Genomic DNA, 72,089 nt, shown 5'->3' with positions numbered 1-72,089 from the left:
AAAAAGTTGATTAAGTTAAAATGAGGCCATTAGCGTGAATCCTCACCCAATCTGATTGGTGTCCTTATGAGATGAGAGGAGATTAGGACACGCAAAGGGGTATCAGGGCTATGTGTACCCAAAAGAAACCATGTGAAGACACAGGAAGAAGATAACCACCAGCAAATCCAGGAGAAAGGCCTCAGAAAAAAATAATTCTGCTGACAGCTTGATCTTGGACTTCCAGTTTCCAGAACTGTGAGAAAATAAATTTGATTTTTGTCACCTAGCCTTAGCAAAGCAATGCAGGTGGTTATCTGGCCTTTGTTTACATTTCTTGGACAGAAAACTTTTGATGCATCAAAGCCACTCAGTTTGATATTTGGTCTACATTAATTATTTTATAGATTTTCCTAATGTTAAACTAAAATTTTCCTCCTGTAAGTCCTCAGTGGACCTAATTCTGGCCTCTAGAGTCACATCAAATAAATTTAGTGTTTTTCTAAATGATATTTCTCAAGTATCTGAAAGGAATTTTTTTCCCTAGTATGACTTATTTTTTCCCGAAATATCCCCTACCCCTATCCCCTTTCACTATCTTCATACATTGTGTTTTCATGTGCCATCTTTATGATGGTCATGTTCTTCTCAGTGTTATAAATATCCCTTTTAAAGATACTTTGGAGGGGCGCCTGGGTGGCTCGGTCGCTTAAGCCTCCGACTTCGGCTCAGGTCATGATTTCGCGGTCTGTGAGATCGAGCCCCGTGTCGGGCTCTGTCCTGACAGCTCAGAGCCTGGAGCCTGTTTCAGATTCTGTGTCTCCCTCTCTCTGACCCTCCCCCATTCATGCTCTGTCTCTCTCTGTCTCAAAAATAAATAAGCATTAAAAAAAAATTAAAAAAAAAATAAAGATACTTTGGAAACATTTCCACGTGGAATATTTCAATTATTATTTTGTCAAACAAGCTCATTTTTTAAGGAGGATGAAATTTATGGTGAGAGAGGGAGCTGGTAACTTGTATCATCTTTTATTCCTTAGATGTATAAAACAGAGGCGTGCGTAATCAACACTTAAAGTAGAAACATGGAGACGTTATGCCGTGATTCCTTACTGCCAGGCAAAAACTGTCATTCTCTGGACTTGTAGACAGAAGCCTGCTTTTCTTTACATATTACCACATGTAATATGAATTTAAATTGTATTTAAGGACAACTAATATGATTGGTGACATATTTAATTTTTAAAGTAATATTTAAAAACAAATGTTTACATATAAACTTTAATTTTAGAAGTAATTGTAATAACTGTAACATTAATTTGACTTTTTTTTGGTCATTTTTGAGTATTCACTCATTGGGGCACCTGGGTGGCTCAGTTGGTTAAATATCTGACTCTTTTATTCAGCTCAGGTCCTGATCTTATGGTTTGTGGGTTCCAGCCCCATATCGGGTCTGTGCTGACAGCACAGAGCCTGCTTGGGATTCTTTCTCTCCCTCTCTCTAACCCTTCCCCCCTCCCTCTCCCTCTCTCTATCTCTTTCTCTCTCTCTCTCAAAATAAATAAACATTAAAAAAAAGAGGATTCACTCATTGAACAAATATTGATTGACTACTGCATAGAAGGGTTAGATCAGGAAAAAGTTTAGAAACCACTTGTATCCATCTAAATGGTCAACAATTCAGTCCAGTTGTTGAGTGTGCTGCATTTATAGTGTTTACATCTCCTTTAACAAATGATAACACAACGTTTAAAGTGTATTCTAAAATTAGACCTTGGTGACCTGGCGTTTAGGACTGTCACAGAAGGGGCCCAGGAGTATGAAGAGAAAGTAAGACAGATGGTCAGACATGTGCCCCAGTGAGAATTAGAGGAGAGTGCTTTCGTAGAGTAAGTGCTGTGGACTCATCCCACACTAAAAAGAAGAACAATTTCAAAGATCAGGCTTCTAATACAGTGTCAGCTTTGGTTGGACTAGCCCAGAAGATGGGAGATGATCTGACCCTATAGATCAGAGGCCTTTAGTAATTACAGCTTAGGAAACAGGCAAGGATGCTTCAGGTAATGATAAGAATGACACACAAGAAGTAACAATAACAGTAACAGTAATGGCAATTATAGCAGTAATAATAGTAATAAGTATATGAAAGTGTTCCAAGCTGTGTATGTTTTAACTTACTATCCTCAAATTCATTCACTTATTTGATAACATTCATTGAATGTCTACTGTATACAAGGGGTTATGAACAAAATAGATAAAAGTCTCTGTCCTTATGAAGTTTATTTTAGTGGAGATAGATAATAATTAATAAAAAGTTAATAAATTGCATAGTAAATTGGGAAGTGAGAAATAGTATGGGAAAAAAACAGAAAAAGTAGGTAGGTTAAGGGGAATCATCAGGAGTGCTGAGTGATGAAGTGGATGGGGCTCAGTTTGCCTTTATTAAGGAGCCAAAATAGGTCTCTTTGAGAAAGTGAGATTTAAGCAAAGACTTGAGGGAAAAGATGGATTCACAGGCAAGGTTCTGGGTTGGGGTGGGGCAGGGTGGGGAGGTGGGAGGTGGGAGGTGTGAGAACAGAGCACAGACCCAATGCAGGAATGTGTCTTGTGGCCTTGAGTTGCAGGAAGGAGATGAGTGTGGCTAAAGCTGCCTGAATGGCTGAGGGGAAAGGGGAAAGGGATAAAAGCAGAGCATCGCGGTGTAGAAGAACATGGAGGACATTGTGTGGACTTAAACTTTTACTCCGAATTAAATGTGAAATCATTGTACAGTTTTGATCAGAAGACTGACTTGGTTTGACCAAACTTGAAATGGATCACTCTCAGCAGCCATGTTGAGAATAGATTTGTAGGACAGAAAAATGATAGGAATTTTCGAGACAGTGGTTACAGGGACAAGGGTGATAGTGGTGGAGGTAATGATAAGTGATCAAATCCTAAATGTGTGTTGAAGGGCCAAAGAAAGTAAGTTACTTATCTAAAGTTACAAAGCTAGTAACTGGCTGAATTGGGAACTGATCCCAGGCAGTAGAACAACTCTGACACACAGCATAACCTGACCAATAAAAAAAGATGGTGAGAAGACAGGCATCCAGTCAATAAAAGGCAGAGCTTTCTAATAATTATGCCTGTAAGGCAGTGATTTTCTGTGATTAGAGGGGTGTAAGTTGAAACTGGAAAGCCATTTATCTGTGATGAGTAAGGGGAATTCATGCATGGGGGGTTTAATAAAATGACTTTTAGGCCCCTTCTAACTCAGATCCTGTGATCCAAATATAGAACGACGACACAGTTTATACTGTTTGTCAGTAGAAGTTGACAACTCTAATAATTACTAATATTTTGAAAAACATTTTCTTGCTTTCATCTCCTATACCAAGGTATAAATAATGCTAGATTTGGCCTCTGTCCTTGAAGAAAGGATGAAACGTGATGTATGTGACAAATCTCTGTTGTGACTCAGAATGAACCCATGAAATTGCCTTTTTAAATGCAAATTTAAAGCATTTGTGTACTTGCAACTGTGAAGCTGCTACTAGGCAGAGTTTGGAGGATATACATTCATAAAATAACAGATGATGGTCTCAGATTAGGATTTTCCAAAATCATTGCATAAAACCCTTCAGTAGCCCTGTGGAGGTCTTGGCTAATTGTTCATACATTCTAGGTGTTATATCATTTGTATGTATTGATAAAATACCCCTGGAGCATTATATTTGTATTTCTGTTTAGGAAAAGTACATGGTTCTCTTCCTGCTATGGGTTAATGTGCTGGGAGGTAATCCAGAGATATGACTTCATCTAAATATTTTAAAAATATTCTTTACCATAATATCAGAGTGTCCTGAACAAACTCCTACTGGGTGTGATATTTCCCACTGCAAGCAATATATAGCAAGTCTATAGAATCTACCAGTACTCCCATGGCATTTGGTGGAGCAGAAAATGTAGCAACCTGGGAACAACTTTTTGGAATATTTCTAGTTGTACTAAGAAAAGATGGGAGAGACTAGATGAATTCCTGCAGTTTGGTGGAATGGGAAGAGGAAGAAGCAAAATAAGTTACAAGTAGATCCTGGTGGGGTGCCTGGGTGGCTCAGTTGATTAAGTGTCTGACTCTTGATCTCAGTTCAGGTCATAATCTCACAGTTTGCGAGACAGAGCCCCACATCAGGCTCTGCGCTGACAGCATGAAGCCTGCTTGGGATTCCCTCTCTCTTTTTCTCTCTGTCCCTCCTCTGCTTGTACTCTTTCTTTAAATAAATAAATAAACTTAAAAAAAAAGGAAGTAGATTCCATCAATTGATAAAGAAATGCCAGGGCTTCTATTTTGCAAGAAAGTTTCTTGAAAATCAAGCTATCTCTAAAGGTGGAAAATTGTGCATTAGTACGCTTTACCTGAATTTGAGTACATCTGGAGTCCTATTGGTTAGTTTTTTTAAAGAAACAAAACTAAACCCAAAAAGAGGAAAGAAAAAATATACCCTCGCCCCCACCCCCGTACTACATATAGAATGGAATCTGGAATAATGTCCCTGTTGGACTTGATTCTGTTAAAAATATTAAAAGTAAACCTGGGTCTTCTTTATATTGGTGTGTGTGTGTGTGTGTCTGTGTGTGTGTGTGTATGTGTGTGTACGTTTGTGTGTGTGCTTACTTTCATCATTCAGATGTTAGGATTCATAACAGAGAGCCATTAGTTACTTGAGGCAATTTACCAGCCTACTGTAGAGCATAAGTTCAGATCTTAATGGTGACTTATTGTCATTTGGGACTGTTCGAATGGCATATCAAAGGAAGAGAATCTCAAGTAAGTTGTCTAAATTTAGTAAAGAAATCTCCTCTCCCTGGTGGTTTTGCTTTGTATTTCTTTTGGAGCACCATAGACATAATAGCACTAAGAAATTTGGTTCCAATACTATACTTTTTGAAAAGCTGTGACTTTCTTTTCAGGTTTTGTTTAATACTAGCAACTGATGTCTGAACCATGAACTGAGACCATATGGATCTTACCTCTTGCAATGTAAAATTGCACTCCTGTTTGGACTCTTGCTGTTTAATTCAGAATGTAATTTTAATGAGTTCTTTTTTTCTTTTGTTTTCTTGATATATATGCAGCCTACATACTCTATTAGAATTTTAGGTCAACTTTTATAATTCCCAAGAATTAATTGTAGAAAAAGTTATGCTTTATAAATATGTACGTGTGGAGAACTAGCACCCCCTAGTGTATTAAAGGCCCCCAAAGATTTCATCTGGCATTTAATAAGCTATTAACAACAAACAGAAATGTATCCTAATGGACAGATTGTTTGTAAACTTTTATCACTGGCATTATGGCATAACTTGTTTAGGCACAGGGCAAGTATTTTTTTAAGTTAATAAAAATCATAAATAAAAAGGATGGAAGTCACATTTCAAATATTGAAACTAAAATTAGAAAACCATCATTGGCCATTTGAACTGTTGGTGATATTTTAAAACTGTGAAATAAAATAGCAATCTGTGGTCATGTTGCTAATTTTCTAAATTCTCTCTTTTGAAAAATCTCAGCAACATGCTTAACTGTTTATGGAAGACTATAAAACTGAAAGTATTTAGGATTTCTCTTCTTTTGGTGACTGTTATACTGTATGTTGCCTAATGAAACTGTAAACTGAAAATTATAGCTTCATTCCAGAGAGTAAGAGGACTTATTCCAACAGATGGCATCAAAACACCGGTCTAAACTGTATGATCGCTGATTGTTAATTGCATCTGTAAAACAATCCTTTTAAACAGAGTAATGCATTTTATCATACAGATTATAGTTCTACGCTTTTTGGTTTTTCAATGTGTGTTAACATTTTCTGCTCCAATGTAAGATTTGGTGCTTGCATAATTATCAGATTAAACAACAGAACAACAGTGACTCAATCATTTTTAAGAACCAGGCATAAGGGAGATAGAGAACCATGAATCACATTTTTTTTTTTAAGGACATGCTTTTTGAGAAATGTTTAGGTTCTTATTTGGTTATATAAACCAGGAAGAATGGGCTGGATCTCATCCTTATCAAATTAAAACAGTAGAAACCTATGAAAAGATCTTAAATATATGATTAACATATACTGTATTTTTAAATATTTCTCACTGTAGATGGAAATATGTTTAATCTACATGGATATTTTGAATGAAAAGGAAATCTATGAGGCACATAATAAGAAAGGACTGAAAGATTTCTCTGTTCTCTGAAAGATTTGGAGATTAAGGCACACAGCATCCCTCTCTGAAATGGTTGCAGTGAAATCTACATAGAAACAGTTGGTGGATTTGATGACATTATGAATATCTTTTCAGTAAGATTTTCCCATATTACTGATGGCTTTGGGAAGATGGACTATGAAGGCTTGATTCTTTTCTCAGCTACTTAGCCCAGATGATTTGGAACCTGGAGCCTGATGTGGCCAGTTTAATTAAAACTTAGAGATATGGCAAGATTAATTAACATTCATAGCATCACGAAGCAGGTTTTTGGTTTATGGGAGTCACATCTGATTCTTCTCTTTACATCGAACGTATTAAGTATAAACAGAATTAATGACTGCCAAACTCCTCCTACTTTAATTTCTTGTACCACTGACTGGGAAGGGATGGTCATAGTAAACTTGCCTGTTGAACTGGAACTATACATTTAGTAAATCAACTTATGATGATTAGATTTCTAAGTTTTTGGATATCTTCATCTGATGCTTTAAGTGCCACTAAGGAAGTGTCACTTATCAGGCATTATCAACAATGTAGATTCTAGATAGAAAACATCAAAACCAAGAACTTTAATATAACCACAAAGGATGTCTAAGCAGCAAGAAGACTTATCTTTAAAAGTCTACAATAGGGGCGCCTGGGTGGCGCAGTCGGTTAAGCGTCCGACTTCAGCCAGGTCACGATCTCGCAGTCCGTGAGTTCGAGCCCCGCGTCAGGCTCTGGGCTGATGGCTCAGAGCCTGGAGCCTGTTTCCGATTCTGTGTCTCCCTCTCTCTCTGCCCCTCCCCCGTTCATGCTCTGTCTCTCTCTTTCCCAAAAATAAATTAAAAAAAAAAAAAAAAAAACGTTGAAAAAAAAAAGTCTACAATAAACCCTTGCCCCCACCTTTTTTTTTTTGAAAAGAATTCATACAATGTTTTCTGATTTTTAAGCCTACAGCAGGTTAGAAAAAGCAAGTTGCTAGTGGTGAGCACATGGGGTGACATCTCATATCTCACTCGGAAGAAAGAGCTGGAAAAATTGTATTAACAAATCAGAAAAATATTGACTAATTACCAAGGGAAAAACATTAACTTGAGATTTCCCAGCAGATGCTACCTTCACCAAGAAACCAAGGTTGACATCACCAGGAATAAGACATTGCATCACAAACCCTTAAATATTGAGTACTAAAGACAGAAAAAAAATCTTGCTTACTTATTGTGGTATTTTTGCCGAAAATGTATAACTTTAATAAAATCATTGGAAAAGTCAGGCAAATTGAAAGACATCCTATAAAATGACTGTTACTCATCAAAAGTGACAGGACTGTGGCAGACCAGGATAGACTGAGGATCTGTCACAGATTGTAGGTGACTAAGGAGACAAAGAGATTAATCTCAATGTGGGATTCTGGACTGGATCTTGGAACAGAGAGACCACTATTGGAAAAATTGGTGAGATTTGAAAAAGATCTGCAGTTTACTTAATAGTATCTATTGTGCCAATGGTGATTTCTTGGTTTTGTTGATTGCACTGTGGTTATTTAAGATAATAGCATTGGGGAAGTTGAGTGAAGGGTATATGTAGACATTCTATGCTATTTTTCAACTTTTATTTTTTTTTCAACGTTTTTTATTTATTTTTGGGACAGAGAGAGACAGAGCATGAACGGGGGAGGGGCAGAGAGAGAGGGAGACACAGAATCAGAAACAGGCTCCAGGCTCCGAGCCATCAGCCCCAGAGCCCGACGCGGGGCTCGAACTCACGGACCGCGAGATCGTGACCTGGCTGAAGTTGGACACTTAACCGACTGCGCCACCCAGGCGCCCCATTTTTTTTCTTTTTTTTTTGCTATTTTTCAACTTTTAATTAAGTCTAAAATTATTTCAGGATAAAAATTTTTTAAATCCCATAAGACTCAAAGTGGATAGTAGTCTGGGGCCATTCAGTGAAGGAGTAAAAAGCCCTGTTATATACCAGAGTTGTATAAAATAATTATTGATATTCAATGTCAGGAGCATAAGGAAGAGTTATTTTCAGTATCATTTGTTTAATGTAAATCAGAAAGCATGTAATGCAGTTTAGAAACATTGATATAGGGGTGCCTGGGTGGCTCAGTCGGTTAAATGTCCAACTCTTGATTTCAGTTTAGGTCATGTTCTCACAGTTAGGGAGATAGAACCTCCTGTAGGGCTCTGTACTACAGGCGGATTCTCTCTCCCTTTCTCCCTGTCCTTCCCCCACTAGCACACATGCTCTTGCTCTCTCTCTCTCTCTCTCTCTCTCTCAAAATAAATAAATAAACCTCAAAAAATGGAAACATTGATCTAAAAATTCTTAATATAAAATATTTGAAACTGTAAATAAGTAAATTTCAATTACTTGGGAAATCTACTTCTTAAAAGTTTTATTCATAATGATGCCCTATAATGAACCATATTCTACCTTAAGAACTTTTCCTGCCTATGCTAGTCACTAGGATTCTCCCCCCATTCTCTATCCAAAGATAGGTAACAACTATGTGGCTATCTGATGTTATCTAGGTCTTAATTTGAACTTGTTACTTAACTAAATTTGAAAGCCAGCAATATGTTGAAGGAGTTCAATCACCCCTTGATCCTGATCCTGTGTGAGAAAGAAGAATTGAAATTATTTCCCTCAAGGCTGGTCTCTGATTTCTGCTTTATAAATAGAAGCAGGAGATTTGAATTTCTGTATATCAGTTGGTGTTAAACCATAGTTCTGACCCCCAGTTCCATCGAGTGGCAATCAGAACTTTCACTAAAATTCCTGCAAGGCGACCATGGATGGAAAAAGTGATGGAAAGCTCCACCATTCTGGGCAACTTAATAAGCTGTAGAATCATGCTCTTTCCTAGCCTATCCTTTAGTGAATAAGCCTAAATTTTTCTAATGTATACCGTTATATTTCACCGACTGAGGGAGCTTGAAACAAGTATTTGTTGAATACCCACCATGTATTCAGTACTGAGCGAGGTGCTGTAAGATGCAGAAGGATGGCCTAGTTTTGCTGTATCTTATAAGAAACCCTTTAAGACCTCATGGGGGCTCACAAGATTAAAGAACATGCACAAATGTGAATCAGCAAGATTCACATTTGTGTGTTTAGACACGTGGTTTCTGTCTTTATTGAGATTAAAGATTTCTGTTAATGTCGTATATTTCACAAACTTTATCTGGTGGTTGATCTATGGTTAGCATTTGTAATTAGGGAAATATGTAATGATGAAGAACAGATATGAACTACTTAATGTGTGTTTTATTAATGACAATAGCATCTATTTGTTTTTGGAAAACAGTAGCAAATACATGTGAATTGCATATAATTTAGTGTATGCTTTGGTACTCATAGGGATCCATAGCCCATGAATTTTCCCACTTCCCTACCTCTACTCCTTGTGTTCAGGCTGTGAGCCACTCTGCTGGAGAATAAATACTGTAGAAATCTAACCGAAGATGGCTGGAATTGCCAGGGAAATCAGAACCACACTGATGGGGTTTAAGGTGTGCCTCAGAGGTTGGGGAAAGCTAGAGTATGCCTAGAGAAAGCCATAGCAAAGCAGGAATAAGGTAGGCATATAGGAAGGCAATGAGGAGCCAAGGCTGGCCATAGGGAGGGCTCTGTTGGGGAGTTAGAAAAAAGAAGATTGGTTAAATGAAGCAAAGGAAGATTATGGAGACTCTTAAAATCAAGCATGGGAGCCACAAATTTCTATTAAGGCAAAGTGTAGGACCAGGACTCAAAGGACTAGGTTGTAATCCTAGCTCTGCCAATTATTAGTCTTAGGCAAGTTAAATTGTGGGGCCTCAATTTTCATCATTAGTATATCTGAAATTATAATACTGCTCAGAGAAGAGAGTATTCATAAAATTTTCTAGCAGGCCTTTGCTCTATTTTGGTTGCATCTGACATAGGGAACTATCTAAGATTATTGAGCAGGGAATCAGCATGATGAAAGTGATATATTAAAGGAGATTAGTTTGGCAGTTATATGCAGGTTGGATTAGATCAGGGAAGCCAATGAGAAAACTGTCCCAGTGATCCAGACTCAAAGACTGTGAAAATAGGGACAAAAGAGGTTTAGATGAAAATCGATTGGATTTTTAGTCTGATAAGGTAGCAGAGTTGAGAGGAATCAAAAAATGATTTTTAAACAGCTAGTGGCTCTGGAAGAATGTTGAAACATTGAAGAAGAAAAGGAAAATGGAAAGGAATGTGATTTGGAGAAAAAAGATGTTGGGTTTGGGCCCCACGAATGGTTATGTGAGAGTCAAACAGAAATGGAGTATAAACCACTGGGGATTTGCAGTAGGTGTGAAAGTGAAGCCTGCATTGGAGATGGCAAGGGGGGGTCATCAGCCCTGAGGTCACAGCTGAGGCTTGAAGAGGATATGGATATAATCTCTATCACTTAATGAAGATTATAAACAGAAAGAAAACCAAGGACCTGGGATGAATCCTGTGTGGTACTTTCTCTTGAGAAACTATTCCAAATAGTTTCAACTCGTTATTTTGTAGCTAATATAAGATGAAATTGAATTTTAACCCCATAGGGGTATTTAGCTTACACTTTATTTTGGTATTCAGATGAGCCAAGAGTACATAAACACATTGTTTTTCCCCCTCAAGGGAATGATGGGTTGCTCACTTATAGCACCCCTCCTAAGAGAAGGCAGTAAAAGAGACTCCTTTTGCATTGTTTTTTTCCTGAGTGCAACAGGGAAATGTGGCAACATTGCTGGGATTGCTGGCTGGCTGAACCACTAATGGCAGGCATGTAACCCACTGGAGCCTATCTGGCATTCAAAATTCTTCATGCTCTGACTTCTTCCTGGCCTCATTATGCCATATTCAATTTTGGCCGACTCCTTCCTGCCGTACAGATTGGAACACCAAATAGGCCAAGTCTTATACTAGCCTGGGTTTTTGTTCTTGTTCTTCCTTTACTTGGAATGCCCTTCTCTTCAAATCCTTCAAGATCCAGTTTTAATGTCTCTGCTTCCCCGAGCCAGTTCCCAATTCTCCAGTGAAAAAGAATCTTATCTTCACTTGTACTTCCACCTCTGCAAAGCTCTCCTTCCAGCCTTCCTCCCATTGTCCTTACTGTTTACAAGCTTATCATGACTGTGAGCTCCAGACAGCAGAGGGTGTGTCTGACTCGAATGCATTCCCCACACAGTGCCTGGCCTAGTCCCTCATTTCGTCCTTGCCTACTGAAAAGAGGATGACATTTTTCCAGCAATATTATAGTGCATCAAAAGGGAAGAAAGGTAGTCATTGGGAAGCAGAGAAAAGAAGAGTCCTCTGTCTTTGGTTAGAAATTGCGCTAAGCAGGAAAAGGAGCAAGTAATGGTGGTAGGGTAATACATGTTTCTGTGGGTGGCCCAAGAGAGGATATAGGGTGTTCCCAGAGAATAAACATGCAAGCCTGACTTCCTGTGGAACCCAGAATCTCTAAGCATTGGAAGCATGTGTTAAGGACATGACTCCTTCAAAGAGAGTTTTAGGTAATTTGGTTTTGATTATGGTAAATTTTAGGAGAGTGACTCAGGGGGACCAGACTGTATAGGAAGTGAGCAATCAGGTATAAGGGCCAGAGAGGGGCAGTTGGGAATTGTGGAGTGGATTGAAAGGAAGAATGTACTTCAGTATGCAAAAAGTAAATATTTGATAACTTAGAACTTCAAAATGGCTAAAGAAAAAGGAAAGGGATTATTTTGGAAAAAGAAAATCCAACTCAGGCTTGATTAATTTAGCCCCCAAATTATCAGAGTAATAACCTATCGCATTTGGTTAAGGCTACAGAGCCTTCATTTAAATAGAGGCTGAACACTTAAATTTGATTAAGTAAGGTGACCTCAGATAGTATGGCAATTAGCCAGTGGAATGTGCAGGTGGTGAATGAGAAAGTGGAAACAATGCTACATTTTGAAAGCTGGTTTAGTGATTTTTAATATAATAATAACTTATGCTTCTGTAGAGCTTATCGTTGTACAATGCTCCTCAATCTTCATTGTATATTTGAGCTTTGCATTCCCCTGCTAGGCAGGTAAAAAAATAAAATAAAATAAAATCAATCAATCAATCAATCAATCAAGCAAGCAAGCAAACAAGCTATGTTCATGTCTGGGTCTTCTCACTTCAAGCCTGGACCCTCCAGAGTTCCTTCTACATCCCTCTGCTACCTCTCTCATGAATGTGAAGGTAGATCCAATTCTTAGCTGTCATTCAATTACTATATGATGATGTGGTTTGCTATAAGCTACTTGAATGCAAGGCTTACTTTATTTACTTTTGCAACTCTTCAAACCCATGTGACACAAAATCCTGTACATGGTAAATATCCACTAATATTTGGGAAACAAATGGACTGTTCAATAGTTTCCCTAGGCATCCTAGTATTTCCAGAAGGTGCCTGAGAGGTAGTTTGGTGGGGTATGGGGGTGGTGAAGATGGAAAGGGAAGAAAGATGGAAGGACAGACCTATGAGACTCCAGCCCTTTAACCTTAGAAGGCTCTTTTTATCTGTCTTACATATTAAATGTCATGGATTGAATTGTGTCTCCCCACCCCGAAATTCATATGTTGGAGTCCTAACCTCCAGTGCCCTGGAATATTAATGTATTTTGAGATAGAGTCTTTAAAGAGGTAATTAAGTGAAAATGAGGTCATTGGGGTGGCCTCAATCCAATCTGACTGGTATTCTTATAAGAGGAAATTTGGGGGCGCCTGGGTGGCTCAGTCGGTTGAGCGTCCGACTTCGGCTCAGGTCACGATCTCGCGGTTCGTGAGTTCGAGCCCCGCGTCGGGCTCTGGGCTGATGGCTCAGAGCCTGGAGCCTGCTTCCGATTCTGTGTCTCCCTCTCTCTCTGCCCCTCCCCCGTTCATGATCTGTCTCTCTCTGTCCCAAAAATAAATAAACGTTAAAAAAAAAAAATTTAAAAGAGGAAATTTGTACACAGCCATGCACAGAGGGAAGACCATCTGAAGACACAGGAGAAGATGGCCATCTTTCAAGCTAAGGAGAGAGGCTTCAGATGAAACCCACCCTGCTAACACCTTAATCTTGGACTTCTAACCTTCAGAATTAAAATAAATTTCTGTTGTTTAAGCCACCTGTTCTGCACTTTGTTGTGACAGCCAAAGCAAACAAATATGTTAAGATTCTGAGGAGTTTAAGGGAGAAAGAGAAAGAGTTCAGATGCTTCAGAGATTTAGAAAACCACAATTCTGTGGTTTAAGATTATTATCCATGAGAGTCAAATATCGATAAATCTCATAAATCATCAGTAAGTATAGGACTGTGATTTATTCACTGTGATTTAAATCACGTAAATCATCACTAAGTATAGGACTGTTTTTTGGAGGTAACCAAGTCCATAGCTTTGTTGGGAACAGAGCTTCTAAATTTGATTTTTCAGCTGTATAATATTATCAGTGTAAACACTCGTTGTTCTTGAAAAAACTTTAACAGTTTCTAAACTGTATGTGACCCAAACCTATTCCATCACTACTTACTTCCCCACTCTTTCACACTGAGCCCTTCAAACTTTGAGCATCTTCTAAGGTCCAGAAGAAAAAAACTGAAATCATTTCATAAAAGCCTGAAAAGAAACAACATACATAATTTTTAAAGCACAGTTTGAAACCTCTGAAGAATTCTACATCTGTTAATATCACTATTTGTTGCAAAATTATCTTGGCTCCCTTGGACCTGAGCAGAGCTAGCTCACCAACATGTTTTGTTTTGTTTTTTTAGTTTTTAAAATATTTATTTATTTTTTTTTTGAGAGAGAGATGGACAGAGCATGAGTGGGGGAGGGGCAGAGAGAGAGGGAGACACAGAATCTGAAGCAGACTCCAGGCTTTGAGCTGTCAGCACAGAGCCCTATGTGGATGCTGGGCTGGAACTCATGAGCCATGAGATCATGACCTGAGGCAAAGTTGGCGCTTAATCCACTGAACCACCCAGGAGCACTATCACCCGCCATTTTTAAGGTGGTATCATGTAACCATTATCAGTTAAGGATGCATTTTACAGTAGTGTCATTGTGAAGAAACTGTTATTGCTATGTTTAAAAGGAAATCAGTGGAAATGCCTAAAATGAAATAGCTTCTAAAAGAGCTATATGTAAGCATTCATATTTGGGGTCCATTGTTATTTTGCCTGATTCCAAGATTGTATCATTTGCAAATGAAATTAATGTCAGATTTCTATTCTTTATGCCTCCTGTGCTAATCATACGGAATCTGCTCTGAAGGATCCATATTTTGTATTGTCAAATTTGAACCTAAAGTATGTAGAGGTTTTGAATGGAAGAAAACACAAAACTTAGTTATGACTAAGTTTAAAAAGAAATAAAGTAAAAAGAACAAAATCCCCAAAGGACAAAACTGTATGTTTACTGCCTTTCATAATAAACAATGTATGGCATTCTTTTTTTTTAATTGTTTTTAATTTTTTTTAACGTTTATTTATTTTTGAGATAGAGAGAGACAGAGCATGAATGGGGGAGGGTCAGAGAGAGAGGGAGACACAGAATCCGAAACAGGCTCCAGGCGGTCAGCACAGAGCCGACGCGGGGCTCGAACTCACAGACCCCGTGATCATGACCTGAGCCGAAGTCGGAGGCTTAACTGACTGAGCCACTCAGGCGCCCCGGTATGGGATTCTTTAAGAAACAAATGGTGGATGCCTTAAAAAAAAAAAAAAAAAAAAGATGAGACAACTGTCTAACTAGGAAGTAGAGAAGAAAACGCTGTTTGTTTTACTTACAGTCTAGAAAAATAATGCTTCACGTGAAAACATAATTTACTCTAAATGATCTATGTGTCAGTATCTGGCAAGATTTTAAAATGAAAACAACTATGGGTAAATGTAAATACTGTAAATACAGACTATCTATCATTGGCCATTTTTTGGTGATAGACTCTGCGGAACTGCTTTTCTCACAGGACCTACTGGTGTTAACAACCCAAATGCATATTCGATTACCTCATTGGCACTTAGAATTCTGGCAGACTCTTCCACTAGAAAGGCCTATTGTTTGTAAAAGGTCATTGGTTAGATTGGCTTTCCAGCCCAATATTGTTTATTTACATAAGTATTGAAGCACATATGACCTGTCACCTTGAAACCTAGAGTTGGGTGATGAATGACAGAAATCAGCTGCTGTGCAAAAGGACAAAAAAGGGGCTCATCTTCTTGTATATGCTAGGAGGTGGCAGTCTTGCAGGAATGGTTCTAAATTGTCATTCTCAATCCTTTTTCCAAGGCGGGGGTATTTTACAGTCTTGCACTTACTGCCACAGATCACATTAGGTTTGCATAATCTAAGCTGCTTGTGAGTGAGACTGACTGGAGTATCAGGACAAAATGCTGTAATTCATCCTACATGAAGAGTCTAAAGCAAATTCCCAATTCAGCATGAGTATGCAGTTCACCAGTGGGAGTTCTAAATCAGCATCTCTTTATGTTTTCTAGTATCATGCAATGTTCTTGAAATAATATTCCCCAACTTTTCAAAAGTTTGGTTTCTTACATTTGCTCGTAAATTGGTTTAGAATTCAGAGCATATTTTTTTTCCCTATAAAAACATGGTTATGAATATACCAGTAAAAGCCAGTGCTTATTAGAGCTAATATTGCCCATATAGTGTAAGGCTTACACTGAATTCTTTTCTAATAAACAAAAGTAGAATCGAATAAAGTGCAATTAGAGCTAGTTTCATATTTATCTTGGTCACTGGTGTCTAAAGAAAAGGTTTAATTAGAGAAAGATGAGGGGGAGAATGAAGACTTCTGGGCACTTGAAGGATCTTGAAAGGATGAAGGTCTTAATGATGTCAAGCCTAATGATAGGAATGGTTTTCCTTTCCTTGATACAAATGCATAGTTAACCATGCTCTAATGCTTATTGATAAGAATTAGTATTGTTCTTGGGCTCACAATGGTGCATTAGGGGAGGGCTTGAGAGAGTAAGGGAGAAAAATGTTTCCAAGGAAATGAACAAGGATTAACTGTGATGGAAAGTGAGAGGGGAGTTAAAGAGACACAAGTATATATATGCAAAAAGTTTGCCAGGATAGAATTTGTAATGATTTTAAGTTTGGGATACAGGGGAAAATTATCCAGTCTATCACCTCCTGGCCTTCAGGTAGAGAAAGGAGGGAGTGAAGCAGAGACTTGGGACCTGACAGCTCCCCATTACTATGACTCTGGGTGATAGTATTAGCTTGACAACTACCTGGAGTGGGCAAGGGACCAGTAGGCAGTGAGGAAGAGGGGCCAGAACCAGCTATTTACTCAGGCCAGCTGTATAAACAGGGCATTTGTAGCTCAAGGGGGATTTGTGACAATAGGTGTTTTAACATGGGGTTCCTGGATGGCTCAGTCTGTTAAGTGTTTGACTCTTGATTTCAGCTCAGGCTGTGATCTCATCGTTCATGAGATAGAGTCCCACGTTGGTCTCTACGCTGATAACACAGAGCCTCCTTGGGATTCTCTCAAAATAGATAAATAAACATAAAAAATAGGTGTTTTAATGTTATGCCATTAGAAAAAGGTTTTATTTATGAGATCATAACCAACTGCAATTTCGTGCTGTGTACTTACTGTCTTCCAGGTACTGTGTTAGTCCCTTTATAAACATGATCCTATTTAACCCTACCAGCCCTGAAGGAGGGATATAATTATCCCCATCGTCCAGATAATGAATCTGACACTTACATTACAGTTAAGTGTCTTGTCCAAGTGAGCAGAAGCTAGTAACTGGTGGCCCTGAGATGTGATCCCCGAGCTAGCCGCACTGAGCCAGTACTCTGGTCTGGCCAGGCCTCCTTCCCAATTCATACTGAATGAAATATCGTTCCATTAAAATATGAGAAAAAAATGAACATTAATGCAGTGCTTAGTGCCAAGTAAATTTTCATTAAATATTATGAATATAATCTACCTAAAATGTTGCTTGTTAAATACCAGTGGGGCCAACATTGGGTCTTGGTAGCTTTGGTAATTTTTCTCTGCCCTCCAGGCATCTCATGACCTTACACGTGTATCTTCTTGGAAATCCACTAATTTTCCTTTCATGTGTTTGACAGCCTACAAGTTCTGTGAGAACAAGGGTCTGTTCTGGGCACATAGTAGATACTCATTAAATATTTGTTGGATTCATTTAATCCAAAACTAAATCATTTACTGTGGGCAGTTGGGGCAATAAAAAATTTAGTTCCATGAACAAACATCTATACTTTAATATATTACAAATTAAAATTTTGAAGTAAAACATTAGAAATGTAGGGTTTATAATTTCTTTTAAATTTTTAATTATTTAAATTTTTTGCCCAGAGGCTATGATAACACATCCCATGATATGCCATTAGGCTTTCCAATATAAATATTGTACTTACATGTTTACATTAAACTAGCAGTGTAAAGAATTGAAATGTTATTCTTCCCTGCTTGTATAGGGTACCTCATTTGAATTCTGTTGCACACACAGCACTATGCCTCTCTCCCTACATTTTAAAAAATTACATGTAGAAACAAGAGTGAATATTGTAGCTAAGTAAGTTCATAATCATGTTTCTGAGATTTATAGCCTGCCTTCTTTGCTCTGTGTATCCATTCATAGGTATAGAAAACAAGAATATTTTATTCTCATTCTGATATGTCCTACTAATACATGTTTATGGAATAAAATTGCCATGGTTATTAAAAGAGTCTATGACATTTTCTAAAGAGTGTGGGTATTGCCTGCACAGCCTGGCTGAGTTCCAATTTGGGTAATTACATTCTGCTGTCTGGTTACCTTAGCGATCCTCTCTGTTGCTCCCTGGGTCCTCGCAGTAGTTGAGCTCTGCTGAGATACTCCTGTTTGCCATCCCTAGTTTCAAATAAGAGCTGAAGGGATTTAGTCTTTGGACATTTATGTTCTATTTCTTTTGACAAACTTAAAATTTTGTACACATTCTGGGGTATGTAGTAAAGTCTGACTTTATAATCTGAAATTTTCTTGGAATGGAGTGGACAGTCTAATCAGAGAGAAAATTGTGATTCTTGATTTTTTGTTTCTCTGTTCTTGATCATATCCATTATTCCTATATATATTGAAAAAATTTTTCTAAATTTAATCTCTCCTGCCTCTGAATCTTCATAGGAATTTGCTGGAACTTCTGTCATTGTTATAGTCTACCATGAGGTAGCACTGCTTGTGGGTTTATCTTAGGCCCAGGACAGATGTTAAACTTCTAGACTGTAAGACCTCTGTGTTTTTTCATCCTAATGGAAACTTTCACAGAATTGCATGTTGTAGTTGTTCAATAAATGATGGATGAATGACATTCACTTTCAGTTAACATTATTTACTATTAACGACTGAGCCTGTGTTTTGGACATTAGAAGGCAATTTATTATGCAACCTAATGGGATTGTTTCAATTGAAATATTTCAGTTCCTGGATATTGGCATTGCTAAGTTGTGGCAGACTGCCCATAGAGGCAGCTGCCTCCCTCCCCCGCACTCCCCCCCATCCCATTTACTCTTAGAAAGCTTAAGGTCCCAAGCCAGGATTATTATAAGATTATTATTGAGACTGCAATCACAGTTTACTCTTGCTCTGGAAGATTTGTTCAGAAAAGGTAATTAAGAGCAGAGAGTGCCCAAACTGTGATCCACCATATTCAAAAGAAATGGAAGTCTAGCTGTAACTTCCCCATCTCTCTGACCCAAGCACATTTTTTTTTTTTCTCACACTGAAGGAAGCAGATTAGAATACAAATGCCTTAGAATGACTTTACTATAGGGTAAAATTTGAATTGGCTTTTAGTTTTAAATTATAAATAATTCCTTATCTTGATGAGCACTGAGTAATATGTGGAGTTATTGAACAACCATATCGTACACCTGAAATAATACAACATGTTATATTAACTACAGTGGAATTAAAAATAATAATAATAAAAGTAAAAAAAAAATAAAATTTGATGGACTGATAAAAAAATAAAATGCAAGTAATCCACAATGTCAGGACCTATATAAGGGATGAAATTCTTCCTACATACCCCTCAATATATCCTCATGTGTTGATGACCTACTAAAGGTTCAGCGTGTTCTCAGGGATTCCTAAGACCACTCTCCTACCCCTTTAAGCCTCACCTTGGGGAATTACTCATCTTGTGCTTGGTTCCTTAGTAACACCAAGCTGCCAGTCATTCCCTGCACACAGTGGGTGTTTCTTTGGCCTGCAATGCCATCTTACTATCTCTGCTGGCTGATGCTTATCCATCCTTCAAGACTCAGTTTAGGCCTCATGAATGAAAAGCCTAGAGGCAGGGACAGGTCTCCTTCCTCTGTGGTTTTGTAGCATCCTAAATATATCTTCACATGTATCCTCTTTTATAGTAATGATCAGTTTTTGTGTATGTCTTTTTCTTTACTGTTGGTGGAATGGAACTAAGATTCCTTAGACTTTGAATGTATTTAGAAGAACCACTTGCTGAAGACTGATTATTCTTATCGAAGGATAATTCTTCTCAGGACTCTAGTCAGCAAGGGGAATAAGAAAATAGAAAGGGCAATGAAAAGAAGACGAAACCAGAACAAGGAAGATCATGTTTACCTATGTCTCCTTTTCCTCCCTCTGTATGTTAAATTCAGTTCAGATATTTACTGTTTTTTTTAAGATGAATTTGTTTTATTAGTAAATAAGAAAATAGCTTAATTGCCTTCGAGTTCATCTTTTAGAGACTTCTTTCTAAAAGATTTTTCTGTAAGCCTCAAATTTGTAGCTTCCCTTTTGGAATTGCTCTTTGTTGGTTTTTGGAAAATTTCAAAACTGAACCTTTGGGTTCTACCTTTAAGCCCCAGCAGAGAATGAATCATTTTTGTAAATGCTTCTGTTATTTAAGAGGCAAAAGCTCACAGGTTTTATTTCAAGACTGACTCACTGCTATGGTGCCTTGGTGTTAACAAATACCAAATTTAAATTCTACATTGTACTTGAAATATGAAAACTGATCATTATATTTCCTCAAGAGGCAGTATGATATTGTCAGAGACACTGACCTGGGCAGGAGAAGGATATTATTCCAGCCTCAGCTTTGCAACCAGCTGTGGAATTTTGGGAAAGTCATTTGGCTTCTTGAGGCTCAGTTTCCACTTTTGCAAAATGGTAATATTTGAAAGCTGAGTCTGGGACAATACCAACAGCAGCAACCACAACAACCCAAAATCAAAAACTAGAAGGCATATTCAGCTACTCCATACATGGAAACAGCTGGAGGTTATCTAGATATTTTCTAAACATCTTCTCGTTCATATAAAACATTGAGAAAACATGTTTATTTCTCTAATTTGATAGGGTTACCTAATGTGTAAGAACACTGATGACACAGTAAAGATATAATTTTAAAAATCTTTTTTGTAAATCTAGTGTACTGGATTGAAAGTCGGGCGACATGGTCTGGTTCTTGCTTTTGGGAGAAGGCTAGTGTTATGGCACCCAAAAGAGATTGGATAGGGAAAATCAAGCCATGCCAGTCAGCCTTGACCAAATGTGGGGAGTCCATATTGCCCAGTGGTTAAGAGCATAAGCTTTAAATCTCAGGTTTTTCCTTCTTCACGGTGTGACTTTAGACAACCTGTTTAACCGGTATGGCAATGATTTTTTCTGATTTGGAAAATGAGGATTATGTCTACCCATAGGGTTTTTAGAAAGATGATTTGGATCATTATATGTTAAGGATGCAATGAATAATAGCAATTATTGTGAGATGGTTTATGTGAGTCTTAGATTCATATGGGGTTTATGCCCCAACCTTGTTGCAGCTATCATCTCAGACTTAATGGCAAGAGTGCTGCTTCCTAATGATGACAATAAACAACATTTGTAGAATAGGTTATAGCTTTGCACATAGATTACCTCATTTTCTCCTCATATGAATCCTGGAGACAAGGCAGGGAGGCATTAATCCATCTTATGGATGAAGAAACTCTAGCTGAGAATTTAAATGATAGAACTAAGATCATCCAGCTCTAGTAAGTAGTAAAGTTGGGGCTCAAACTAAGGCCTTCTGTCTCTTAATCTTTATCAGTCCATTATGATCCTGGTTCTATTTAGCAGTAGTGATCTGTGGCCTTAGATTAGTTGCCTAACTTCTCTGTTTAGTTTAATGAATACAGTGACTAGAGAAGCTTTAGAAACCCTTCTGTGACTTCAGACATTTTGGGGTCAGGTATGCAAATTCCGAAGAAGATATTTTGAAATATCTTCTCCCTGATAAAGAAATATATGCTGTTACTAAATATGTAAATAACAAATTCAGGACAATTCTGACCTTTATTTGGAGGGTTAGGATAGATAGTGAAATTGGGGAGGGATTTATAGGGTCCTTCACATTTAGTGGTAACATTTTATTTCCTAGACTGGGGATAAATAAATTGGTAGTGTCGTATCGTTTTAATTTTGTTGCCTAATTGATATCAGAAACATTTCGTAATAAGCTTTAAAAAAAAGACTGTTAGTACACTATAACATCCTTCCCTCTCTTTGCTGCCCTCCATCTAGTACTTTCTTTCTTCTTTCTGAGCTACTCACATATACCGGGTTGCTATTACCTTGGTTTTAACTTTCTTCTTCTTTTTTTAACTTTCAAAGGTTTTGACTCTCATACTAAAATGATTGTATGTGACCAAGATACCCTAGAGGTTACCAAAATGTCCCTGAGTTTTGATGATCCTGGACTATTTATATGCTTTCCTACTTACTATTCCTTACAGCTTTTCCTTCTAGTAGCCGGAAAGGGAAGTTGACTTTTATATCGGTGTTTGGAAAAATAAGGATACCACCACAAATCCTGTCCAAAAAAACCCTAAAGTATATAATAGTCATGGTGTCTCTCCAGGGAGTGGGTCCCAGGATATTGTCAGTGGTTCACGTGAAGGCATAGGATTCTCTGCATTGATGTCTCAGCACCTAACACTTGACTTGCAGAAGTTTGGAATTCAATTATTTTGTTTTAAATTTGCCCATGCCCTTATATTCTCTAGTTCCAGCCTGCTCCTCTGCTGAGGTAAAGAGCACAGTTGTACTCAGATCAGTCCAAGTAATCATTCAAAAGAGAACCATTTCAATTATTTTCTGAAGTTGGTAAGATTATTTATACAGGGACCCATGCCTTTTTCTATCATGCTTAAAAACTTTATGCCATATTATTATGAATTCCATTGTAAATATTGATTCTCAATATGAGATTCACTTTTGAGATAATTAATATCTTCTAGAAAATTTTTTTTTGTGTTTCATAGTTACTTATCCAAAGGAAAAAATAATGTTCTATTCTTACTGAAAATGAAGACCCTACTAAGTGAACAATGAGTTTGGTGCTTTCTCTCAGAACTGCATTCAGTTCTCATCACTGACCCTGAGATATAGGTCTCACTACACATCAGTTTTACAAAGAAGCAGACAGACTCAAGGGAGTGAAATAACTTGCCATGTACATGTTGATACATCAAAATGTGGCAAAAGTCTGAATTTTTTCATAACATCAGTCTCTACAAAGATGGAAGTTAGAGAGGAGTAATCATTTCATATATCAATCCTGGAGGAACTTCTCTTACAGTTACACTGTTAGAATGACCAACTCCTGCCTTCATGAGATGTCTGGCTTTGTGGCCCATTAGAAAATGGACCGAACCATTAGTTAAGTGAAAAAGCAATAAAAGGTTGTGGGTGAGTTTGGAAGGTGCACTGAGGGGCCCATTTTTTTATACAAGGATACAGCTATGGAGAGTAGTCTAATCAAATGTCCTGTGAAGTATATATTATCCCCAAGTGTTCCAGGATGAAGTTTATTTCAACTCAGCAGACATTTTTTGTGTATACATGCAAACTTACTAGATACTAAGCACTCTTAGTGAATACTAAGGGAACCCAAAGATAATTATGATGTGATTTCTGCCCTGCAGGATCTCAGGATCTAATGAAGAAGAGAGTGGTCTATAAGTAGTTTTGATATAAGGCAAAATACTGGTTTTTTTTGCTTCCCATTCTGTAAATGATGATCTTCACTAGGATTTTATCCTCAGTCATTTACTTTTCTTCTCCTAGGGAAACTTGTCTATTTTCTTTATTTTAACTACCACATTATGAGCTGTGACTCCAAGGTGTTCCTCTCTCCTGGATTCTAGTCTCCTATTTATAGCTGTCTTCTGGACATATCCAACTGTGTTCCTCAGATATTTTAAACTACATATACAAAATGGGACCTTTTCTCCTTTTTATATTCTCTGTTTGGTTTGATGGCATCACTAGGCATCAGTTTTCCAAACCAGAAACCTCAAATGCATCATTTATCTCGCCGTCAGACTCTCTTTCTCGTGTTCAATTGTTCATCAAATCCTGTGAATTTTTATCTCCTAAATATGCCTTGAATTTGATCTTTTATCTTTATCCTCACAGCCATGGTTTCAGTTCAGCTATGCTTCATCTCTTACCTGGACTACTATAATCCTCCAACTATTTGTCTCAGCCTTTTATTTTTTTTTTTCCCCTTCAAAGCCACTCTTTATATAGTTGCCTGGTTGATCTTTCTAAAATATAACTGATAATATGACTTACTTATCTGAAACCTTTCAATGGTTCCCTCCTATGTACTGAAGTAAGTTCAAATCATTATCATAGCCCTGCTAATCTGTTACTGACCTAATCTTTCCTACTACTCTTTCTGTGCCAGGCACATTCATTGACTTTGTATCTGGGCTTATATTCAGGTGATGTGGACGGGTAAGGTGATTGTTAATTCTGATTGGTCAATATTCATGCCCTGCTGATTGTTAAATATTTTGAATATCTCCCTTGCTTCAGTAATAGTAAATGTTTTTCCATTCCCCAATCATGTACTTCTGTGTCCTTTGAATAGCCAGTTTCATCTTCCAGGAACATTCTTTACTTCACTACCTGGCAAATTAATATCAATCCTTCAAGACACTGCTCACAAGATTCTCTATTCATCTACTGTGTAACCCTGTTCTTCCTCTACACAGGCAGAATTTTGTTCCTCTTGGCCTTCCAAAAACACATTGTGTATATGTTGATTATAGCATTTATCACATTTTTTTGTGAACATCATTTACCAACTTGGAGATTTTCAAGAAAAAAATATTTTAAGAATCTGCAGGGTGTCACCTAGTATTTGGTACACAGCAAAGACTTTCATAAAATTCTTACTGAGTTGATGGATAGATGGATCTAGAAAAGTTTCACAAAACGGGATTTAGGTTTTATTTTGAAGACTAAAGTGAGAACTAGGGCTGGAAAGACATTCCAGAATGGAAGACTATCGGCTGTGTGAAGAGCAGAAAACGTCAGTAGATTACAGATTATATATATTATATATAGATAGATAATATAGATATTATAGATATTATAGCTTAATATATATTATATTAAGTTTAAGATGCAGTAGGTTATGGGTAGTAGTTTAATATGTATGCACAGGTTGAATCAAATTGTAGAGGATTTTGATAGCCACACTGAGGAGTTAGGACTATATTCTATGTGTATTAAAGATCTTTACATTAGGAGACTGTGAACAGGGAGTGATGTTTTCCAAACTGTGTTTCAGCAGGACATCTCTAATAGCTGGATGCTGTTATAACTAAAGACTAGGAACCTATAGATGGCCATAGTTCAAGAAGGGTCAGATGAAGAAGATTCTCTGTTGAAGTCTATGAGAGCACAGAGGTGAAAATAAAGATGAGATCCATTTTGAAGGCGAAATTGGCCAGATTTTGTAATTGATAAATTGTATGGCTGAAAGAAGAATGAGTGATTAACTATAATTACAGTATCTCAAAACTGAGTGATTAGGAGATCAGCAATGGTATATCACAGGAGACTTTGTAAAGTTTATGTTTGGGGAATCAAAACAAGAGAGAAGAATGTCGGCACTACCAGCTGTAGACTGCTACTTCCACTTGCCCTCAGAGCCCCAATTATAAAGTTTAACTGGCATAGTTTCTATGTTAATTTCCAGTGTAAATATTAATTTCCAGTACAAAACTCATTGGAAAATTCAGAAATAATGCTGTTAGGCAGTTCTAATCAGTATGGTGTAGGCATGCTAAAGGTAATTCAACCAACATACATAATTATGAATGTTTCCTTTTTTTAATGGGGTTAAGGAAGTACAAGTGCTATCTCACACATATTTATTGCCAAAAGAATTTATTTTATATATTGGAAAAATACATTATTTTAGTATCATCAGCTATAACAATACATCATTAACTTAGAACACAAGATTTTTCTCTTGAGCAAATCTCATTCAATTAACAGGGTATAGATTGTCTGTGCTGTCTGTATGGTAACTACTAGCCATATATGGCTCTTGAGCACTTGAAATGTGGCCACTCCAAACTAAGGTGTGATATACATGTAAAATGCACCTTAGATTTTGAAGATGTAGTACAAAAATAACATAATGTCAAATAGCTCAATAATTTATTATATTCAGTGCAAGTAGAAATGATAATACTTTGGATACACTGGTTGAATGAAATATATTATCAAAATTAATTCTACCTGTTTCTTGTTACCCTTTTTAAAATTTTTTTTAATGTTTATTTATTTTTGAGAGACAGAGCATGAGCGGGGGAGGGGCAGAGAGGGAGAGGGAGACACAGAATCTGAAACAGGCTCCAGGCTCTGAGCTGTCAGCATAGAGCCCGACGCAGGGCTTGAACCCATGAACAGTGAGAGCATGACCTGAGCTGAAGTCAGATGCTTAACCCACTGAGTCACCCCGGTGCCCCTCTTGTTACCTTTTTAATGTGGCTTATAGCACATTTACATACATGGTTCACATTACATTTCTATTAGTGCTGGAATGTTTTTCTTACTCAACCACCAGCCAAGAGACCTTTATTTAGTTCCTAGTATATAGATGGTTCTACTAGGTACCAAAAGATTTGAAGTTAGCTGAGGAGTAGCAGTTGCATAAATTATTTTTAGAGCCTGATAACATTTCAAACAATATACAGAACATTGGTTAGAAAAGCAGACTGTAATGTCTGTGGATTTCTCTGTCTCCCCTTTTAAACATTAGTTTTGTTTATAATTTCTTTTTATAATTTACTTTTTGTTTATACTTTCTCTCCAATATACTATTTGGTGGTTTGGAAGGATCCACTAACCTTCTGTTTGTTACAAAACAGCAAGGAATTTGATTTACAAGTTCTCAGAACCCTTGGGCTAGTGGAAAATAATTAGCATATATTCACATATGGGTGGCCAGAATGTGGAGTCCTGGAATATAATCACTATGCTTAATCTTCAAACTATTCTCAACATACCTATTCTTTTTCTGAAGAGTCAGAAGATACTTCCCAGTGTCATAGGCCTTGGGGTCATCCAAAAATTATCTGTTCACCACAGGACAGAAGGAGGAGGAGGTGGAGGAGGAGGAGGAGGAGGAGGAGGAGGAGGAGGAGGAAGAGGAGGAGGAGAGAGAAAGATATTATTTGTGTTTTATAAATATTGCAGTTTTAGATAAAAAAGAATTTACTATGTGTTGATGGCCTTACTGATTTTATATTGGACTACCTTTTTGGATAAACCATATGAATATCTGTGATTGTATAGAACCAGCTTTTTAAAGCAAAATGACTTGTCATTGGCCAGTATCTTAATTTTTGTTTTTGAGCAGGCAGTTTGTTTTTCATGCTTGGTTCCTTCAACATTAAAATGGAAGAGATTTTTACTTTGTTGTGTTTTGTTTTTATGGAAATGAGAAGTAAATGCTTTATTTTTTTTAAAAGCTAAGTTTCTAATTATAATGGAAAGTGCTTCAATTCTACAACAATATCCTGAATAGATTAAAGTAGCAGAAACAATGTAATACGGAAGATATAAAATATTCTTTGAAAATAGTGACTTCGTTTTAAAAGAGTTTTTGACTGGGTTAGAGTAGTGCCTATGGAAATAAATAAGTAGCTGAAAACCATTTATGAATTCCAAGATACGAATACAGTTTAGCCTTGCAATTCTCAATTAATAGCCTGTGTGTCTGTGTAGGAACATCTCTTATTTAAAAAGGGCTGCCTGAATTGAGGTTATGTTCAGTTTCCCAAGTGCCAGTCTGGATGTGTTTTTGTATTTTGATTGCTAAAAAGAGTTGTTGTTTTTTTTTTTTAAAGAAAATTTGCATCAGTTACTGAATAGCCCACATCATGGACTAAAATGCTCTAAAAGTATGCACAAACAAAGCAAAAACAGAAAAATGGCTAAGTTTTCAAATGAGTAATGTTCATTTTCAGGTATAAAGAATTGAATTATTCAAGGCTAGACTGCATATTCAAATATGAGTTATGCATTTTGACAGAACATTGTTAACATTCTGTTGACTATGAATAAGTATTAATAATACACAGATTGTACCTGGGGTGCACTCTGTATTCTGGCAGCATAATATGCCAAATGTACCAACATTACTATGCATTCAGAGTATTTTTGAGTCAGTATTATAACTTATGCTACTAAACTCAATACCTACTCTGTCTCAAAAGAAAACATTTGTGGAAATAGCATTGTTTTTTACAGAACTTAAATGCTTTCGAGTATCAATAACACTTTGGTTTTTACTCATAGCCTTTAAAAATGAAAGGATTAAGCCATTTTTAAAAATTCAATTTATTTAAACTAAAAGAAAAACAAAAACAATTCACCCATCCCCCACTTCTGGCAACCACAAATCTGTTCTTTGTAACAATGAGCTTGGTTTGATTGTTTGATTGATTCCACATATAAGAGAGATCATATAGTATTTGTCTTTCTCTGACTTTATTTCACTTAATGCCTTGGAGGTCATTAAAAAGCAAATCCATTAAAAAACAAAAACAAGCAAAAGCTCCTTACTTACTGACACACGAAGCAAAGACACATGAAGTTCTGTCTGCTGGCCAAGTACCTCACTGGACTAAGATCCTAGACAGGTCTCCAAATACGGAGGAGCTGTGTTGGCGGCTCAGATAACTGAGAGATGCAGCAGCCTTCAGCTTCCAATCCATGTCTTGATTTTGGGCTAATTGTTCAGCCATTGATTCAATAATTATTTATTGAGTACCTAATGTGGATCAGCGTGGGTAGAATAAACATGATTGCTGGCCTCATGGAATTTACCAACTAGTGTGTGGGAGATAAGCAGTGAAGGGAGTTGACAAGCAGTGGCTAGATGATTGTGCAAATAAATATGGCAGTAAGAAGTGGTGGCTAAGAGCACTCGCTCTGGACCCAGACATGGATTTGAGTCCTGGTTCTACCACTTTCTAGCTATGGAATCTTGGACAAGTGACTTAATGTTTTCGGGCCTCATTATCTTCCTCCACAGGTTACTCTGAGGTTTTTCTTAGAATATATAGTAGCCTGGCACACAGTAAACACTTTATATTTGTTATTATTCTTTTTCTTGAATTGTACTAAGGGCTGTGAGGGTATAATAACATGATCTTGTCTGGAGGCGGGAGTAGGGATTCAGAGAAAGCTTTCCCAAAGAAAGGATGTTTGAATTATGTTAGCATTGGAGGTGGAGAAGGGAGTGGGGTTGGTGCTGTAAAAGGGTTTTCCAAGCAGTGAGAAGAACGTGAGCAAACCCTCTGGGGTAGGAGGCAACATGCCACCTTTAGGGCCCCCAGTGTAGCCCAGGGTCGCTGGAGTGCAGAGAGGGAGAAGGGGAGTAACAGGAAAAGAATTCATGCACAGAGGGAACTTGAGTTTGCTTAGACTTTTTGTTGTTTTGCAGTTTTACTTCCTTTCCTCCCCACCCCTTCCTGTACTTCTCCTTTTCCCTCTCTCTCTCTCAAGCAAAAGATGGGGGAATAGATATTTCCCTGTGTCTTCTCTGCTCAATCTTGCCAATAAAAAATAATTCACATGTGGCTCCCTATATAACCAAAATGCAGCATTCTGTCTAAATATTAGACGTAAATTAAATTGCCTCTTGGTGTTCAACTTATCGTTATGTACACATTATCTATTTGTGTTTATGCTCTACAGCCAAGTGCTGCAACTAGCTGGGGAAAAAAAATTATAACACTTCATACAAAAGAGGTGGGATGGATGGGTACTAATTAAACCTAAGTAGTAAGAGACTTAAGGAAAAAGATTTCTGTGTCTCTCCTAATGGGATGAATGTCATGTTCCAATTCCTACTTTATGTAAAATCCATTATACAATATGTAAAATAATTCTCCAAATCTTGATTTCCTCAATTGAAAATGACCCCGAGCATAAACTATAAGTAGAGAAAGGTTTGAATTTCTTGATCTTTGCACTCTTTTGTTCTCGTAGTTCGTGATGTCTTAAATCAGCAGAATAATTTAGGAATGGTAGATATTGAAACAACTAATTTTTCTTTTCTGTAATCTGCATAGACTTCAAAATGCCTACAAAGCACAAAGTGCCAGTTCATATAATTTGTTGGCAAGGATAAAAAGAAGAAAGGAAATTATTTCCTAAGCGTGTGAATCAGCCCAGCTTTAACAGATATTTTTCTGTCATGTGCAGCCTGAGGGCTTATGCCTATCTGAGCTTTATTTGACAATTACCACTTGCCAGCATAATTAAATGATAATTTATAAATACTAAGAAAGCATAATGGGGAAGAGCAAATAGGTGCTTATCAGGGCATTGAATAAAGTTGATCTGCTTTAGTGGCAATTTTCATCTCTTATCTTGGTTGTTAACTGGTCTCACTTTTGTGTGTGTTTTCTTTAGGTTTGATATTTGTTAGGGTGATATTATCTACCTACATATACATGTTTTCTCCCCATACAGAATTCTAACATTTCCTTCCCTGTTCCTTTTGCAAGCAATGTATTTATGAAATGTTGCTTGTATTTTAATTCATAAGGTAAAATTAGCACCTAGAATTATACATATTACTATAGAAATCCCAAATTAGTAATTTTTTCTGTTTATCTCCCCCACCCACCTTTTTTCCCCCCAACAAATAAGTTCCTTTCTGTGTTGTGTCTGTGATTTTCTTTTAATCGTTTTTTTAATCACCTGGGCTTTGCAGTTAATTACATTCCACAGAGTCTCTTCATCTATTTCCTAGAATGCTGGCAGATTTTTAAGAGAGAAAGCACACATGTAAGCCAGGACTCTGGCGAGAAGGGCTTCCTAACCTTGCAGCGATAAGAACGGTACTTTACATGCAGCATGGAAATTTTGCTATGTTCTAACTGAATATAGAAATTACCCAAAGAAGAATTCTGTAGGATAGATGGCTTTTGTCCTATCAGTGTCTCTTCTCAAGGTTCCTTACCTATTATAAATATTAAGGCAATCTCTGCAGAAGCTGTTGTTAGGCCATGGACAGAAACACAGATTTGTCCTGAGTAACCTAGATAAAGCAGTGCAAGAGCAGTTCTCTATATAAATGGAAACAAATCAGTAGAATGGCAAAAAAAAAAAAAAAAAAAAGAATTTCCATGCTTTTACAAAAGCGTGTTTGAAGAAGGCAAATGGGTGGAAACTCAAGACACTGTTAGTGTTTTAGTGGGTTGCAAAGAGACTGGGGGCTTTTAATTTTACTTATTTGTTTTCTTTTATTTATTTATTTATTTATTTATTTATGGCCATGAAGAAATTAAATAATTTTAATAACTACTGGTTTGTATTGTGGTCATTTGAATGAGGAGTGTGAGAATGGCTTCTCAGGAATAACAAAATAAAAGTCTTTGGTGTTTAAAGTTGTCAATTCCCAGCATTCTTTGTCATTTTGTCCTTATAAATAGCAATTATTTGCCTTTTTTCAGAGCTGCAAAATTATCTTTTATATTCAAATATTTAAATATACAATGCCATCATTGGGGCACAAAAATTTCCTAATGTCAGAACAGATTTTTATACAAGGAATAATTTGAAAGTGGTGGATTAGTTTCCACCTTTTGAAACACAGTGCTTTCTATAATCTTCAAACATTATTTAGGATAATGGAAGCCATCATCCTGGTTCTCAAATGTTAGCACTTCCATTAGAATTTGCAGCTACCTCTTATTTTTTATATTAAAATACAAGGCTTAAAAGGTATTATCTTACTAAAGGGGGGCAATTGTAGAGATGATTTGATTGAATAAAGGAAAAAGCTGTACAGGCCTTTTAAGATCAAGGATGTATTGATGGAAAGCTATCATTAGAGACAATTAATGTTCTCCAAGGGAAGAAATTGATTATGGACAAAGATGGACCCTAAGGAGCAGATATGTCTTAATGCTCTAAGGCTTTAAGGATTATGCATTTCATTCACAGCATCTGTATTTTAACCCTTTGTAGTGACTAGGATACTAGCTTACTCTTGAAGAATAACATGAATTAAATTTTTTAAAACAAATTGTGCCTTGTAAAGGATGTTCATGGTGATTGACACTGATTCTTTAAATAATATTAAAATAATTAAATTTGTACTGTTTCTCCATATTGCCCCTTGGAGAGCATGTAGACATAAATACATAGAATAAATGGAATTAAATAGTGATGGCCATTCTTTTATATTATAGAAGTGTAATAATGTCCAATAATTACATTAAAGACATGATTTCATAAGGAGACCCTGAACTTCAGCTGCATTCATGTTTCCCAATAACATATCCCTTTAACTTTGCTTGTCCTTCCTATAGATCTTGTACAAGGCATTCATCATGTTGTTAGCCAGTCCCTAGCAGCCGTAGATCACAATTGGGTACTTAATAAGGTGGCAACCCCACTGGGAACATTTCACATAATTATTCTTAGCAGAAAGAAGATTGTTATGGCTTTTTTTTTCCTTTTTGAGTTTGGCAAAATTCCAAGTGATTTAGTTTGGCTCCTAAAAACCATTTATATACCATTGGTGAATTATACTTCGTGTATAGTCTGTATCCTCACTTCCGTGTAGAATACTGCAGGTCAGCAGAGTCAGTTTAATTGTACTATTGGCCTCCTCGAATCTGCGACCAGCCCCAGAACAAGTGATACAAACTGCTTTTTGGCTACCAGTTTCAGAGGATCAAGCTGAGCACAAGGGTGCTTTTAAAACTCAGTCTCTCTCAAGACTTCACTGCAGTCTGTGACAATGTATTATGATTATTGCTAAATAAATGAGAGACATTCACAAATAAAGGTAATAAATAGCTTGTCCAAAAGCTCCATGATTTTAAATATCAGTTAAGGGAAGGGAAGGGTAGACCCTGGGTCCTAACTTTGGGCTTATAGAGTTTAGAAATAACTTACTTACTTAGCTTATATCATTAAAACAGTTTGCCTTTCAAATTCTCACAATTTAAACATACATCTTGATGCTCTTGGACCTTAAAGATTATGCATTTCACCTACCCTCTGAATAAATGCTTCCAAAAATTTCAAACAATTTTGAAACGATTGTTTTAAAGAATAATATGCAAAAGAGACACCTGGGTGGCTCAGTCAGTTAGGCATCCAACTCTTGGTTTCAGCTCAGGTCATGATCTCACGGTTTGTGAGTTTAAGCCCCGCATCTGGCTCCATGCTGACAGTGCAGAGCCTGCTTGGGGTTCTCACTCTCCCTCTTTTTCTGCGCCTTCCCTCCTCATGCTCTCTCTCTCTCAAAATAAATAAATAAACTTAAAAAAATAAAGAATTATGTGCAAAAAAAAAAGAATAGTGTGCATATATGCATGATACATTATATTATGGTGCTATTGGATTATGAGTTTAAGTCTCCCAGCTGCTGTTGGGTAGTGTCAGGTAGTGTCTCTGGGCATTCAGAACTTACATCAACTCAAATACATGTCTGTTGATGTCTGTGTGAGTGTCTTTGAATGGGTTTTTCTGGTAAGATAAGCATCTTCATATGTGAGAAGATAGATTATTCTATGGTTCCCCTTAACAGGAAAAATAGACCACAAGACATTCCAAGGTCTAAATTCTAAATTAAGGAAAAATTATGGCTCATTTTCCATGTAATTCTGAGAAAAAGAGGGAAAACGGGTGTTGTCTGTAACTTTCCTTGGTCACTTTGCCAATGAGAAGTGGTATTATATTAAGGGCCTTCTAGAAAAGGCGTATATTTTATGAAAAGAGGCAGAATCAGTAAGTAGAAGCTTCAAACTAAATGCCTGAGAAGTTTTGAACCTGAGTGCCTAGGGAGATAGCGGTGCCATTAACAAAAATAAATATGGGAGAAGAACGAGGTAGAAGGAGGCATATTGCATATTGCAGTGATACCCAGCAGGCAATTAGAAAAGGTCTGGGGTTTAGGAGAGATGTAAACGTTTAGAATACTGGTTTGGAGATATAAGAAATAGTCAAATTGGTAAGAAGAAGAATAGGATAATGCTCTGACATGTCAACCCAGAGAGAAGAATCTTTCAGGGAGTAATCAGGTGCCATTAATGACCTAGGGAGACCAAGGAGACTGAGAACTAGAAAAAGGCCATTGGGTTTGACCATGGGTAGCTCATTAATAGATGGGGAACCCAGTCTTTTTAGGTTTCAATTCTAATTCCCCAATTATTAGGGGAATTGTGCATCCTTGGGGAAGTTACTTTAATGTTTTTGGGCCTAACTCATTTATTCCTCACAACAACCCTGAAGAATGGTTAAGTTATTAGGACACAATTGAGATGCAAAGAAGTGAATAACTTCTCTTGAGGTAACACAGCTATTAAAGGCTGGCTAAGGATTAGAACCATGACTCATGAGTTTCTTTTCCTTCAGGGCCAGCCACATGGCATCATCTGGTAACTTGTTAGGACTGAGATTCTATGCCCCACCCCAGACCTGCTGATACAGAAACTCTAGGAGTGGGGCCTGGCAATCTGTGTTTTAATAAGTCCTCCAGGTGAGATTCTCATGCATACTAAAGTTCAAAACTACTGTCTTTTTTTTTTTTTTAAAGATCTTTCTTTCTTTCTTTCTTTCCTTCCTTCCTTTCTTCCTCTCTCTTTCTCTCTCTCTCCCTTTCTTCCTTCCTCCCTCCCTTCATCCCTCCCTCCCTCCCTCCATCCCCCTCTCTCTCTTTCTCTCTTTCCCTCTCTCTTTCTTTCTTTCTTTCTTTCTTTCTTTCTTTCTTTCTTTCTTTCTTCTTTCTTTCTGACAGCCTGAGCACGGAGGGGCAGAGAGAGGGAGAGAGAATCCGAAGCAGGCTCTACACTGTCAGCACAGAGCCCGATACAGAGCACAATCTCAGGAACTATGAGATCATGACCTGAACTGATATCAAGAGTCAGATGTTTAAATGACTGAGCCACCTAGGCACCCCTCCAGCTGCTTTTAATGTACAGCAAAGGCTAGGAACTTCTAATCTAAAACTGTAGTTCTCAAACTTTGGTATGAATGAGAATTTCCTGTGAAGAGCTGGTTAAAAGGCTGATCCTGCTCCCACCCCCATTTTCTAATTTCTAGTTACCAGATCTGAGATGGGGCCAGGAAATTTGTATTTCTAACAAGTTTCTAAGTGATGCTGATGCTGCTGGTCTGGAGCCACACTGTGAGACTTACTAGTCTGGAATTTACATGTTCCGTTTGGGAGATGTGATGAACTAAGCTGGTCATTTCAGTGAGAGAGCTTCCATTCCTGCCATGAGGCCTATGTGAACATCCCTTCCAGAGTGTCCTGGTGATCCTTTGGTGCCTGTATCTCATTGGCAGGGGAAATTTGGTCTGGAAATACATGTGCCTGCAATGTGCTTCTCAACCGTTCACTAGGGCAGAGATCACCATGGGGTCTTGCTAATGCAGATTCTGATTCAATGGGTCCACAGTGGGCCTGAGAGTCTACATTTCTAGAAGCTCTCTGGTGGTGCTGACACTGCTGGTCCATGGACCAAGCTGGGTAGGAAGGCACTAAAAGAATGTTTCTTATATTTGCCTGATCATCCAAACCATCTCAGGGGCTATCACTGTCAGTTTTGGGCTTTACCAGAGTCCTACTGAATCAGACCTATCCAGGAGGAAACAGCCTAGGTAGCTGTATCTTTGTTCAGCAATTTATTAATTGAGAGGAGGTAAACTTTTATCAAAGTGAAAGGAAATGAACACTTTAGAATTAGAGGATTTTAGGATTCAGAAAATATTTATGGAGCATTTACTCTGTGCCAGGCTTTGTGCTAGATGAAAAAAGGACAAATGCATAGTCCCTGATCTCATGGGGCTTACATTTTAGAGACACAAACAATAACCAAGTTTTTTGTTTGTTTTTTTGTTTTTTGTTTTTTTTAAGGTAACTTACGATAGTGACAACTGCTTCAAAGCACACAAGGCAGGGTCATGCGTCTGGGTTCTGCAGTGAAGCAACATTGGAGAGGGTTTCCAAGAAAGGGCTTCTGAGGAAGAGCCATCTTGTCCCCGCCTTGTTTATGTGAAGAGCATAGAGTGGGAAAAAACAGAGGCTCTGAGGGTGGACTGAGCTTGGCTGATTGGCATTAAGGAGGATGGGGGCCACAGGTAGAGTAACTGAGTTTGGAAAGCACTTCTAACCTCTTTCTTGCCAGCTGTCAGAGAATAGTGTAATACTTGTTTTGAAAACATTCATCAATCCCCCATCATTGCTCCCTAGAGGAGGAAGGTGGAAGCTGTTATATATGTCCCCTGATGGTGAATAAAAAGAAATTATCTCTGAAATTCATAAGGATAAAATTGTAATGATTTCTTGCTAATTATTTAACTATGCAGAAGGTAGAAAGTAACAAAAGGATCAAAGAATTATATTCCACTTAGAGAATGTTTCTTCAACTTTGAGGTGCCTATGGTATAATAAATATTTTGGGAGAAGTTCATGTGACTTCCCAGAAAGACTAAATGTGTTATTAAATGGAGAAAGAGAAATTAAGAGTCAAGATTTTTTTTTTAAAAAAAGGAAGGAATACATGGGGTTTTCTTGGGGAGGAGGTGAGACCATATGTTTTTAGCATTAAGTTACAAATTTGTTTTGTGGCTATAATTTACATAGATAATAATTTTAAGAGCTTACTTTTTCTATATAGGCTGCATTCAAGAACTACCTAAATAGCAGAGGAAAAGTAAATAAAAAGAAATCTTTGGGCAGAAGCAGCTTTCACCTGTATTTTTTTTTTTTTCCAAGCTGTGAGCACTCCTTAATTACGAGTTAAAAAAAAAAAAACACATTTAAGATTGGTAACATATGTTGTTGTCAGCATGTATTTAGCACCTGCAGAAGTGAACATGAAAAATGTGACAGCACATAGGTGGAACACCCACTGCGTTGACTGTGAACACTGTCAACAAATTTTACTTTGTTAATTTTTTCTTATTAGAAAAAATCCAAGAAAAGAATTTAATAGTGCAGGTGTTCAGAGCATCACTGCAAGATGATATAATGAAGGGGGAGGTTATAAACCTTTAGCATGAAAGCCCGGGTCTGGATCTGTGGATGTTTAAGCTTTGTTTCTCACACAATTCCCTCTACTTTTCTTTAAAAAAATTCTCTCTGCTTATTGGTCTTGACAGTCTCAGTTGTCCTGCAAAGCATTTCTCCCTGAAGGAAGGGTGAGAGGCAGCCAGGGGAGATCAGCTGACCAACAGGACCAGGCAGTTAAAGCAGCTTTTTTCCAGAGGGTGGAGATTGAGGTGTTTCTTTTGCACCTTATTTTCTAATAATGAAGTTGTAATCACTGTAGACGAGAGTTCTCATATCAGTTTCTTCCACAGCAAAGGTTCTATGAGTGCAGGTCCCATCTTCTGAACTCTGCAGTCACTCTTGCTTAGAGCAGAGGCCATTTCGTTTACTTGGAGCAGAGGCATTGCTGACATTATGGTTCTAGGCAGAGAGCAAGCTCTTGGAAGTACTTCCTGAATGATGCTGCAGTTGCTGTGTCCTCTTCTGATTGTACTGGCTTGTTCCACCATAGAATGAGAACCTTGCAAGTTGCTTTTCTATGATTTCCCATCATTGATGATTTCACTTCCCAGTGCTGTAAACCAGCTCACTCAGCAAGAGCAGACAATGCTTTTCATTTGAAGAGACATTTCCCCCAAAATGAATTTGCCTAGATTGAAAGGAAGTACTGGTAGGTATGTTAATTTCTACTTTGAAAACCGAACTTCTGAAAGTTTCAAAGTATCCACAGGATCTTCCCCATTCTCCCACCCCTCTTCTTCCATTGGCCTCACTATAGTTAATCTCTCCTTCTGGTAGCTTATAAAAAGAAATCCATAAGGCCAAAGTATTCCAGGGGCAGAATAGAAGGATTCAAGTTAAGTTTAAGTTCAGCCAGGTCTGTGTCTCCCCCCCCAGGCCCAGTAACGGTTCTTGATTAAGTCACGGCTCTGGCTGCGTGGTGTGGGAAACGTTTGCACTTCTCACAGCTGAGAGAAGACCCTGGAAATGATACGTTTTACACCTCTTATATGAGACTCGGGAGCTAGAAAGCACTTCACTCCCATCCCTCTGGGATGAAGAATCTGTTTGCAGTAATCACTGGCAGTGTTGACAGAATGTTCAAAACCATCTGCTCAAGGGCAAGTGTTAACTCTATCAAATCCTAATATTTTAAGCACACTGATCCCCAGGCCCAGGAGACCTCCTGACAGAGCTCTCCCTGGGCTGTGTGTCAGCCTGCTGTCAATTATTACCCCACCGCAAAAAAGCCTGATACATCAGCCAACTCTGTGAAGAGAGGCCTTTAGAATGAGAAATGCAGCATCAGAATCCACTTAATTCAAGTCTTGTTAGTTTATATGAATCTGAGGCTTTCTGAGTCTGTAATAGAAGATCTTCTTTGTAATGTTTGCATATTTTTTGCATTTAAATTTATTGTTTGTAAATGGGCCTTTTGATTTTTTAGGCCCCAATGCATACTATCTTTAGTATGGGTTTTATCTTTTTTTTTTTTTTTTTTTTTTTTTTGAGAGAGAGAGAGCATGAGAGCACAAGCAGGGGAGGGGCAGAGGGGGGAGGAAGAGAGAATCCCAAGCAGGGTCCACACTCAGCGAGGAGCCTGACTTGGGGCTCAGTTTCACAACTGTGAGATCGTGACCTGAGCGGAAATCAAGAGTCAGACACTTAACCCACTGAGCCACCCAGGGACCCGTGGGTTTTATAAATTGTGCACACATAATTATGTACAAATAAGCGTATAGACAGATATATATCACTGGACTAAAATCCTTTACCAAATTTACTGAGTGAAACAAAATTCAGCTGGTAGATTTTTGGTGTATTACTCTCACAGCACTCATTATCAGCCATCAAGTTATTCTAACTAGTCAGAATATTTATTTATTTAGTGTAAATATACTTTGCCAGCACAATTGCCCCTCAGTGTTTCAGAATTGAAGGCATATGGTACATATTTTTCAAAAGTATATAGCAGTAAAAACATAGGAAACCAAACAGGCTGAAAATACTGCTTTCTTGAAGGAAGTCAGTTTAAATTTTTGGAGGACAGGTCTAAGCTATTTCCCCCAGTACGGACCCTGCTGGAAAGGAAATGCACTGTCCAGAACTATCCGTGAGAATGTCTCTCTGCCTCTCCATTCTTGTTAGACATATTTCAGTGTTTCTGATATCATCTTCCATAATGGTTTAGAGGGATTAAAGGAAATACTGAGAAGAAATCTAACACTAAGAAATAGTTCTCAGCCACAAACACCCACAAGCTCAAAGAAGATGTTTTTATTTTTTTATCTGAAAATTTTTAAATATGTTTGTTTATTTATTTTGAGAGAGAGAGGCAGACAGAGAGGGAGAGAGAGAATTCTAAGCAGGCTCCATGCTGTCAGCACAGAACCCAATGCAAGCCTTGAACTTGTGAACCATGAGATCATGACCTGAGCCGAAATCAAGAGTCAAATGCTTAACTAAATGAGCTACCCAGGCACCACAATATTTTTATTTTTAAATGTGTTATGTGGAGAATTTCATCCTATGCCACTTATTATAACAGACCTTTGTATGTACTCAATATGTGTTAAGTAAATGGATATGGATTTTGCTATGCTATGGCAATAATATTAACAGGATTTATATTCTAGAATGACAAGAGAGTAACTGGAGGAATCCTGTGGTTACAGTCACCACCACTACTAATGCCATGCCCATAGCAAACAGTCACTGGCAGTGTGCTACTATGTGCCAGGCTCTTTTAACACATTATCTCATTACCTATCAGATGTATTAAATAGGTTCTCTTATTATTATTATTATTATTATTATTATTTTATTATTATTAGGCCCATTGTAGAGATAAGGAAACTGAGGCTTAGAGAGCCAAATATCACACAACTAGTAAGTGGCAGAGTCCAGATTAGAACCTGGACAGAAAGCTCCAAAGCTCATCTCAACAAAATACTGAATCACGTCTCTAAGAGAACTTTTTAGTATGTACAAACTTCTTGGAGACCAAATAGCATAGACAGTACTACATGTTATCTTGTAGAATCCTATTAGATGCCATCCACTCCTTTTAGATGCCATTAGATGCCATTCCACTCCAGAGGCAATATGAGTATTGGCCTCAGAGCCTAGAACAGTGGCTTTTAACTTTGACATTTTCATTTGCTTTTGGAAGTCTGGAGAAAGCTATGAAGTCTCATCCCAGAAAAATGCACAAATTTTGCATTCATTTGCAAGTGTTTTTTGGGGAGGGGGAAGAGGAAGTGTTTAGCTGTGAACTGTGGGTTTAGAACTTCTAGGAATGGCTGCCTTGTACTTAAACATGACAAAACCTATAGTAGACACTTAGAAAAATTCTAGGGTAGGTCAAGGGATGGTTTCGTAACTGCTTGGAGAAGACAAGAAAATTAGTCTCAGAGTTCTGTTTCAGACTGAAACCTACCTGTAGGGTCCCATCTCACCCAGCACCTAAAAGCATTATATTTTCATTGTTCCACCTGAAGACGACTTTTAGGATTTCTGATTCGACCGTTTCTGAGCCTGGTTTGTTTGAGATGATGCAGTATTTCTATGGTTTTGTATTTATTTCTGCCATCTAGAGAACACTGTGTATTGCTCTCACTCATCATTCAGTGTTTTGTTATAGTTCTCATTTAAAAAAAATTTTAATGTTTATTTATTTTTGAGAGAGAGACAGATTGCAAGCGGGGGAGGGGTAGAGAGAGGGAGGGAGACACAATCTGAAGCAGGCTCCAGACTCTGAACTGTCAGCACTGAGTCCGTTACGGGGCTCAAACTCACACACTGCAAGATCATGACCTGAGCTGAAGTCAGATGCTTAACCAGCTAACCCACCCAGGCGCTCCATGTTATAGTTCTCATTTTAACTGTGTATCTGTAGAGACAGAGAAAAGGAGACTTGGTGAACACATAGATTTACTCATAATTAGAAATCCTGGTTAATATAAGCTCTTAGATTATCAGGGCCTCTTAGAGCAGTTGCTTAAGGTTTCTAAGCTTCAGTTTCCTCATCTAAGTGAGAATAGTTATTTCTCAGGGTTATTTTAAAGATTAAGTTAATAGGAAAAAAAGGATCAGTATTTTATTAGGTACATTTTTAAAAATTTTTTTTTAATGTTTTATTTATTTTTGAGACAGAGACAGACAGGGCATGAGAAGGGGAGGGGCAGAGAGAGGGAAACACAGAATCTGAAGCAGGCTCCAGGCTCCAAGCTGTCAGCCCAGAGCCCGATGTGGGGCTCGAACTCACAAACCATGAGATCATGACCTGAGCCAAAGCCAGATGCTTAACCGACTGAGCCACTCAGGTGCCCCAATTATCAAGTACATTTTAAATGCTCAGTGAATATTAATTCCCTTCTCTGGTTTCTTACCATTTGGGTTTTTTATTTGTGATTTTTGTAAAAGGAAACTCTTGGTAAGGGAAGAAAAGGGAAAGTAATGGTACATTCTAATAAAACTCTGGAGAAAGTTTCCCTGAAAATTAACTTGTATTTATGTCTGGGTATTACGCTTTTGTGTTAGAATTTCTTTAGATGAGGCTACCCCAAATTTTTAAAAAATCATCCTATAATTTAAATAAAGAACTGGCATAATAGTTGCTACTTGAAGATTTTTAAAAGTTGACTTTGCCTTTTGCCTATATCTTGAAGGCTAGCATTTTGGAGTTCTTCTGAAATAAGTAAAGTTCTGTAGCGGAGCTCTCCCCCTCAATATGCAACCCTTTCAAACATCTTCCTGCTGGCGAAGTACAGCACTGTCCTAGGTGCTGAAAGGGGCTGTTGGGAATTAGATTCAGTATAGACTCAAGATTATGCAATCATGAGCAATAATCTTTAAATGTATTTGTCTGTATAGATAGCAGTTGTTCTAAAGAAGACTGGGTACCTCTGACAACAGAATTTAGAAATGATATACAAAAGCACTCTCTAAAATTCTGGCTTTACAAATTAAAGAAGATAATAAATATAAAGCATGTATTAATTGACAGTAAAATGTATAGCCCTATATTAATGCAAAGGACTATCATTATCTTAATTTCAGGATGATCCCCAGAAATAAAATGAGGATCTTTATGGGGTGTGAGTGGTTTTGTTCTCTGCCTATTTACAGCATTAATAATAAAATTAAATATGTTTTATAAACAGTGACTTCCAAAAGTACATAGCATTCAGCATTTTCTAGTTGGCTAGGGTTTTTTGGAAAGGTCTTCTGAGAAGTGTTAATTTGTTATTTACTCTTATTCATAAAATGTGTTCTAATCTCTCTATTACCCAGGAATCCTCTCCTTTCAAGAATCTAGACTTGATCATTTGGATTTTGGCAGGAAGCCGGAGGTAGCATTCACCTGTGGGGAGGTAGGAAGGAGAGTTGAGAGTCCCTGATGCCACTTAGAAAGAAGAACATTCGTAAAGCAGGCATTCCCAGCATTTTTCATGGTCAAGGCCTAATATAGATGAATGGCTTTACCCTTTGGGAAGTGAAGAGACAATAGAAAAGTTGCCAACAAGAGTATGCATCTTGGGTAAGCCTTGATCAAGGAGACCATGAATGCCTGAAAGGGCAAATGGAAGATTGAAATGTGTATTAAATTTTTCCACAGGCTGTAATGGAAAAGGGAAATTACCTAGCTCCCCCTTGGGAGTAAGTGTCTTCCTCACTTTGTGTGGATATTTAGGGAGTGTTGCAAGCTGTGAGCTTCTCTGAGCATGTAAAGTCTCTTGCTTTTGCCTCACTGAGCCCCTTCCCTCTGTTGCTCCATTTCTTCCAGCTGCTTCTGTAAACTCTCCTCTGTCGCATCTTATCCCCCATGGCTGCTCAAATGTGATTCCCCCCAGAGCCTCTCTTCCTCTCCAGCTGCATCTGTTCACCTCCCCTGCTGATCGATCCACTTCTTTAGCTCAGGGACAGCAAGAGGAAATGATTCCAGCAGCTAAACAGCCTTTATGCAGAGAGAATATTTAAATATTCTCAGTTTGCATGATTCTCCTTCACCTTATGCTATGATCAGAGGTTGATGGAGATAGTTTGGAGCTTCTCTCTGTTGGTAAAGACCTGGAGATTTTCAGAGATGAAGGCCAAAATCTTGTCAAGGTCTCCCCCCACCCCAATATGTACTTGTTTAAGAGAGTTGAAATATTTTTTTTGGTCAAACTCCCTCCTTTTAAGTAGTGGTTACAACATTCCATTTTCACTCTAACTTTGGATAAGACTCTAGTCAAATTAGAAACAGTTCTTAATATTTATCACTTCTGATGGATGGAATTTAAAAATGTGTATTGAATTCTAAATGTTTATGTCACTAAAATTATCTTTTGTTATATAAAATGTATTTTCACAGTGATACTTAGTGGATATTTTAATGTTTTTGATTTTTCTGAAATTTTGTTTTTGCACATTTAAACTGTGAGACATTGTTCAAAATAACCTGTCCTGAGGATTAAATATAGTGATAGACTAGTACAGTGCTTGACCTTTAATGCCCAATAAATATTTATTTCTTGCATACATCTGTTCACTATACATGTTTATCTTTTAATTAATTTTATGTTATCTCCTTATATTGTTATAACAGTTTCCTTATCTATTTTCTTATTCTTGTGTATTTATCTTATTTTCATTTTTCTTTCTTTATCTCACTTCCCTTCCTTGCTTTCTTCCTTCCTTCCTCTCTTTTTATTTTAGAAATTACTTCCTATTTTCTTCTTTTCATCTACTTTTCTTCCAGGCTGTCTTCCTTTATTTATTTATTTATTTTTTGTTTTGTTACTCTAAGAGATATTGAACAAAGCAATTTGTGTAATATATATATATATATATATATATATATATATAGAGAGAGAGAGAGAGAGAGAGAGAGAGAGAGTCTTCTGTTGCGATATAATCTTCCCAAATAAAATTCCTAGACGAAGGATCTAAACAATGCCTGTCTTGATTGCTTTTCTCCAAAGTTGAGCCACATTTTCACAGTAATGTGTGTTCTTGAAATGCCAGGTTCTCCAGCATTAGGTTTTCTTATTTTTCATTTATTTTTGCAAGTTTAGTGAGTTTTTAATGGCGCTTTAAAAAGATCTTTTGTTCTGTTTCCAAGGTTATAATATTTCTATTTGATAATTTCATATTTTAATTTTCCTATATGTAAATGTTTATCATATGCTACTTATTCAGTGAACCTGAGTAATGATACAATATAGTCCTTTCAAAATATTACATGTTTTGAGTAGTAACCAGTAAATATTAATTGAATGACTATTTTGTGCTAGGCATTGTTCTAGGAACAATAGGAATCTGGGGATACAATGATAAATGATGTGGTCCCTGGCTTCCAGGAGGTTTGAGAAATTTATCTAGTAAAAGGTAACAAGTATATAAAGTGCATCATAGTAACAGGTGTTGCAATGGAAATATGCATAGGGTTTAGTGGAGTCACATAGGAAATGGAATGATTAATCAAGCTGGGGATTAAAGAAAGCTCTTATTATGGAGGATTACAGAGGGAACGTTTACCAGTTTTACATTTTACCAAACTTTTACCAAATTTACCTCTACCAAACTTTTACATTTGCCATTTGTTTTCTTTCTGATTCTCTTGGATCTGTGGTTCTTCTGATTGTTCACCAGAGCAACTCCATTGCTTTCATTTGCCTGGTAATACCACTGGCTTCTAAGACTCAGTAATATAGAACAACATATGTGTGTGCAACACAGCAGCAAGGGATTAAATTACTATTATATGCTTTTTAGGGCTTAAGATGAAAATAGAATGTGATTAATGCTAAATGGGACAAGTCACTCATGCTTTATTTATTTATTTCAGTGCCCAGTTAATGATCATGCACAGTCTCGTTTGAGGTTGATTTTCTCACGGCTACCCACTATTTATTCCTATAAGAATGTCCCTGGGATGACATCTTGGATGGATGTTTTAGGGAGCATAGTGGACTCTGAAGTGTGTTCCTTCCCATTGTCCCACACCTAAGGATTCATCTAACTGCCGAAATCCTGATCTTTCTAGTAACAAAATCTTCAGCTCTTTATGAACGATAGCAATGCAAAAAGATCCTAGGTTGTGGAGAACAGAATTATCTAGTTTTGTCTTTTGCTACCTTTAATAGATCATTTTTGAGGGGTGGACCTATCATAGGTTCTTAAGAAATACTTCAATGCTTGGTTGACTTGTTGGGTTTAGCATTTTTAAAAAAAGAGCCCATATGAAAATGTCTATTTTTTTTTTCTCCTTCGGAGGTCTAGCTTCCATTTCCATGTTTATTTCTCCTCCTTCCATACTTACTTTTCTCAAATGTTGTTATATTAGTCATGAGCATCTTGAAGGCAGGGATTCTGTTCTTTTCATCTTTGTAGCCCACAATGTATAGCACCAGGGCTGGCTCATGGTGGACCCTCAGCAATATTTACTGTACAAATGAAGCATTCATTCCTTGTATTCTGAATTATCCTAGATGCTGCTCTTCTTTTACTTAATGCCCAATAACAGTAAGATGTCTTTATACATCTTTATACACCCAGATTTCCCAACTCTTGACCCCACTCCATTTGAGAGAATTGTTTTGGCTCCAGGTGTTTGTATATCCACTAGAGGGCACTGTTTTGTCAGAGGCTGTTCCGGACTTTTGAATACCAGCATGGACACCTTAACTTCTTGGTCCACTTAACAGCTTCAAGTTTTCTATATTTGTTAGTGAATAAGTCTGAGCCTCCCATCACAACTATGCTTGCAAAAATAGAATCTTGATATTAAATAAGGGTTAAAAAGCAATTGTAACGAGGTTAGATGGAAGCTAATATTACTAACGGATATAACAGATAATGTTTTAAATAACAAAAGGGCATATACTAAATAAGAATGCTCATATACATTTAGGTCATTCTTCTCTTCTTATTTTTTTCATATTTTCTTCTGACCAAAACTAGAAGGGCAAGGAAAGTTTTCATTAAGTCTTCAATTTCATTTTTGCACTTACATAATAAATGCATTATATCGTGACTGGAGAATTTCCAAACTGAACACATTATATCCAAATTCCAAAGGTAGCTTCAGTGGAAATTTGTTTTGAATGAGAATGGCAGCATTGAGTCTGTTGTTATTTTTTAAAGCTATAAAGGCTGTATACTATGAAAAGTTTTTTTTTTTTTTTTCCCTCCTCTATCAGTTCTAATCCCATAGAACTATCTTTAGGCAGCATCAAATGAACTTCCTGAGCTTTAATGTCAAACAGTTCAAGTTTGCAAATATTTCCAACTTACACGTGAATCAACACAGGGCCTATGTGAGAAGACAAAGCTGCTTGCACTGTCAGTGAGCTTCCAAATACACCATTAACCCAGTGGTGACTCACGAGGCTCTGCTGGAGCTAAGGAAGCTGCAAAAGAGGGAGAAGCCAACAGGGAAGGTATCTTTCCCAAGTTTAAAACCTTAACTCAAAACCATGTCCTAGAATTAAAAGACATGGTGGAGCCCAGGACCCTGTCAGATATTATGGGACAGGACATGAATAAGAGCTCTTGGAGTGTTCTCACAAGAATCTCATGATAATCTGTTAGTAAACCCTCTTTTAAATTACACTTAAAGACTTAAAAAAAAAAGTGGGCATTTTTTTGTGCCCGGCTGGAAAGTCATTTGTGAAGTGTTTAATTAAGCTTACTTTGATTAAAAACGTAGGCTTAAATATCTGTTGATTTTGTGACAAGATGTAGATGCTAATTGTCTTGATTGGTTTTATTTTGTATTCCCAGGACAACAGGATCATATATGCAGAACTGTGGTTGGGGAAAAGAGCAAAAGTATAATTTTTAAAAAGAAACATGTATTTCTTAAGTTAGCCAGATGTTATAAAAACCACACATACAGGAGGCATTAAGCCTGAGAAAAATTTGTTAAGAACTAGAAAAGAAATTGAAGTTCCCCTCCTTCAGAATTTACATCCAGCAGGAATGGATGATAGTTTTTTCATGAACTTTATTTGAAATCAAGAGCCTGTCTAACTTCCTACCTAAATCCCAACATTTAGGTATTTGTAAATGATATCATTTCTCTTAAATATTGTATTTCTTTTCTGGAGGGCTTTATTAACAAGAGGAGAAACGATTTCTTTCTATCCATTTAATGTAGCAAATTATTTATGGAGCCAACATGTTGACACACTATAAACTGTAAAAAATGAGGCCTAATAAGGTTAATTGTCATCTGAACCTTCCTCTGTAGGCTGCAATCTGTGGGCTTTGATTGTTTCTCTGGGGGAAACTCTGCCCAGATGGCGAAGTCCTCAAGGCCCTGACCCACAAGAGGCCTGCAGAGATGGAGAACAAGGTGCTTCTCCACAGACTAATTAATTTACTAGTATAGCACCTGTTCCAGAATAGATAGGGCTGGAAGGGAAAGCAGTCCCTGGGCACAGTGGCAAGCTTGCGGGTAAATGGATTTCAGCTGATTATATTAAGCTGATGCTTTGATCATCTAAAGGCGTTAAAATGGAAATATGTTTTTTCTGGCTGTTGGCCTCCGTGAGTGTGGTTTGTGTTATTATTATTATAAATGTTGGGTAATAGAAAAGACGGTTTTAGATTTCACCACGTCCCATTTAAAAAGTGCACAGTATATTTGTCTATTTCTTTTCCAGTGTAGAAATGTATGTTGTTATAAAGCTGCACCTTTTAAACATTTCTGCTTTCTTGTTTCCATTTTATTCCAGCCAAATTACTAGCTGGAAATCAAACACCAGCACAGATTCCTTTTAGCTAGAACATTTTATTATGTACTCACACCTTTAATTCAATGTGTGTAATTAGGCTTTAATCAGCTGAACACTATTTGTGAAAAAATATCAGACACTTCTTTAAATGAAATTCTGGTAAAGTCATGCTATTTAAGCTTTGGTGACTAGTTACTGGCACGAATAAATCCTTGAGTAAACAAGGCTTGGTAGTAAATGGATTTACAATGTGAGTCTTTCTGCACTCAATTTCACTTTATTGCCTCTTTGATTCCCAAAAGGATTAGAGGTAATTTTTCCAGTCCTTTAGATGCCATAAAACTGTTTCCCTTTCCAAATTAACACTATGATCTTCCGTGTAATGTGTTTGGCAAACATGAGGAATTTATAAGACCACTAGTCTTATGTTGCATAGTAATGGAGATAAAAATATGGTGTCTTAGATGTCATGGCCTTATACTGGGTGGCTTTCAGCAAGGTTTTAAAAGGTTAGTGGTTTAAAAATAGAAAAATATTCTTGCTCATATGGAAGACAGCCTGAAGAATGCTAATGCTTTGGCAAGTTAAATGATTTCAACTATTTCTATTACCATTCTGTGTTAAATTCTGACATTGCAACAGTGAAGTGCTATTAACATTATGATGGGTAAAATTGGGTCTTTTTTTGGGAAGGTATCACACATAATATGAAAACAGAGCAAGCACACGGATTTAACACATAATCCTAAGGCTTATTTCCAGATTGTCCTGTCTGGTTGTATCCTTATAATCTTTGGAACTGTCTGTTCTGTGGAAGAAATTGAAAATTTCATGGCTGTTTTTCCTTGGCTTTCTTTTCTAAAACTCCAAAAACATTAAAAAATTTTTGTTTGAGTGGATTATTTTTCTGATATGCATTCTTTTTTTAAAATAAAAATATATAAAATGTATATAGTGAAAAGAATAAATTCACTGCTGTCTCCTGACCCTGGTCCCTCTCTTCAGCTTCCCTTATTGACCAATTCTTTGTGTGGCCCTCCAGAGGTATTTTAATAGTGTTTGGTATGAATTGAAGGATGTTTGGGTTGTTTCCAGGGATCTGCCTCTATAAGCAATCCTACTGTAATAACCCTGAGTATGTATCTCTGGGCCGGTGGTGCAAATGCACCTCTAGTATGTGTTCCTACAAGTAAAATTACAGTGTCATAGTTTGCATGCATTTTGAATTTAGATAAATATTAAGTTGCACTCCAAGTATGATGTATAAGTGTGACTACTTCTCCACAACCAGGTTTGATTTTTACCCCCAACCTGAAAGGTAAGTATTGTATCTTATTATTTTCATTTGCATTTCTTTAATTATGACGAAGGCTGAGTATCTTTTCAAATGATTAAAAACCACTTCATTTTCTTTTGATGTGAACAGCCTGTTCATGTCCTTTGCCTGTCTCTCTATTGGGCCATCAGTGTTATTCTTGGGGGTTGAAGAGCTCTTTATGGAATAAGGAAATCAGCCATCTGTCTGCCAATGTGCAGCGTTTGTCATTTCAGTGGCATTTCCCTCATATCTGTCGCCTCTCATTTACCATGCCTTCTTTTTCTCTTCTTTTATCATTGGCAGTCTGGATTTAGGGTTGCTTAATAACTCCTGGAAACTAGAAATGATAATGTCATGGAAAAGGGGTTAATTTAGGTGGTTTGCTAACTTTGACTTTTGAGAGGTAGGAGGAGAAGGACTGAAAGGGCAAAATTAAAAAGAGGGTGAAGTGACTTTAGTGATTTGCAAGAGGAGCTTTTATGCTGATAAGACCTTGGAAAAAAATAATGTTTATACAAAGAAAGGCATCAATTTATTTTATCCATAATTTTCTGCTGTCTTTTGCCATTATTACAAGTATTTGTGTTAGAGTAAGAATTTTCTTTCCAGATGCTTTGGCCATAAAGTCATATTTCTCTGTTTTGGACAATTTATGGTCAGGAAATGGAAGTTATTGTAGGGCCACAAATTCAGCGCAATGACCTTGATCCTGGCTGCAGTGGAGAGAGGAGAGAGAACAGCAAGACTGACAGCTCTTGTTTAAGCACAAGTAACTTTATACCCAGTGCCACATCGATGACAAAGTAAATACAGAGACAGGTTTTAGATGTTATGGCTTTATCTCAAAAGAAAATGTATTTGTGAAGTTACCATCATCACTGTTATCTTCAGAGTAATAGTTAAAAGCATAGGCTCTGGAAACCAACAGCTTGAGTTCAAATCTTGAGTCTTTTACTTCTCGGCTACATGTCCTTTAAGTTCTCATGTGTAAAATAGGGATAAAATAAATAACTTCATAAATTGTTCTAAGGATAAAATGAGAGAATGCATGGGACTGGCATAAACTCCATCAATGTCAGTTCTGATTCTTAGCTTTATTAATTATCCAAGAGTATTTGTAAAACATTGTCTAAATTATGCTATCCTTGGCTGGTTTAAAGTAAGTGAATGGACATCTGTGAAACGTTCTTACATGTGCTAAAACATGTTACAGCCTTCATTAAACCATAATTGAATAGTTTCTGGGTGCAGTTACTCTGTGGTATCTTTTCTCCTTTTGGAACCCTTATCCAAACCTGGTTTAAAGGTAAACACCTGATATTGTAGTAGTGGTTATCGGAATGAAGTTAGTTCTGGCAAGGGGCCTCATGTATGCTTCTCTAGCCTTATGGTGAATATTGTCTAGCTTCTTCCACCTCAATCCCCATTGCACTTATATATTTGCTCATGCTGTTCCTTCTGTTTGAAATGCTACTCCTGCCTTTACCATTCATGTAGAAACATATATATAGTCCTCTATTTGTCAATGAAATTGGTAGCTAAATTTTATCCTAAGTCACTTCTGCTGATGAACAAGAATAATGCAAAAGAACACTGCTAAATTGAGTACGACTATCCAGGATTATAACGGAGATGAGTGTGTTTATTTATTAGTTTTAAGTGAATGACTTTCAATCACTCCAGTCAACATTTCTGATATGAATATTTCACGTGGAATGATTGCCATTGTGTTGGTTAGTTTTGCAAATCAGAACCTATTTGCAGAACACCATTAGGCCAATATATCTTATCATAATATTTGCCAGTACCGCAGGTTTTACAAATTAGTTATTGTGACTGTAGTTTTCTATTAACATGAATTTACTGATTAACTAATTTATTTACTTTATGAGAGAATTCATATAGCACAGCATCAATGTTCCATGACTAAGAGTGAGGGCCTGGATCCTTGGTATTAAAAACAACTACCACCCATTGTACTTTTTTTTCTTCCTGGCTGTGCATGCCTGGCGAGTGCCTTGTGGAAAAGATTATAAAATAGTCATTTAGGAAATTAATTGGTAACATTTACAGGCAAGATCCTGAATCAAGCCCACTCAATTTATGAGGGTTCCTTCATGAGTGACTGATTGCAACTTCATCAGAGGAAGATCATTGGAATTGTAGTTCCTAACAACTTCCTTTTCCCCCTGAAATAAATAAATAAATGAAAATAATGAACAAATACCATTTCCATCTATCAAATAAGTAAAGGTTCCAAAAACAGTAGTCAGTACTACAGAATGTAGTGAGATGAGTACTTTCATGAAAAATTGGTAAGGCTGTATATCAGTACTTTTCTGGAAAGTAATTTGGCAATACATATTAAGAACCTTCAAATAGGTTTCTTGGCAAAATGATTGATGGTTGATGAATTTAGCCTCCTCTCACAGGTTCCAATTAAACCAAATTAAAGGAAATATGAAAATAGGGAAATATCAATAGCTAAACTATACTACTATAACAACTACTGCTGCTACTACTAATCTAAAAGTAGATTTCCAGACACAACAAAAAGTTGGGAGATGGATGAAAGAAGGACAAGGAAGAAGTAAAATATGCTATTTTTTATCTAATTTGGGAGTCATTAGATGCTGTTTCTTTATGGGGAAAATTCTGTGCGTGTGTGTGTGCATGTGCATGTATGTGTGTGTTAAACCTAAGGGTAAAGGCTAATAAAACAAAATAGGAAAAACGTTTTCTAGATTGGTAGAGAAACAAATAGAGGGTATAACAAACATGGTTCAAGACGCAAAAACAGGCAAATAAGAGAAAATAATAAAAAATAAAATAATATAATGGAGAAAATAATATAACATTTCAAACTTCAATTTAGGGATGTAGGCTATATGAATAATAAGGCCAATTAAATTTTAAAATTTAGTTTAAAAATTTTTAATGGTGGCTATAAAAGAGGGTACAGTTTGGTACCCAAGGCAATGGGAGGTCTCATTCTGGATGTCCAGAGGCATGGCAGCACTCTCACTCCTGGTCAAGAGCTCTGGCTATAAATAATCCCACTTACCCAGAGTGAGCAGGTTTATACCTTTCAGTCTAGAAAGATTTAGAATTAATATCCTCAGTTAGTTGCCATGGAAATTGTTATCCTTTGGTAGGTATGCATGTTTCAACCCTAGGAAAATTTAAAACTAAGTATGAAAAGGCAAAGAGAATAAAAACCATAATATATAAATGTTTTTGTATCAGGAGTTACATGCATATATTTAGTATCTTATGTACTTGTGCTGTTGAAATTAATTTGGTCTATAAAGTCTATTCAAAATCAATTGATTTTAGTCTATTAAAGTCCTGTAACTCCATTTTAAAATCATAATTTGATACGTTAAATTGAGTAAGTGATTTAGATTTATATTTTTAAGTTGAAATCTAACTAAAGTTTAAGCACAACATCAACAACCAAAATAATTGTATTTATAAATGTAAACAATGGATTTTTTACTTATGCACTTAGGAAGGTTAGTTTTGTTCATTCAGACAACTGAATTACTTAAAAAAGCAAACAAATATATTAAATATATAAGTACAGTTTTAAATGTTTGAAGGTGTTTAATAATCTGTAAATGTGATTTAGCATTACCAAAAATCCTTAGAAATGATTGCTAAGGTCTGCCAAACTTGTAAGTAGAATTATACATTTATTAATTTAAGCTCAACTTAAAAAAAAAGAAAAACTAGGTTTTTAAAGTTTGTACCTTATTCCATTGAATATAAATTTTAAAACCAAAATTAAAACGAGTAACAGACATTTCTGTATTTAAAAACTACCCTCAAGGACAAACAAACAGAAACATCTCACATCAACAGATATGGCAGTAGATAAAAATAAATCCAGAGTTGGCAATATTAATATTAGAAAATGTAGAATTTAAGGTAGGAAGCATACAGTAGGATAAAGGAGGTCGGTTTATATTAATGAAAAATCCACTGTGAGGATAAAATAATCATGAACCATTATGTGCAAATAATAGCACTGAAACTTTTTATTAAACAAAAATTTACATATACATAAATAAAACTAATAGAAACATAAGAGTAGAAGGCTTTCCACACTAACAGCAGAAGATGTCTTGAAACCCTAAAGCCAGTTCAGTCCTTTCTACCCTGAATTTTCTTTAAACTTTTTTTCTTTAATGTTTTTATTTATATTTGAAGGAGAGAGAGAGACAGAGCATGAGCAGGGGAGGAGCAGAGAAAGAGGGAGACACAGAATTCAAAGCAGGCTCCAGGCTCTAAGCTGTCAGCACAGAGCTCCATGCGGGGCTTGAACTCACAAACCGTGAGATCATGACCTGAGCCAAAGTCAGACACTTAACCAACTGAGCCACCCAGGTGTGCGGTGCCCCTTCCCTGAATTTTCACTTCTAGGAATCCATCCTTATGATATCACTGGAAATGTAGACAAAGCTTTATAAGCAAGAATATTCATTAAGTGTTAGTTATAATAGTGAAAGGTTAATTATTCAAATGTCTAACAATTGGGAAGTGATCAGATTAAGGCTCGTAATTGAAAGGATCTGTGAACACCTAAAATTATATGCCAAAGTTGGTGTGCCTGTCTGTAACTTTCATTAGCCTCACATGTTTCATGTCCTCATTATAGTAAGAATAACTAAGTAAGATTTTGAGCATCTATAAACCGTGAATAACAAAGCCACTAAAACTTTCCAAATAATTTTAATAACATTAAAGATTAATTTTAATTTTTAAGTAACCCCAAATAGTTTTAACAAATTTAAAAGCAAGCATAACAAAATGCTTATTATATTATATGCAGTGAAAATCAGCTAAAAATTCTCCACATGTATAATGATTAATAAATCACACACAAAGAGCACACATCCATCAACTCAATCATGGAAAGAAATATCTATGTGGAAGCTTAACTAAGGGCAGGAAATTTGGGCTGTTTTCTTCACTGCTATAGACATCTAGAGTGGTGTCTAGCATGTCGTAGGTACTCAATAAATAGTTCTTGGGGTGCCTGGTCGGCTCAGTTATTTGGGCATCCATCTCTTGATTTTGGTTAGCTCAGGTCATGATCTCAGGTCATGATCTCATGGTGAGATCCAAGTCCTGCTTGGGATTCTTTCTGTCCCTCTGTGTCTGCTCCTCCTCGGCTTGTACTCTTTCTCCCTCTCAAAATAAATAAATAAACTTAAAAAAATAAATATTTGTTGAATGATTAAATGAAAGTTCATCAAAAGAGTTAATAATGATGGTCTCTAAGTGGTAGGATTGTGGGTGTTCTTTGCTCTCTTTATACTGCATTTTCCAATATTTTTCTTGTGAAAACTGGGTCAAGATATCCCCTATTAACAATTTTTATACCAAGGAGAAACCATTCTTTTCTTCCCCAAGATTCCTTTCTCTGAGGCAGGATGACTGTGATACAGTCTTCAGCATCTGAGGTAAATCATATCACCCTGCTGCTTAGAAGTCTTGAATGTTTTTAAGTCAACTTTTGTGTTCAGAGTTTACAGTCTGGTCCCAAAGTACCTTTCCAACTGAATTCCCAACTCTCACATGTTAGAAAATGCCGTTACCACTTTCATTTGCTGTTCAGACTTTGCCACCAGGGAGCTTCCAGGACCATTCTGGCTAAATGGCCATCTTGCTCTTCTTCCATCCCAATCTTCAGAAATCCTGCCCATCCTCACACTCCCTCATGCTTTGTCTGCACCGTCCCTCCCCAAAATGAGTTACCTCTCTGATGTTCTTCAGCACCGATTCCATCTACTGATTCTTTTGGCTCTTCACCCTGTATTTTTACTGCTTTTCTGAAATGTTTTATTAAGTGTATGTTAGGATTTCCCTAAGGTGCTAGTCAATTTCATGGGATTGGGGAGAATGGTGCTTACTTTATATCTCTCATGAAGCCTGGTAGAGTACATTGAACATAGCAGGCACCAAACACACATTTATCAAAAATGACTGGATGCTACTCAGTCCTGCCACTGGGCAGAAAAGTTGAAAAAGGAGAGTTTGGGAGTCATGCCCACCTCTGTTGATTACTATTTAACGTTGTGACCTTACGTTAGCTAATCTCTTCGAGCCTTTAACAGCAGTTTACTGCAGTCATTTTAAGATCTTACACTGTCTTCTTAGCTCTGACTGACCCTGGGTAAATTATTCTGCCTTTCTAAGCTTCAGTTTCCTCATTTGTTAAATAGGACAACAATACCAGTTGGTTCATATGGTTGTCAGGGGGGTTAAATGAAATAAAGCTTGGGAAAGCCCTTGACATGGTTCAGAACACATGATCAAGGCTTGCTCAAAAGATAGCAATTATTTTGGTATTTGGGAGGACTACAATGGTGAAGAAATGGCACTATTTCTCAACCTACTTAAAATACTTCCTGTAAATTTTAAATGAACTAATGCATAGAGAGGTACTTAGCGTGATTCTGACTCAATAGATGTTGACAGTCATTATTTTAGCTTTTTATACAATGGATAAGTAATAGCTATTTTGTCTGTAGGGTTGTTGGTTGGATTCAATGTGAAATTAGTTAGTATAAAATGTGATTAACAGATGATAATTTCCTTCTTTATCCGTTCTTATTCCCCTATCCTTAACCCCTGTGCCCTACTACTACATCTTGAAAGCCTTATGTCATAGTATTATACATCTGAAGAACTGTTGGGTCTTCTAGTCATGTATGAATATAAAAATGGTTTGTGGAGAAATGCTGGTTCCCACTGAGTTTCTCTCTATGTTCTATGTCTCCCAGTGACATTTGCTTTGAATGCATTATGGCTGAAGTAGAGATTATATTCAGATTGTTGTAGCATAAGACCAAAAGGAATCATAATTCCATAGTTTTGCAAATGTAGAAAATGAGGCCCAGAGACGTTCTGTGATTTACCTATGGTCACACAGCATGCTGTCTGTATAGTCGTATGCCTTATGCGGATCTACTTGCCTTTCCTTCCCCAGACTTGGTGATTACCTGTTATAAACCTTAAGACTCATGTGAAACCTGAACAGCATTCTGCAGAGAGCCAGAAAACATACCTCATTTCCTGCTGGATCACCCAGAAAATACATTGAAATGAAAGTTCTTTGCTCTTATTTTTCCCCATAGCTTATGTTATTCATTAAATGGCTATTTAATATAAAGAAACAAATTAAATAGGGGAGGGGGAGGAAAGTGTTTCTTTAATTTTTGTCCCAGTTGCTTTTTGTGCAGGTGGATTGCTGTAGGAGTCCCTTCTCCCGAAGCCCATCTGGGATGTTAGTTTAGCTCTATTGATGTTTAAGACTCCGTCTTTCATCATAACCACATGCCAAGACAATAAGTAATTGAACCACATGTTTTGCCTTTTTAAAAAGGTGTAATCTCCTTCTGAAGTGTAGAGACGTTTAGCAGGATTTTTCTAATTTATCTGTCATCACACCATGCGGGCTAGGCTCCAAGCCCCGACTGCAGTGTCTCTTTATCACTGTCTTTTGATGAACACCTGTTTCCAGCATACAAATATATCTGCTGAGATGCAAAATTAAAATAATTTCAACAGTATAGGAATAATTAGGAACCTTTTTTTGAAAGGTCCACCTGTTCCAAATATCAAAATACCCTCTTTAGTAGCATGTACATCCTTTTGTTACTATATATTGTTTGAACCAGGTATATATATATTTGAAAATAATTCTCCTCTGATATTCCATTAAGTCAAAAAATAAATATGTTTGTTTTTCGTTATTCAATTGTAAACCATTTTTGAGAACAACCAAAGTTCCCTATGTTCACTGAAAGAAATTCCTAAAGAGACTATATCTCCAAAACATTTAAGGGAAGAAACTCTATAAATGTTTCATTATTTAATGACTAATTTTGTTAAGTTAGTTAAGGATTCGATTTCTTCATAAAGACAACAATAATTATATGAATCTTAAGTTAGTTTTAATAAATATTATTTTTTGAAGGAAAAGATAAGGGCCCTTATAGGAAAAGATTTTTCATTAAAATTTGATATATTAAAACACTCAAGTCAATAGATTTAATATGAATAATTATTATTTATAATTATCATTCATGTCAATTTATATTTAAGGCTTTATCCATCATGCTTACTTTTGGCTTTCCCATGTACTTTGAGCTGGGTGGTTTGAGCCTTCAAGATGAAATTATATAGCAACTGTAACCCCCTACTTCTTGGGGCCCTCACCAAGGGTGACCCCCTGTTCAACCACATTTCCAAGAATTCATATAAAAAAGATAAGAACAGATATTTTGAAAATCAATACCCAGAGTAAGAGACCTTGATATACAACAAGCTATGTAATAATTTCCATTTATCATTTAGCTATAGTGGTATTTGCTCTGGATAAGAAGTAACTCCATATTTATCCAAACAGCCAATGAAACAAATTCACAGGTGAAAGCTAAGTTAATGTAGAAATGTATTGTAATTTGTCTTTATTTTCAGAATGTGAAATCTGAAGTGCCAGAGTTTTGGTTGTTTTTCTGACAACCATACAAAAAAGTAAATCACCAGTTGCCTGGCCCTTACATGCAAAGTTGTCCATAAGACATTATGTGGCTGGTTGCTTTTTAGCTGTCGGGGACATTTTGGGCAATGGTTATATACACAAGACTAATTACACTAATTAGTCCACACCAATGTGTGAGCAGTAAGCATGTTTTTACAATTAGGATGTAATTTTTAAAAATCCTTTATTGGGTATATTTAGAGACACAGCAGTTTCAAATTTGCCATACAATAGGAAAAGCAGTTATCCAAATTGAATAAATATAAATTTCAGCTTGGGCAAATAAATTAATATATGGCAAATGAAGCCTACACTTGTGTCACAAGCACACACTTACATAAGAATTATTTTTCTAAGCAGGTATATGCATTGTAGCTCTTGTGGTCATTAAATTATAAGGATCTCAAATCACTTTGCTTAATGTGATGTAGCACATGATATTACTTCTATAGCTTTTACTTCTATTGTGAATAATTATGTTAGCCAGAATAATAGCCCTTCAGAGATGTCTGCAATCAAATCCTCAAACCTGTAATATGTTACAATAAAAAACAAACAAACAAAAAATTGAAAAAAAACCAATCTTGTATCTGTGATTAGGTTAAGGATCTTAAGAGGTCATTCTGTATTATCTTGGCAAGCCCAAAGTAATCACCATGTGTCCTAAGTGAGAAAGAGAAATCAGGAGAGTCAGTGTCAGTAATATGATATGAGCAAGACTCAGCCTGCTGTTTCTGGCTTTGAAGGTCAAGGAAGAGGCCAAAAACCAAGGAATGTGGGCAGCATGTAGAAGTTAGAACGGACAAGGAAACAGATTCTTCTCTGAGTCTCCAGAAAGGATTATAGCCTTACCACACCTTGATTTTAGCTTACTGAAACGTCTAGAATTATAATATAATAAATTTGGGTTAAGCAGCTAGGTTGGTGGAAATTTGTTGCAACAGCATAAGAAACTAATACAGTTTTTTCTTGGCTTCTCCTAGTCTCAGATTCCTCATCTGTAAAGTGCTAATACTATTTGCTTATTATTTTTCTATATGAATGCATAAGATAATGCATGTGAGAGTGCTTTAAAATGCTCAAAACTTGGAAAAGATAAGATTTTTCAATAAAATAAGTAAAACTATTTCTAAATTTTACAGTAAGACTGAACCATTTGAAAGTCTTCTCCAAATCCTATCAATTAAGAAGTAGTGACTAGAGAACGTGGAATATGTCCAGATTCATTAGAAAGCATCAGTCAGAATGTATCCAGGCAGCCAGAGAAAGGGATCGAGTAAATGAACTGGACAGTATAAAACACCGAGAATATAAGTGATGTCAACAGGGCAGCAGAGATTCAACAGACAGGAAATTATCTCAGCAGGGCTGAGGAAAACAAAAAATACTGGTATTCATTAAAAGAACAAACTAGATTACTTATAGTAAAACTAAATACCCCTTAAACACTATTTTCTAAAAAGATGGGTAGACAAGTCTTTTTGCTCATAAGTATTCACTGCTGAATTATTGTAATTGGAAAAAAAAATTGAGAACCATCTTAAGTGTCCAACAAGTAGAAAATGATGAAATAAAATATGATTTAATAATAGGTTTAGATACTATGATTAAAAGTACTCATGAAAAGCTTTTAATAGCCTTTGTGGGAAAACAGATACATAGATGGAGTATAATAATAACTACATAAAATCCTTGAAAAAAAACCGAGGAAATTTATAAATTAAAATGATGACTACTTTGTTCTAGGCACTTTGTTAGGTAGTGTGAAACTATAGCAGGGAATAAAATATAGTAATTGACTCCTAGGAATTTATAAGCTAATGGGCAGGAAATAATAAACATTACAGCACAGGTGTGAGGTATAAAGACAAGACTAAGGAAGAATAGGGGAAGTTGAGATTAGATGACTCATGGAAGAGGTAGGGTCTAAGCAGGGCTTTTATATATGACTAGGACATAAAGAGATTGGGGAGGACAGGAGCATGTGTGGGTAGAGTTGCCATTGGCACTGGCAGAGAACAAGGAGAGGATAAGGGTATGCTTGGAGAGCACTGAATATTCCCAGGCACTCAGAGTAGAGTTTGGGGAAAAATCATAAAAGACTGTGATAGAATGAGAGTGAAGAGTTGGAAAGGAAGCTGAAGGCTTGGCTGGTATATCTGGATATCAGCTTTGCCCACACTAAACCACCAGCTTCCTGACACTGAACCACCAAGACAAAAGACTAAGAAAAAAGGCATACAATTATCTTAATATTTTACAGTAAGGTGGCTGACTACGTGTTTGCTCATCATTTAAATATTAGGGATGTTGAAGACACATCGATAGAACAAGTGGATTGTCCCACTGATTATATCTACCGGGGCAGAATTTTAAAGAGGTGATTCCAACTGGCGGCTCATTTGTCCCAGTCAGACCCTGTGGTGACTGCCTTAAGTAGTACTGTTACTAGAATTCAAATGCAGAACCTTGAGGTCGGCTTCTTCCATATTCAGCAAGTCCTCCCTCCCCCAACTTCTGTAACTTTTATTTGGTATTTGTTATACGCATTCTCTCTCCTTCCCCAAACAATAGCTCTTCAGTGGATAAAGTGGGGTCTTCTTATGTTTGTTCTCCTTTCTCCTGTATTTGGGCATAGAAGGATAAACATAAAAGTTTTTTAAATAAATGAATTGGCATTCGGTCCATTTGTACCGATTGTGTTCAGCAGCACCTGCTCAGCATTTAGATTGGAAAGATTTCTGTTGGATTTAGAAGCCCTTGCCTGAGATATTTAGCAGGACCATGGCAACATCCTGAGTCCTCCAGTGTTACCTTACCCTTTTTCCCATTTCCACTATGTTTTCTGATTGAACATATTAGTCATAATGTGTTTTGCATGGTTCATAATTTAATTTTCCTTCCTTTTAAACTATTAATATAAATGTCTAGATTGAGAAAAAATAGCTCCATCTCCTTTTAGAAGATTTCTTTCCCAAATGGTATTTTAAAATCCTTTCTGTCTCCATCGGTTATCTGATCTGTTGGCAGTTTATGCTCCACTCTTTAAGGGTCTCTTTAATGGTGTGTTTTCCAGGTCTTTTGTCACTATTACTACCCCTTGGATTCTTTCCGGATTAGTAATCTATGTCTCTGTGTGTGTATGTGTGTATACACACATACATATATATGTACCCCCCCCCACACACACACACACACATACAGCCAAAAAATTGCATGTAGTTTTCCAGATGGACTTTTAGGAGTGTGGTAAACAATGGAATAATTACTTCCCATGTGAGCTTCGGTGACACCCAAATGGATTCGTAGGTGTCCTGCTTTCCTTTCTGTTATCCCAAAGGATGATGTTCGTTAAGAAATGTTCAGATCTTTGCTTGAGAAAAAGTTAATGAGGAAAAGTTTTGCTAAGGAACGAACTAGGTGATGCCAAAATACTAAAAAAATTATCTAAAAAATGGCCATTTCTGTTGGGAAATATTACATTTGATAGAAATCTTAAGCTTCAACTAAGTAGTATATTTTGTGTTTGGTGCAGTAGTAGAGAGGAAGTAGAGACACTCGCAAAGAATGGTAATGAGAATATCTTATTAACACCACCTTTAACCATGCAGCATTGGAATTTCCATGAAAAATGGCCAAGAACATAAGAAGAAGTGAGGTTAGCATTAATTAGCATGTCATATTCCTACAGATACTTACATATGTTTATTAAATAGCTACCTGTGTTGGGCACTGTTCTATAAGCTATGGCTATAAATGTGAACAAAACTGTTTCTGACTATAAACCAAATTATTTCACTTATCTGCTCCAAACTCTCTAATGGCTTCTTCTCTCACTAAGAGTAAAATCCATATTCCTGACTCTGGTTTACAAGCCACCATAGAATCCAGGCCCTGCTCCCTCTTTGACCACATCACCAGCCCTCTCCTCAACTCACTCTACTCTAGTCACCTGGGGCCTCAGGGCTTCTGCCAGCAGTGCTGGCAGGGCAGAGCTCTGGGAATCGCTGTCTATTAACTTCTATTTTATGCCAGGCACTGTGCTAAATGCTTTACAGACATTGTTGCATTCAAGCTTTACATTAAAGCAGAAAGATGGTTACTACTGCTCATATTATTTTTATTATTAGTGTGTTAAATATTACTAATATTAATAGTAGTATTAAACCATTACTACTATCTTATTAAAGAAGAGAAGTTAAATAACTAGCTCATGGTCACTCAACTAGTAGTGGTGAAACCAGATCACTATGCTCTAAAGACCTTCTTGTCTTTGGATTTTGTGTTGGAGGATTTAACAGTAGAAGGAAGAGCTTGACACCAAGAAGCTTGAAGATTTATGTGCCGAACCCTTCATTCACATATTCAACAGAGTTACCTTGAGCCTCTTTTTAGATGAAAAGTCCATGGGAGGCACTTTTGTGAGTAATGGACAAAAAAACTCATTTTTTCAAGAAACTTTCAATTCAGTACAGTTATTGTATGGATAGCAATCATTCAGCTGACTTCCTAATCTGAACAATTAACACTTCTCCAACTGACTTTTGATTATTTGAAACTAAGTATTTAACACTCTTCTAAATTCCTTTTGAATTAAACAAAGAAACATAAATTGAAAGTTAAAAAATATATATTTCAGTCCTAGAAAGGTAAAAAAGATTGGCCAGTAGACCAGAAATTTGGAATTTATATTATATCCTGCAAAAAGATTTGTATAACCTCCTGCTATTGGAGTGCTCCATGGTTTCCTCATCAGCTTTTCTCTTCAGTTATACACAATGCACCTCAAATGCTGCTTTGAATTTTCCCCAGGACTTTAAATTTGTAAACCCCAGTGACTACTAGACATCATCACATCGACAGCTAATTGGCATTTTAAATTAGTCAAAATAGAACTTGTAATTCTGCCACCATCTATCAAACTGCCCCCCCCAGGCATTTGCATTTCAGTAAACACCATCGTTGTCTACCTAATTGCTGAAAATAAAAATCTAAATGTTATATTTAATTCTGCTCTTGTCCTTATACCCTCCCCGCCCACACCCCAAATGCATTCCATCAGCAAATCTGGTGATCTCAGTAACCAAAACATGCCCCAAATCTGGTGACTTCTCTCCATCTCCGTGACCTGACCAGGGGATGCTCTTGTTTCTTCTAGAGTGGATTCCTATACAGCAGCAGAGGGATCTTTTACAATAGAAAATCAGATCATGTTACTCCTGCCCCACAACAAAAACAGAAAGAGAAACAAAATCCACAGTTTAAAACTCTCCAGTGGCTTTGCATTACACTTAAAATGTACCCTCCTTATTTGGTTATGAAGTTATATTTATCTGGTAACTGCTACTTTTTATCACTTTCTCACTTAATACGCTCCAGCTTCTTTTAATTTTTAAAGCTCACCACCTCTTTCCCACCTCAGGATCTTTGCACTAGAGTTTTCTTTCCTCTCCCCAGTATCAGTAGGATCATATTTTATCTTTGTGTTACTGGCTCTTTCTCATCAAGTGGGTTTCAGCTCCTTAGAGTGAATGGCCCACCTCAATTTAAAGTAGATACCCCTCTTTAATTCTCTACGTAGTAATTACCACTGGCTGAACTTTTTCCTGAGTATATTTGTCTATGGCTGCTTTTTACCTTCTTTTAAAAAAATTTTTTTTTACCGTTTATTTATTTTTGACAGAGAGAGAGAGAGAGAGACAGAGCATGAGCAGGGGAGGGGCAGAGAGGGAGGGAGACACAGAATCCGAAGCAGGCTCCAGGCTCTGAGCACAGAGCCTGATGCAGGGCTCAAACTCACAGACCGCGAGATCATGACCTGAGCCGAAGTCAGACGCTCAGGACGCTCAACTGACTGAGCCACCCAGGTGCCCCTGCTTTTTACCTTCTAAGAAGAAAAGTTCCCTAAAAACAAGCACCATCTCTGTTTTGTTTAGCACAGAATTCACTCTCCCTACATGATACATAGTTAGTGATCAATTAATATTTGAGCAAGTGGAATGATTTCCTTGTTACCAATATGGTTTGGAAATGTAACAAAAATATAAAAATTAATTATTATAATCTAAATGTAAAAATTATTTCAACAAAATCTGAGCAATAGGATAAAGCTATAAAAAGAAACATTAAAAATAAAAAATAAGATGACAAAAGTTAGACCAAATGCTACCATTTATTACAATAAATCTGGGTTAAACTCCACCATTAAACAACTATTTTCAGATTGAGTTGCAAAATATATTCAACATATTCAATATTCATATGAGACACACCTAAAGTAAATGGATAAAGAAAGAATAGAAATAAAATTAAGCATCTTTTCATGTGCCTGTTGGTCATCTGGATGTCTTCTTTAGAGAAGTGTCTATTCATGTTTTCTGCCCATTTCTTCACTGGATTATTTGTTTTTCGATCCTGAGAAACTTAACAGAAGACCATGGAGGAGGGGAAGGAAAAAAAAAGTTAGAGAGGGAGAGACAAACCATAAGAGACTCTTAAAAACTGAGAATAAACTGAGGGTTGATGGGGAGTGGGAGGGAGGAGAGGGAGGGTGATGGGCACCTGTTGGGAGGAGCACTGGGTGTTGTATGAAAACCAATTTGACAATAAATTTCATATTAAAAAAAATAAAATAAATAAATAAAAATTAAAAAAAGAAAACTAAGGACAAAAAAAATCTGGAAAATGAAAAAATAGGGGTGGCAGTATCAGACAAAATAGAAAAAAAAAAGAGACTTTTTTGTTACTCTTTATAGAATCTTTTAAATTTTAAATTCAGGTAAAGTTGACATACAAAATTATATTAGTTTCAGTTGTACAACATAGGATTCAACATTATATACATTATGCAGTGCTCACCACGATAAGTGTAGTTTCACCATACAGAGTTATTGCAATCTTATTGACTATATTCCTTACACTGTACTTTTCATCCCCATCACTTATTTATTTTATAACTGGAAGTTTGTACCTCTTAATCCCCTTCACCTATTTTGTCTACTCCCCCACCCTCTTCTCCTCTGGCAATCACCAGTTTGTTCCCTGTATTTATGAGTATGCTTCTGTTTTTTGTTTGTTCATGTGTTTGTTTTTTTTTTTGTTTTTTGCTTTTTTAAGTTCCACATATAAGTGACATCAAATGGTATTTGTCTTTATCTTATTTCATTTAGCACAACTCTCTAGGCCCATCCATGTTGTAAATGGCAAACTTTCATTCTTTTCATGGCTGAGTAATATCCTATTGTGTATGTATACCACATCTTCTTTATCCATTCATAGATTAATACACACTTAAGTTGTTTCCATATCTTGGCTATCATAAATAATGCTGCAATAAATAGAGGGGTACATATACCTTTTCAAATTAGTGTTTTTGTTTTCTTCAGGTAAATGCCCAGATGTGGAATTACTGGGTCATATGGCATTTCTATTTTTCATTTTTTCGAGAAACCTCCATACCATTTTCCATAGCATCTGCACCAGTTTACATTCCCACCAACATTGCACAACGGTTCCCTTTTTTTCCACATCCTCACCAACACTTGTTATTTCTTATCTTTCTGATATTGGCCATTATGACTGGTGTGAAGTGATACCTAATTGTGGTTTTGAGTTACATTTCTCTGATTAGTGATGTTAAGCATCTTCTCATGTGTCTGTTGGCCATCTATATATCTTCTTTGGAAAACTGTCTATTGAGGTTCTCTACCCATTTTTTAATCAATTGTTGTTTGCTATTGAGTTGTAAGAGTTCTTTATATACTTTGGATATTACCTCTTATCAGATGTATCATTTAAAAACATCTTCTCCCATTGAGTAGGTTGCCTTTTATTTTGTTGATGTTTTCTTTCACTGTGCAAAAAAGCTTTTTAGTTTGAGGTAGTCCCAGTTGTTTGATTTTTTGTTTTTGTTTCCCTTGCCTGAGGGGACTGATCCAGAAATATATTTCTAAGGCCAACGTCCAAGAGTTTACCTATGTTTTCTTTTAGCAATTTTATGGTTTCAGGTCTCACATGTAGGTCTTTAATCCATTTTGACTATATGGTGTTAGAAAGTGGTCCAGTTTCATTGTTTTTCATGTAGCTATCCAGTTTTTTCGAACACCATATATTGGAGGGACTGTTTTCTCCTCATTGTATATTCTTGCCTCCTTTGTTGTATAAATTGACCATATAAGTGTTGGTTTATTTTTGGGCTCTCTGTTCTCATTGATTTCTGTATTTATTTTTGTGCCTGTATCATACTGTTTTGGTGACTATACCTTTATAGTGTGCTCTGGAATCTAGATTTTGAAAAAAAAAATTTTTTAACGTTTATTTATTATTGAGAGACAGAGCAAGACAGGGCATGAGCATGGGAGTGGCAGAAAGAGGAGGAGACACAGAATTTGAAGCAGACTTCAGGCTCTGAACTGTCAGCACAGAGCCCAACGTGGGGCTCAAACCCACCAACTGCAAGATCATGACCTGAGCCGAAGTTGGATGCCCAACCGACTGAGCCACCCAGGTGCCCCTGGAATCTAGCTTTTGATACCTCCAGTTTCATTCTTCTTCCAGATTGCTTTGGCCATTTAAGGTCTTCTGTAGTTCCTTACAAATTTTAGGATTATTTCTTCTAGCTCTGAGAAAATTACTATTGGTATTTTGAGAGGGAGTTTATTGAATATGTAGATTACTTTGGGTAGTATGCATATCTTAACAATAATAATTCTTCCAGTCCATGAGTGTGGAATATCTTTCCATTTATTTGTATTATCTTCAAATTCTTTTATCAATGTTTTAAAGTTTTCACAGTACAAGTCTTTCACTTTTTTAAGTTTATTCCTAGATATTTTATTCTTCTTGATGTTTTCTTAATTTCTCTTTCTGCTAGTTCATTTTTAGTGTATAGAAATGTAACAAATTTTGTGTGTTAATTTTGTATTTTGCAACTTTACTGAAGTCACTTAATAGTTGTTTTTAAAAATATAGAGTGTGAGTGGGGGAGGGGCAAGAGAGAGAAGGAGACACAAAATCTGAAGCAGGCTCCAGGCTCCTAGCTGTCAGCACAGAGCCTGATGCAGGCAGGAAGCCACGAACCATGAGATCATGACCTGAACCAAATTCAGATGCTTAACTGACTGAGCCACCCAGGTGCCCCCATTTATTCTAATAGTTTTTTGGTGGTGTCTTTAAGGTTGTCTATATATAGTATTATGTCATCTACAAATAGTGACAGCTTTGCCTCTTTCTTACCAATTTGGACACATTTTATTTCTATTTCTTGTCTCATTTCTGTGGGTAGGACTTTCAGTATTGTGTTGAATAGAACTGGTGAGAACAAGATCTTTGTCTTGTTCCTGATCTTAGAGAAAAAGCTTTCAGCTTTCCACCATTGACTATTGTGTTAGCTGTGGGTTTGTCATATATAGCCTTTATTAGGTTAAGGCATGTTCCCTCTATATGCACTTTGAGAGTTTGAATTTTGTCAAATACTTTTCCTGCATCTATTGAGAAGATCATATAATTTTTATCCTTCATTTTGTAGATATATTGTAGCATGTTGATTAATTTGTGGATATTGAGCCATTCGTGCATTCCTGGAATAAATCCGCATGATTATGGTGGCTAATCCTTTTAATGTATTTTGAATTTGGTTTGCTAATATTTTTGTTGAGGGTTTTTGCATCTGTGTTTACCAGGGATATTGGTCTGTAATTTTCTTTTTTTTTTTTCTATAGTGTCTTTGATTTTCATATCAGGGTAATACTGGCCTTGTAGAATGAATTTGAAAGCATTTCTTCATTTTCTCTTTTTTTGCAGTAGTTTGAAAAATATAGGTATTACCTCTTCTTTAAATGTTTGGTAGTATTCACCTGTGAAGCTATCTGGTCCTGGACTTTTGTTTATTGGGAAATTTTTGATTACTAACTCAATTTTATTCTAGTAATTGGTCTGTTTAGATTTCCTGTTTCTTCCTGATTCAGTTTTGGAAGACTGTATGTTTCTAGGAATATACCCATTTATTGTAGGTTATCCAACTTGCTGGAATCTAATTTTTCATAGTAGACTTTTATAATCCTTTGTATTTCTGTGTTGTTGGTTGTAATTTCTCCTCTTTCATATATGATTTTGTTTATTTGAGTCCTTTCTCTTTCTTTCTCAATGAGTCTGTCTAAAAGTTTATCTATTTTGTTTATCTTTTCAAATAACCAGTTTTTTGGGTCATTGATTTTTTGATTGTCTTTTTAGTCTTTATTTCATTTATTTCTGCTCTGATCTTTATTATTTCTTTCCTTCTACTAACTTTGACCTTTGTTAGTTCTTCTTTTTCTAGTTTCCTTGGTTGTGAGGTTGGATTGAGATTTTTCTTGTTTCTTGAGGTAGTCCTATATCTATAAACTTCCCTCTCAGAACTGCTTTTACTGTGTCCCAAAGATTTTGAATCATGTATTTTCATTTTCATTTGTCTTAAGGTATTTTTAAAATTTCCTCTTTGATTTCTTCATTGACTCATTGGTCATTTAGTAGGATGTTATTTGGCTTCCATGTGTTTGTGTTTTTTCCAGTTTCCTTTTTTTTTTTAAATGTATAACTCATTTCTAGTTTCATACCATTGTGGTCAGAAAAGATGCTTGATATGATTTCAATCTTCTTAAATTTATTGAGACTTGTTTTGTGGCATAACATGTGATCTATCCTGGGGAATATTCCATGTGCACTTGAAAAGAATATATATTCTGCTGTTTTTGAATGGAATGTTCTGTATATATCTATTAAGTCCATCTGGTCTAATGTGTCATTCAAAGCCACTGTTTCTTTATTGATTTTCTGTCTGGATGATTTATCCATTGACATAAGTGGAGTGTTAAAGTCTCCTACTATTATTGTATTACTGTCAATTTGTCTCTTTATGTCTGTTATTATTTGCTTTATATATTTAGGTGCCTCCATGTTGGGTGCATAGATATTTTCAATTGTTATGTCCTCTTGTTGGATTGATCCCTTTATCATTATGTAATTTGTCTCTTGTTACGGTTTTTGTTTTAAAGTCTGTTTTGTCTGATATAATTTTCTCTTCCATTTGTAGAATATCTTTTACCATGTTTTCACTTTGATTCTGTTTGTGTCTTTAGATCTGAAGTGAATCTTTTGTGAGCAGCATATATATGGGTCTTGTTTTTTACCCATTCAATCACCCTATGTCTTTTGATTGGAGCATTTAGACCATTTACATTTAAAGTAATTATTATATGTACTTACTGCCATTTTGCTAATTATTTTCTGATTGTTTTCTAATTCTTCTCTGTTCCTTTATTCCTTTCTTCTTCTTTTTCCTTGTGATTTGATGTCGGTCTTTAATGTTATGCTTGGATTTCTTTCTCTTTATTTTTTTGTATATCTGTTATAGACTTTTGGTTTATAGTTACCCTGAGGTTCATATATAACATCCTATCTATTTAGAAATCTGTATTTATTTAATGGCTGCTTAAGTTTGAGCACATTCTCACTACATTTTATGCTCCCCTCTATTTTTTATGTATATGATGTCATATTTTGCATCTTTTTATTTTGTGTATCCCTTGCTAGTTTTTGTAGATATAATTGATTTTACTGCTTTTGTCTTCTAACTTTTATACAAGCTTTCTAAGTGATTGATCCACTATCTTTACTCTGTGTTTGCTTTTACCAGTGAAATTTTTTCTGTTTGTAATTTTCTACTTCTAGTTAATGGCCTTTTCTGTTCCACTTAATAAAGTCCCTTTACCATTTCTTGTAAAGCTAGTTTAATGGTGATGAACTCCTTTAATTTTTGTTTGTCTGGGAAACTCTGCCTCTTTTTAATTTTGGGTGATAATCTTACCAGGGAGACTATTCTTGCTTGTAGGTTTTTTTTTTTCTTTCAGAATTTTGAATATTTCCTGTCACTCCCTCTGGTCTGCAAAATTTCTGCTCAAAAGTCAGCAGATGGTGTCATAGGTTTTCCATTGTATGTAACTATTTAGGGGTTTCTTTTTTTGCTGCTTTTACTTAAAATTTTTCTTCTTTTTTTGATGTACAACATAGTGATTTGACAACTTTATATATTATGCTATGCTGACCAGAAGTGTAGTTACCATCTGTCACCATACAATGCCATTACAATACCGTTGACTATATTCCCTGTGCTGCACCTTTCATCTGCATGACTTATTTATTCCATAACTGGAAGCCTATATTTTCCACTCCCCTTCACCCATTTTGCCCACCCCACCACCCCTTCTGGCAGCCACCAGTTTGTTCTCTGTTTATGGACCTGTTCATGCTTTTTAGTTTGTTTATTTGTTCATGTTTAATTTTTTAGATTCCCACATATAAGTGAAATATGGTATTTGTCTTTTTCTGACTCATTTCACTTAGCATAATACCCTCTAGGTCCATCCATGTAGTACAAATGGCAAGATCTCATTCTTTCTTATGGCTAAATAATCCCATTGTTTTGGGCTTCCCTTGTATGTAACTATTGACATTTTTCTTGGTGCTTTTAAGATTCTCTCTTTATCTTTATTTTGGGACATTTTAATTATTATGTGTCTTATTGTAGATCTCCTTGGGTTCATCTTGTTTGGGACTCTCTGTGATTCTTGGACGTGGATGTCTGTTTGCTTCCCCAGATTAGGGAAGTTTTCAGTTACTATTTTTTAAATACATTTTTTTGCCCCTTTCTCTTTGTCTTCTCCTTCTGGGACCCCCTATAATGTGAATGTTAGTACACTCAATGTTGCCCCTGAGGTCCCTCAACCTAACCTCATTTGAAAATTCTCTTTTCTTTTTGCTGTTCAGCTTGGATGCTTTCCATTACCCTGTGTTCCAGATCACTGATCTATTCTTCTGCATCCACTAATCTGCTGTTGATTTCCTCTGGTGTATTTCTCATTTCAGTTATTGTGTTTGTTAGCTCTGATTGGTTCTTTTTATATCTTCTCTTTGTTGAAGTTCTCAAAGAGTTCATCCACTCTTATCTCAAGTCCAGTGAACATCTTAATGACTATTACTTTGAAGTCTTTATCAGGTAGATTGCTTATCTGTTTTGTTTAGTTCTTGTTCTGACGTTTTGTCTTCTTCTTTCATTTGAAACATATTCCTCTTTCTCCACATTTTGTCTCACTCTCTGTGTTTGTTTCTGTGAATTAGGTAGATAAGCCACATTTCCTGGTGTTGAAAGTAGTAGCCTTACATAGAAAGCATCATGTGGTGCCCAGTGGAGCAACTCTCACCCCCTGTTACCAGAATTAGATGCTCCAAGAGTGTCCTATGTGTGTTTTGTGCATCTTCCTGTTGTGACTGAGCTGTGACTACTGTGGGCATGCTGGTGGGTAGGGCTGGCCTACAGTTGCAGGCCATGACTGTTGCAGGTGTAGTAGTAAGCAGCGCTGGCTATAGGCCCAGCTTGGCTGAGAGGTCTGGCTATAGTTGCTACAGGCATGTTGGTGGGTGGGGCCAGCCCCTGGTGCTACTGGCTGAAAGGCCCAGCAGCTCCTGCAGTAGGTATGCTGTTGGGTGGGGCTGCTCACCCCATGCCAAGGCAACAGTTGTTTTGAAGGGGTGTGGTCCCAGCTGGGGCTGCTTGACAAGTGTGGTGGGGTAATAGTTACTTTGCGACATGCTGGTTTTGACTCAGACTGCCCACCAGGTGTGACAGGGCAGGAACTGCTTTAAGGGGTGCCTGCTAAGGTGGATCTACAGAGCAAGCAGTGATGGGGCAAACAGTGCTAGCTCGGTAGATACTGTCAGAATTGGCTCTCACAACCATCTGGTAAACTGGGCTGAATGAGGGCAAGAAAAATGGCACCTACTAGTATTTTCTTTCCCAGAGAAAACTCCTACAGATCCCTTCCCCTCCAGAACACACCCTAAAATTAGTCAATAAATTGTTTTCACGTATGACCCTGGTGCTTTTCAAACTGCTCCCTCTGTGCTGGATCTCAGGCTGAGTGATATAGTATGCTGGCCCTTCAAGAGTAGAGTCTTGGTTTCCTATAGCCCTGTGGCACTCCCATAGTTAAGTTTTACTGATTTTCAAAGCCAGTTATTATGGGGGTTACTCTTCCTGGTGCATGTCCTCAGGGCTGGGGTACCCAATATAAGGCCTGATGCCCTTATGCCTGAGGAAGGACCTCCATGGCTGTGATTTCCCTCCACTTGTGGGTTGCCACCCTGGGGATTTGGTTCCCGATCTCATCTCTACCCCTCCTACTTTTCTTGATGTGGCTTTCTTTATGTCTTTAGTGATAAAAGATCTAATTTGATTATCTTTAGGTTGTTTCAGAGTGAGTTGCATTATATGTAGCTGTTGCCTTGGTGTGTGTGTGGGAGGAAGTGAGCTCAGAATCTTTCTACTCTGCCATTATCCCTCACTCAAAAGGATTTATATTTTATATTGTTCAAATGTATGTTTTATAAGGAAGCTGTAGCAGTGATATCTCCTGTGCACTCACTAACATAATATTGAAATACATAAAACAATAAACTTAGAAATTCTAGATTTAAAAAACCACAATTATAGTAGAAGGCTTTTGCATACTTATTTTGAGACTGACTAATAAGACAAAACACACTAATACACAAAATACACAAGATAACACTGTCACTGGTAACCTTGTTTAAATGTGTATGAACTTCATACTCTAGTAACAGAGAGTATCTGGTTTTATAAACATCATAAGAAAGTTGCAGAGGTTGCTTATATCCTAGGATGCAAAGAAAGCATTTTTAAATAAATGCCAAAAAGCTATGAATACTTAACTTTGATAATGATGCCATAAATCTAAAAATAAAAAATGAACAATATTAAGCCACAAGAAAACCAAACAATCTATTTTAAAAAATGGTTTTCAGGGGCGCCTGCATGGCTCAGTCGGTTGAGT

This window comes from Panthera uncia, chromosome C2, assembly GCF_023721935.1.
Source record: "Panthera uncia isolate 11264 chromosome C2, Puncia_PCG_1.0, whole genome shotgun sequence".
NCBI lineage: Eukaryota > Metazoa > Chordata > Mammalia > Carnivora > Felidae > Panthera > Panthera uncia.
The sequence above is the reverse complement of the archived record's forward strand: the minus strand, read 5'-3'. Positions refer to the sequence as shown.